Source organism: Heptranchias perlo, chromosome 20 (genome assembly GCF_035084215.1).
Source record: "Heptranchias perlo isolate sHepPer1 chromosome 20, sHepPer1.hap1, whole genome shotgun sequence".
In the NCBI taxonomy this organism is placed as follows: domain Eukaryota; kingdom Metazoa; phylum Chordata; class Chondrichthyes; order Hexanchiformes; family Hexanchidae; genus Heptranchias; species Heptranchias perlo.
Genome location: NC_090344.1, coordinates 15063296 through 15126603, shown reverse-complemented (window position 1 = coordinate 15126603; position 63308 = coordinate 15063296). Strand labels below are relative to the sequence as shown.

The 63308-nt window shown below is 43.2% G+C and overlaps 13 non-coding genes across 13 annotated transcripts; 2 read left to right on the top strand and 11 right to left on the bottom strand.

Annotated features, from left to right (window-relative positions):
* Nucleotides 1-1683: 1683 nt before the first annotated feature.
* On the bottom strand, nucleotides 1684-1756 carry trnaf-gaa (transfer RNA phenylalanine (anticodon GAA)). The gene has a single exon. It is a non-coding gene; the product is annotated as a tRNA-Phe (tRNA).
* A 24372-nt stretch (nucleotides 1757-26128) lies between these two features.
* On the bottom strand, nucleotides 26129-26201 carry trnaf-gaa (transfer RNA phenylalanine (anticodon GAA)). The gene has a single exon. It is a non-coding gene; the product is annotated as a tRNA-Phe (tRNA).
* Nucleotides 26202-27969: 1768 nt separating this feature from the next.
* On the bottom strand, nucleotides 27970-28042 carry trnaf-gaa (transfer RNA phenylalanine (anticodon GAA)). The gene has a single exon. It is a non-coding gene; the product is annotated as a tRNA-Phe (tRNA).
* Nucleotides 28043-29091: 1049 nt separating this feature from the next.
* trnaf-gaa (transfer RNA phenylalanine (anticodon GAA)) lies at nucleotides 29092-29164 on the bottom strand. Its single transcript has one exon. It is a non-coding gene; the product is annotated as a tRNA-Phe (tRNA).
* A 1011-nt stretch (nucleotides 29165-30175) lies between these two features.
* trnaf-gaa (transfer RNA phenylalanine (anticodon GAA)) lies at nucleotides 30176-30248 on the bottom strand. Its single transcript has one exon. It is a non-coding gene; the product is annotated as a tRNA-Phe (tRNA).
* A 1852-nt stretch (nucleotides 30249-32100) lies between these two features.
* On the bottom strand, nucleotides 32101-32173 carry trnaf-gaa (transfer RNA phenylalanine (anticodon GAA)). Its single transcript has one exon. It is a non-coding gene; the product is annotated as a tRNA-Phe (tRNA).
* A 1776-nt stretch (nucleotides 32174-33949) lies between these two features.
* Nucleotides 33950-34022, bottom strand: trnaf-gaa (transfer RNA phenylalanine (anticodon GAA)). The gene has a single exon. It is a non-coding gene; the product is annotated as a tRNA-Phe (tRNA).
* Nucleotides 34023-38318: 4296 nt separating this feature from the next.
* On the bottom strand, nucleotides 38319-38391 carry trnaf-gaa (transfer RNA phenylalanine (anticodon GAA)). The gene has a single exon. It is a non-coding gene; the product is annotated as a tRNA-Phe (tRNA).
* Nucleotides 38392-40318: 1927 nt separating this feature from the next.
* Nucleotides 40319-40391, bottom strand: trnaf-gaa (transfer RNA phenylalanine (anticodon GAA)). Its single transcript has one exon. It is a non-coding gene; the product is annotated as a tRNA-Phe (tRNA).
* Nucleotides 40392-42336: 1945 nt separating this feature from the next.
* On the bottom strand, nucleotides 42337-42409 carry trnaf-gaa (transfer RNA phenylalanine (anticodon GAA)). The gene has a single exon. It is a non-coding gene; the product is annotated as a tRNA-Phe (tRNA).
* A 1847-nt stretch (nucleotides 42410-44256) lies between these two features.
* Nucleotides 44257-44329, bottom strand: trnaf-gaa (transfer RNA phenylalanine (anticodon GAA)). The gene has a single exon. It is a non-coding gene; the product is annotated as a tRNA-Phe (tRNA).
* A 6113-nt stretch (nucleotides 44330-50442) lies between these two features.
* On the top strand, nucleotides 50443-50534 carry trnar-ucu (transfer RNA arginine (anticodon UCU)). The gene is given in 2 exon segments: nucleotides 50443-50479; nucleotides 50499-50534. It is a non-coding gene; the product is annotated as a tRNA-Arg (tRNA).
* A 10081-nt stretch (nucleotides 50535-60615) lies between these two features.
* On the top strand, nucleotides 60616-60700 carry trnak-uuu (transfer RNA lysine (anticodon UUU)). Its single transcript is given in 2 exon segments — nucleotides 60616-60652; nucleotides 60665-60700. It is a non-coding gene; the product is annotated as a tRNA-Lys (tRNA).
* Nucleotides 60701-63308: the final 2608 nt, after the last annotated feature.

Below are 63308 nucleotides of genomic sequence, written 5' to 3'. Positions count from 1 at the left end.
TTTTTGAGCTGTGATTCGCCATTCTCTGTTCCAGTAATATTCAGGTTTGCGGAAAATGAGATGAGATGAAATGAGCAGGACAAACCAGCAGGTCTGTGACACTACACGGTGTCTACAAAGTTGTCTCTTGCACTTACAATGAAGTGGACGACAATTTTCACTCTTAAACCAGTAATTATTATGCTAAGAAAAAATGTGGCCGAGAAAGACTCGATTTCAGCGCGGTGACACGGGCCAGGGTAAAGTTCAGTTAATGCGATTGCCGAGTGGCGAGAGGGTGGATTTGTAACTCCTGTGCGGCTGCGCTGCACATTGTCCAGATCTGTTTGGAGCGATATACCCTTCAATTCATCACTTACAGGGACAGTTTGATTCTAAGTTTCTTTTTCCCGGTGCTTGGTGAGATTTCAGAAATAAACGCGACCCGTGCTTAACCCAAACTCGTCACCAACACGTTGACCGATACAAGGCGGCCACACTCTCCACTTCCGTGAGATGAAAGCCGACAGCGATTTCTCGTCGATTCCAATGGCGAAAAAAAGTCATTCAATGAAAGTGCAGGTCATTGAGGTGCCTTTAAATTCCTGATTGTTTGCACAGAACTTCTTCCCAAAGCGTTTGAGATACACGTGGGGCGATTTGGGGACTTCTTCTCCCTCTTTGCAAAAGTTTCATCCGCAGCACAAGATCAAAAGTCGGGGGAAAATGAAACGATTTGCTGAAATTTGAGAACCAGAGAACCAGAATTTAGAGCAAGGTTCTGTTTATTGAGAAAAAGCAGATGAAACATTCATTTCGGAAGGATACAGAATCCTATCAGCTCTAAGGCAACGGTTACCCCGTGTTTTGAACACGCATCCTTCTGGTGACGCAGGAAGTCACGCAGATGGTAGCAGGAAATTGAAAAGTGGGAATTGATAGATTAAGTGTGTGGACAAAACTGTGGCAAATAGTGTTCAATGTGGGGGAGACCGAGGTCATACACTTTAAATCTAAGAAAGATAAATCAGAGTCTTTTCTAAATGGTGAGAAACTCGGTGCTGTGGAGGAGCAGAGAGATTCAGGGGTCCAAGTGCAGAAATCGCTGCAGGTACAAAAATTAATTAAACAGCCCGAATGTGCCGTTGGTCCGGCCGGTTAACTCGTTTGCAAAGAGTATACTGTAACATAATGATCACGGACTCGATTCTTGTAATTTACTTTATTTATTTTGCCTTTTTGTAACTTTTAAAATCGAAGCATTACGAAGAAAATCCACAGAAAAATTCACGGGGACCGTTTTTTGAATTACATCCGTTGTAACTTTGCCCCTGGGCAGGATAAACATGTCTTTGTTTTTATTTGTCTTTCTCCAATTTGCAGATAAACGTTTAACTCGCGGCCTGTTCCCATGAATGATCATCAGCAGCAACAGACAGACAGAGCGGGTCTGACCGCCCCGAGATGTGGAAAATGGATCAGTTTCGGACAAATCAAATAGTCACCTGGCACCGAGAGAGACAAAACGAAGAGAAAAAGGCAGAAGGTAACAGAGAAATAACAGCCAAATGCAAACGATATAAATATTTCCGATCCTTGATGTCTCTCCATTCAATCCCCAATCCTTCAGTGGCGGGAATTAAATTTCACTGCAAATAAATCCGAGAATCGAAGCAAGGAAGAAGAAAGTAAACAACCAAAAACTGCCAAAACTCGGGATTGAACCAAGGACCTTCAGATCTTCAGTCTAACGCTCTCCCAACTGAGCTATATCGGCTCTACACTCAGTGCTTACTTTGTGTTATTGTCGTGGAAGAAAATATAACCCCAGGAGGAATTGCCCCTCCTGTTTCTTCCACAGTTCAGAGACAAACATCGCACTCAAAGAGATACACCCACAGTTCATATCAAAACATCGTACTCATAGAGATACACCCACAGTTCATATATAAACATCGCTGTCATACGTAAACTACCAAAGTTTATAAATCAACAGCGCACTCATACATCCACACCCAGTTTATAGGAGGAAGATCGTTACCGACCGCCGATAGAGCTCTCAGAGGCGGAAGCAGCAGCGACCGATCAAACTCTGGATCTCATCCTGAACACAGACCGGTAGATTCACCTGTGAAGTTACACCGCACTTTGATAGCAGGGACGGTAATGGGTTCTGAGAAGGCCTCAGGGCGTCTAATCGCTTCTTCGTGGCGATCCATTGTGGCAAGGGCATCTCAGAGAGGGGAAGGTACTATCAGAGGGCATCAGAGAGTGTGACGGGGCTCAAAGAGGGGAGCGGGCTGTCAAAGGGTATCAGAGAGTATATTGAGATCTCACAGAGGGGAAGGACTGCCAGAGGGTATCAGAGAGTGGTAGGACTCTCAGGGCGTATCAGTGTGTGAGGACTGCGGGTATCAGAGAGTGTAAAGGGCGCTGACAAGGTTGAAAGAGGATAATGGACTCTCTGAGGGTATCAGAGAAGATGAGGAGATCAGGGAGAATCAAGGAGGGTAAATGGGTATCAGGAGGTATCAGAGAGGCGAATGGATCCAGAGTTGGCATCTTCTTAATGTTACACATCCTAACTATCAACATTTTTAATAACAGCAAAAATGAAACGATATCTGCCGTGTCCCATGTGGAAGGAATGAGAAGATAGTATCGGGAGGGACTGGATATTTGGCAACGCTCACGGTTTTCTTTCACACAGCTCAGTGTTGTGTCTGTTTATATAACTGGATTTCATGAACTGGAGATAAGAGGTTGCACTTTGAAGCTTTCATCACCCACTGTGAAAAATATAACTCAAAACCCCCAATATTTGCTTTAAACCCAAGACCCCGAGGTTCGGAATTTCGTGCTTTACCGACTGAGCTCGCCGGGCCAGCGGCAGCGCTCCTTCTCATCCTATTATTGCAGAGAGGCAGGTGGTGACGTTGCTGTCGGGGTTCAGTTTGTTCGACAATCCCAAGGTGGCAGAATCTGAACACCCGATTTTCATTCTGGAGTCAAGTCTGATGCCTCTTACCAGTCGTCCAGCCCCGCACTGAGCAGGAGTGTAACATCGGCACAGGAGAAGACCATTCAGCCCCTCGAGCCTGCTGTCCCATTCAAGTATATCATGAGGTGATCAGTAATTCATCTCTCTTTCCCCGCCTTGGACTCGTATCGCTTGGTAACCGAACCAGAAAAAGATCTATCAATATCAGACTTGAAAATTCGAATTGAGCCTCAATCCACATCCTTTGGGATGAGAGAGTTCCAGCTTCCGGCATTATTTTGTTTGTTAAAGTGATTCCTGATTTCTTGCCTGATTAGTCCAGCTCCAATTTCATTTTGTATTCTGCCAACAGAGAGAGAGAGATAAAAAGGCCGCCTTAACCAGAGATTGATCCTTGAAAGATCTCTCACAAATCAACTGAAACCTGTCGGAATGTGAATACCATTTTACTTTTCCAAAATAAAGCGAGTGTCATTCACTGTGGAAACAAGAAATAATCCGAATTCTTTCAAGCCAATCAAGTTTTTTTTGAATATTTTTCAGACAGCAGATTAAATGGTGGAAAATTAGACGCACTCAGCTGGCAATGTTCACGGAATAGAATCATAGAAGTTTACAACATGGAAACAGGCCCTTCGGCCCAACATGTCCATGTCGCCCAGTTTATACCAGGAAGCTCGTCCCAATTGCCTGCACTTGGCCCATATCCCTCTATACCCATGTAACTGTCCAAATGCTTTTTAAAAGACAAAATTGTACCCGCCTCTACTGCTGCCTCTGGCAGCTCGTTCCAGACACTCACCACCCTTTGAGTGAAAATATTGCCCCTCTGGATCCTTTTGTATCTCTCCTCTCTCAACTTAAATCTATGCCCCCTCGTCATAGACTCCCCTACCTTTGGGAAAATATTTTGACTATCTACCTTATCTATGACCCTTATTATTTTATAGACTTCTTTAAGATCACCCCTAAACCTCCTAATCTCCAGGGAAAAAAGTCTCAGTCTATCCAACCTCTCCCTTTCAGTCAAACCATCAAGTCCCGGTAGCATCCTAGTAAATCTTTTCTGCACTCTTTCTAGTTTAATAATATCCTTTTTATAATAGGGTGATCAGAACTGTACACAGTATTCCACGTGTGGCCTTACTAATGTCTTGTACAACTTCAACAAGACATCCCAACTCCTGTATTCAATGTTCTGACCAATGAAACCAAGCATGCTGAATGTCTTCTTCACCACCCTATCCACCTGTGACTCCACTTTCAAGGAGCTATGAACCTGTACTCATAGATCTCTTTGTTCTATAACTCTCCCCAACGCCCTACCATTAACGGAGCAGGTCCTGGCCCGATTCGATCTCCCAAAAATGCATCACCTCACATTTATCTAAATTAAACTCCATCTGCCATTCATCGGCCCACTGGCCCAATTTATCAAGATCCCGTTGCAATCCAGATAACCTTCTTCACTGTCCACAATGCCACCAATCTTGGTGTCATCTGCAAACTTACTAACCATGCCTCCTAAATTCTCATCCAAATCATTAATAGAAATAACAAATAACAGCGGACCCAGCACCGATCCCTGAGGCATACCGCTGGACACAGGCCTCCAGTTTGAAAAACAACCCTCTACAACCACCTGTCGTCAATCCAATTTTGTATCCAATTTGCTACCTCACCTTGGATCCCGTGAGATTTAACCTTATGTAACAACCTACCATGCGTTACCTTGTCAAAGGCTTTGCTAAAGTCCATGTAGACCACGTCTACTGCACAGCCCTCATCTATCTTCTTGGTTACCCCTTAAAAAAACTCAATCAAATTCGTGAGACATGATTTTCCACTCACAAAACCATGCTGACTAATCCCAATCAGTCCCTGCCTCTCCAAATGCCTGCAGATCCTGTCTCTCAGAATACCCTCTAACAACTTACCCACTACAGATGTCAGGCTCACCGGTCTGTAGTTCCCAGGCTTTTCCCTGCCGCCCTTCTTAAACAAAGGCACAACATTTGCTGCCCTCCAATCTTCAGGCACCTCACCTGTATATTTTCGTTCAGACAGGACACACATTCGAATGCTGGAAACGTGAGACATTGAATGTTCAGGTGAAAGTTACGACCCAGCGTCCACCGGGTGGAGCTTGAACCAACAACCTTTCAGTTAACAGCCGAACGCGCTAAACAATTGCGCCACAGAAACACAACTTTGTATTTGCTGAAGGACTAATTCACCGAGCTGAAGCTTCAGCTTGCCGCGATTAATATATCAGCTGTCTGACTATCAGTTTACTTTTCCAAAATAAAGGGTGTGCAGCTTGCATGAGTGAAAATCTGTGTTGTATTATTTCTGAACATGAAGCCAACCTTGCCATTAACCACCGGATGTTGGAAGACTCAGTCCCCTCGTGGTGGAGAGGATTGACCTTTTGAGCTGTGATTCGCCATTCTCTATTCCAGTAATATTCAGGTTTGCTGAAAATGAGATGAGATGAAATGAGCAGGTCCGAGGAGCAGCTCTGTGACACGACACGGTGTCTACAAAGTTGTCGCTTGCACTTTCAGTGAAGCGGACCGTAGTCTTCACTATTAAACCAGTAACTATGATGTTAAAAAAAAATGTTTTCGTGAAATACTTGATTTCAGCGTGGCGACACTGGGACGGAGTAAAGTTGTGATTGCCGAGTGGCGAGAGGGTGGATTTGGGACTCCTGTGCGGCTGCGCTGCTCATTGTCCAGATCTGCTTGGAGCGATATTCACTTCAATTCTTCACTGACAGGGACAGTTTGATTCGAAGTTTCTTTTCCCTGTTGCTTGGTGAGATTTCAAAAATAAACACGACCCGTGCTCACCCCAAACTCGTCACTTACACGCTGACAGATACAAGGCGGTCACACTCTTCACTTCAGTGAGATGAAAGCCGAGAGGCGAACAAAACTCATTCATTGAAAGTGCAGGTCATTGAGGTGCCTTTAAAGTCCTGATTGTTTGCACTGAACTTCTTCCCAAAGCGTTTCAGGTTCACGTGGAGCGATTTGGCGACTTATTTCCCTCTTTGCAAAGGTTGCAACTGCAGGTCAAGATCAAAAGTCAAGGGCAGAATGAGACGTCTTCCTGAAATTTGGGAACCAGGGAAGCAGACTTTAGAGCAAGGTTCTGTTTATTGAGAAAAAGCAGATGAAATATTCAATCTGGAACGATCCAGAATCCGATCAGCTCGAGAAGTAACGGTAACCTCGTGTTTTGAACACGCAGCCTTCTGGTGGCGCAATAATTCATGTCGATCGAAGCAGGACGTTGAAAAGTCGGAATTAATCGATTAAGTGAGAGGACAAAACTGCGGCAAATAGAGTTCAATGTGGGGGAGAGCAAGGTGATCCACTTTAAATCTAATAAAGATAAATCAGGCTATTTTCTAAATGGTGAGAAAAAAGGAACTGTGGAGGAGCAGGGAGATTTCGGGGTCCAATACAGAAATCGCTACCAACCAGCATACAGGTACAACAATTAATTAAACAGCCGTTCGGACCGCCGGTTAGCTCATTTGCAAAGAGTATGCCGTAATGTCATGATCACGGATTCCATTCTTGTAATTTGCTTTATTTATTTCGGGTTTTTGTAACTTTTAAAATGCAAGCTTTACAATCAAGTCCACAGACAAATTCACGGGGACAGTTTTATTGAATAACATCCATTGTAACTTTGCCCCTGGGCCGGAGAAACACGTCTTTCTTTTTATTTGTCTTTCTCCGGTTTGCAGAGAAACGTTTAACTCGCGGCCTGTTCCCATTAATAATCATCAGCAGCAACAGACAGACAGAGCGGGTCTGACCGCCCCGAGATGTGGAAAAGGCATCGGTTTAGGACAAATGCATCAAATGAAATTGTCCCCCGGCACCGAGAGAGAAAGAAACAAGAGAAAAAGGCAGAAGTTAACAGAGAAATAAAAACTAAATCAAGACGAAAAAATATTTCCCATCCTCGATGCCTCTCTATTTCATCCCCAATCCTTCAGAGGCGGGTATCAAATTTCACTGTAATAAAATGCGACAATCGAAGCAAGGAAGAAGAAACTCAACAACCAAAAACTGCCGAAACTCTGGATTGAATCAAGGACCTTTAAATCTTCAGTCCAACGCTCTCCCAACTGAGCTAGTTCGACCGCTTGTCAAAGTATCCCTTTACATCATTGTCTTGGAAGAAAACATAACCCCAGGAGGAATTGCAGCTCCTGTTTATTCCGCAATTCATCGAAAAACACTGCACTCATGTGTGCACACCCCCAGTTCGTATATAAACATCGCACTCATATATGCACACCCGCAATTCAGATATAAACATCACACTCATATAGAAACACCCACAGTTCATATATCAACATCGCACTCATGTTTCCACACCCACAGTTCATATACAAACATCACACTCATAAATACACACCCACAGTTCATATACAAACATCACGCTCATATATACACACCCACAGTTCATATATAAATATCACACTCATGTTTCCACACCCACAGTTCATATATAAACATCACACTAATATATACACACACACACAGTTCATAAACAAACATCACACTCATATATACACACCCACAGTTCATATATAAATATCACACTTATATATACACACCCACAGTTCATATATAAACATCGCACTAATATATACACACACAGTTCATATATAAATATCACACTCATATATATATATACCCACAGTTCATGTATAAATATCACCCTCATATATACACACCCATTGTTCATATTTAAACATCACACTCATACATACACACACAGTTCATATATAAACATCGCACTCATATATAGACTCCCACAGTTCATATATAAATATCACACTCATATATACACACCCACAGTTCATATATAAACATCGCACTAATATATACACACATAGTTCATATATAAATATCACACTCATATATATATATACCCACAGTTCATGTATAAATATCACCCTCATATATACACACCCATTGTTCATATTTAAACATCACACTCATACATACACACACAGTTCATATTTAAACATCGCACTCATATATGGACTCCCACAGTTCATATATAAATATCACAATCATATAGACACACCCACAGTTCATATGTGAACATCACACTCATATATGGACTCCCACACTTTATAAAACAACAGCGCACTCTCACTACACGTCCTGTTTTGTATTTTCAGCGTTAAATTTGCTGAAGTCTGGCAAAGGGGGCGAGATGTCGGTCCTGCCGGTGAATGCTACTTCGACGGATGTGCGGTGTCCAGGGGATTGGAAAGCTCCTGTGCCACACGAAGTGTCTGAAAGGCCCGGATACACATGAAGATCATCAGCGCGGTGTCCACACCTCGTGCTGCAATGTTAGCGAGCCTGACATCAACTTAAAAGGCGGCTTGTTGCAAACACCTTGTGGTCTCAGTTTCTTTTTGCACAGAACTGAACCTCAATCGTTCAAAATGCAATGTTTTCTTTGCTGTTTCACGATAAACAATATCTTATAATGAAGTTTCGCTCATTGGTTCCTCAGTGTCAGAGGGAGAATTGTCCAAAACTCCTCATTTAATTCATTGTTTATTCAGAATCAGCCCACGATTGACACAGAGAGCTAAACACACCGAGAGATACAGAGTATCGGTAAACACAGCGAGAGATACAGAGTATCGGTAAACACAGCGAGAGATACAGAGTATCGGGAAACACAGCGAGATACAGTGCATCGGTAAACACAGCGAGAGATCCAGAATATCGGTAAACACAGCGAGAGATCCAGAGTATCGGTAAACACAGCGAAATGGACAAGAGAAATAGAAAAATACAAACTGCCTCAAACGCTAACAGACAGATATCAGGAAGAGGTGGTGGGGTCGTTGTCGCTTAATTTGTTTCATCAATTTGCAAAAGCTGGGCAAATTGCCTTTTTCGTCACAAGAGGTCCTCGGTTCGATTCCCAGCAGTGCCTTTTTATTCCATTTGATATTTACCCCATTTCTGAATTAAACAACAAAGTGAGGTGAGAGTGACTGCCTTGACATCAAGGCAGCATTTGACCGAGTGTGGCACCAAGGAGCCCCAGTAAAATTGAAGTCAATGGGGATCAGGGGGAAAACTTTCCAGTGGCTGGAGTCACACCGAGCACAAAGGAAAATTATAGTGGTTGTTGGAGGCCAATCGTCTCAGCCCCAGGGCATTGCTGCAGGAGTTCCTCAGGGTAGTGTCCCAGGCCCAACCATCTTCAGCTGCTTCATCAATGACCTTCCCACCACATTAAGGTCAGAAATGGGGATGTTCGCTGATGACTGCACAGTGTTCAGTTCCATTCGCAACCCCTCAAATAATGAAGCAGTCCGAGCCCGCATGCAGCAAGACCTGGACAACATCCAGGCTTGGGCTCATAAGCAGCAAGTAACATTCGCGCCAGATAAATGCCAGGCTATGACCATCTCCAACAAGAGACAGTCTAACCACCTCCCCCTGACATTCAACGGCATTACCATCACCGAATCCCCCACCATCAACATCCTGGGGGTCACCATTTGGACCAGAAACTTAACTGGACCAGCCATATAAATACTGTGGCTACAAGATGGTTTGGTCAGATGGGCGGAACAGTGGCAAATGGAATTTAACCCGGAAAAGTGCGAGGTGATGCACTTTGGAGGGACTAACAAGGCAAGGGAATACACAATGAATGGGAGGACCCTAGGCAAGACAGAGGGTCAGAGGGATCTTGGTGTGCAAGTTCACAGATCCCTGAAGGCGGCGGAACAGGTAGATAAGGTGGTAAAGAAGGCATAAGGGATACTTGCCTTTATTAGCCGAGGCATAGAATATCAGAGCAAGGAGGTTATGATGGAGCTGTATAAAACACTGGTTAGGCCACAGCTGGAGTACTGTGCGCAGTTCTGGTCGCCACACTACAGGAAGGATGTGATCGCTTTGGAGAGGGTGCAGAGGAGATTCACCAGGATGTTACCAGGGCTGGAGCGCTTCAGCTATGAAGAGAGACTGGGAAGATTGGGTTTGTTTTCCTTGGAGCAGAGGAGGTTGAGGGGGGACATGATTGAGGTGTACAAAATTATGAGGGGCACAGATAGGATGGATACTAAGGAGCGTTTTCCCTTCGTTGAGGGTTCTATAACAAGGGGACATAGATTCAAGGTAAAAGGCGGGAGGTTTAGAGGGGATTTGAGAAAGAACTTTTTCACCCAGAGGGTGGTTGGAGTCCGGAACTCACTGTCTGAAAGGGTTGTGGAGGCAGGAACCCTCACAACATTCAAGAAGCATTTGGATGAGCACTTGAAATGCCATAGCATACAAGGCTACGGACCAAATGCTGGAATATGGGATTAGAGTAGACAGGGCTGATGGCCGGTGCGGACACGATGGGCCGAAGGGCCTCTATCCGTGCTGTATAACTCTATGACTCTATGACTCTAAGAGCAGGTCAGAGGCTGGGTATTCGGCGGCGAGTGACTCACCTCCTGACTCCCCAAAGCCTTTCCACCATCTACAAGGCACAAGTCAGGAGTGTGATGGAATACTCTCCACTTGATTGGATGAGTGCAGCTCCAACAACACTCAAGAAGCTCGACACCATCCAAGATAAAGCAGCCCGCTTGATTGGCACCCCATCCACCACACTAAACATTCACTCCCTTCACCACCGGATCACTGTGGCTGCAGTGTGTACCATCCACAGGATGCACTGCAGCAACTCGTCAAGGCTTCTTCGACAGCACCTCCCAAACCCGCGACCTCTATCACCTAGAAGGACAAGAGCAGCAGGCACATGGGAACAACTCCACCTGCTCGTTCCCCTCCAAGTCACACACCATCCCGACTTGGAAATATATCGCCGTTCCTTCATTGTCGCTGGGTCAAAATCCTGGAACTCCCTTCCTAACAGCACTGTGGGAGAACCGTCACCACACGGACTGCAGCGGTTCAAGAAGGCGGCTCACCACCACCTTCTCGAGGGCAATTAGGGATGGGCAATAAATGCTGGCCTCGCCAGCGATGCCCACATCCCGTGAACGAATTTAAAAAAAACACAGGCCGTATTTGTATTAATTCCGGAGCCAACAAGGAAAGGACTGCTGAACTGTAACGCGGAAGTGCTCGTTCTTTGCACAGACGGACCTCTCACTGAAGTAGCAAACACTTTGAGCTTGACAAATCATAGAATCGTTGGAGTTTGGAAGGATGCCATTCGGCCCATCGAGTCAGTGCCGTCTCTTTGTAAGAGCAATCCAGTTAGTCCCATTCCCTCTCTCTTTCCCCGTAGCCCTGCATTTTTTTCCCTTCTACTCTTTATCCAATTCCCTTTTGAAAGCCACGATTGAATCTGTTTCCGCCATCCTTTCGGGCAGTGCATTCCAGATCAGAACTTCTCGCTGCTTTTTTTTTTCCTGATGTCGCCTTTGGTTTTTTGCCAGTCACCTTAAATCTGTGCTCTCTGGTTCCCGATCCTTCCGCCAATGGGAACAGTTTCTCTCTATTTACTTTATCTAAACCCGTCATGATTTTGAACACTTCCATCAAATCTCCTCTCAAACTTTTCTGTTCTCAGGAGAACAACCCGAGCTTCTCCAGTCTATTCGCGGAACTGAAGTCCCTCATCCCTGGATCCATTTCTGCACCTTCTTTTCTGCATCTTTTCTGCACCCTCTCGAAGGCCTTCACATCCTTCCGAAACTGCGGTGCCCCGAATTGGACATAATGCTCAAGTTGTGGCTGAACCAGTGTTTTATAAAGGTTTAACATAACTTCCTTGCTTTGGTGCTCTATGCCTATATCTATAAAGCCCCAGATTCCGTATCCTTTTTAACCGCTTTCTCAATCTCTCCTGCCACCTTCAAAGATTTGTGCAAAGGTACCACCAGGTCGCATTTCCTGCACCCACTTTAGAATTGTACCATTTAGTTTATTTTGCATCTCCTCGTTCTTCCTTCCAAAATGTATCATTTCGCATTTCTTTGCATTAAATGTTATCTGCTATGTGTCCGTCCATTCCACCAGACTGTCTATGTCATCTAGGAGTCTATTACTGTCCTCCTCACTGTTTACTGCGCTTCTCAGTTTTGTGTTATCTGCAATTTGAAATTGTGCCCTGTACACCCAAGTCCAATTCATTAATATATATCAAAAAAAGCAGCCATCCTAGTACCGACCCCTGGGGAACACCACTGTCTACCTTCCTGCAGTCCAAAAAACAACCGTTTACCACTACACTCTGTTTCCCGTCAGTTAGCCAATTCGCATCCATGGTGCCACTGCCCCTGTTTGTTCCGATGGCTTCAATTTTGCTGACAAGCTGATTACTGGACTATCCCAATGGTCTCCTGGCTCATCTCCCATCTTCCACCCTCCATAAAACTGAGCTCATCCAAAACTCTGCTGCCCGTATCCTTACTCTCAACAAGTTCCGTTCTCCCACCTCCCCTGTGATCACTAACCTACATTGGCTCCCAGTCCGGGAAAGCCTCGATTTTAAAATGCTCATCCACGTTTTCAAATCCCTCCATCTCTTCACCTATCCCAATCTCTGCAACCTCCTCCAGCCCTACAATTCTCATCCTTCTTGTCAAATGCCTCTATGGCCTCGCCCCTCCCTGTCTCTGTAAACTCCTCCAGCCCTACAACCCTCCGAGATCTTAGCGCTCCTCCAATTCTTCCTTCTTTTGCATCCCCGATTTTAATTGCTCCACCATTGGCGGCCGTGCCTTCAGCTGCCTCGGCCCTAAGGTCTGGAATTCACTCCCGAAACCTCTTCGCCTCTCTACCTCTCTCTCCTCGTTTAAGACGCTCCTTAAAACCTACCTCTTCAACCAAGCTTTTGTTCATCTGTCCTAATACCGCCTTATGTGGCTCAGTATGAAATTTTGTTTGATAATCTCTCCTGTGAGTTGCCTTGGGTCGTTTCACTACGTTAAAGGACCGAAATAAATGCAAGTTGTTGTACTTGTTGTTGTTCTTGTTGTTGTTGTTTTGTAGCACTTCATCAACCGCATTGCCCTCATCAACTCTCTCTATTACCTCATCAAGAAACTTAATCAAGTTAGTTAAACACGATTGGCCTTTAACAAATCCATGCTGGCTTTCCTTTATTAATCCACACTTGCCCAAGTGACTATTCATTTTGGCCCGGATCATCGTTTATACAAGCTTCCCCACCACCGAGTTTAATGTTACTGGAGTGTAGTTGTTGGGTTTATCCTTACACTCTTTTTTTAACAAGGATCTAACATTTGTAAACATCCAGTCCTCTGGCATCACCCCTGCATCTAAGGCGGATTGGAAGATTATGACCAGGACCTCTGAAATTTCCACCCTTCCACTCCCTCAGCAACTTTGAAAGCATCCCATCCGGACCGGGTGACTTATCAACTTTAAGCATAGCCAGTCTTTCAAGTGTCTCCTCTGTATCAATTTTCACCACATCCAGTGTCTCAACTACCTCCCTTTTTACTGTGACTTTGGCAGCATCTTCTTCCTTGGTAGAGACAGATGCAAAGTACTCTTTCAGTGCCTCAGTCACGCTTTCTGCCTCCATGCGTAGATCTCCTTTTTGGTCCCTAATCGGCCACACCCGTCCTCTTATGAACCTTTCATTATTTAAATGCCTGTGGAAGACTTTTGTATAACCTTTTATGTTAGCCGACAATCTATGTTCATGGTCTCTCTTTGCCCCTCTTATTTACTTTTTCACGGTACTTCCTATATTCAGCCTGGTTCTCACTTGTATTGTCAAACTGATAACTGTCATAAACCCCCTTTATCTGCTTCATTTGACCCCCTATCTCTTTCATCATCGAGGGAGCTCAGGCTTTAGATGCCCTACCTTCCCCCCTATTGGGAATCTACCAAGTCTGTACCCGAAACATCTCCTCCTTAAAGGCCACCCATTGTTCGATTATATTTTAGCCTGCCAATCTTTGATTCCAATTTACACGGGCCAGGTACGTTCTCAACCCATTAAAATTGGCCCTTCTCCTGATAAGTACTTTACTCGAGATAGCTCCTTCTCCTTTTCCATAACTAATCTAAATCTTATGATACTATGATCACCGTTCCCTAAATATGACACTGACACTTGCTCCACTTGACCCACCTCATTCAGCAAAACCAGATCCACCAATGCCTCCTTCCTCGTATCATTCTGTGTTAATATTGACACCTGTGACGTATTTGTATATTCGTCACATTTAATGTAAGATATTTGACCTGCGCATGTGTCCAAAACATGTTTTGAGGATATTGCTCTAGAGGGCTTATTTTACAAACTTCTTTACCGACAACCAGCAACCCATCTCCATTAAAGGTTGCGAAGCGAAGCTGATTTCAGTGCAGTTTTCGGTGTTCAGGATTTGTCCGCAATGTGCAATTCGTAGAAACTCAGTTAAAACACATCAAATATCAATGAGAATGTCAGGCACAGGACAGTTGGGATGGAACCGTCTCTTATAATAATTACAAAGTGTAATAGATTATGAAGTGAAAAAGCCAATCTAATCTCTCAGTCTCTCTCTGTCACTTTCTCGGTGAGTGAACGTAAACCAGCAGAAGAAGCTAAAACAAAGAACTGAGCAGTTTTGTTTGTTTCATTTTCCTTCGAGCGAGTAAAGTTGAAGAGAATGATTTCTGATTTCTGCTGGACAAATAACTGGAATGAGCAGTGTATCTGGTTCCCATTGTACCCAGTGAAACATCCACGTTTATATCTCACATTAACACTGATACCTTCCTTCGTTACGAATTATAGGAAACTTTTGGTAAGGTTCAATCACACTTCAGAAGTCCAGAAGCGCAATGGAAGGTGGACACCTCATGGTGACGTCACCGACAGGCGAGTGATGTTTGCAGGTTTACCTGGAGCTGTAAATGTATAAACTCCTTCCAATGTACAAATTCCCCTCACCAACAGAAATTCAATTCTTACTGATCTGAGACTTTGGTCATTTATGGTGATTATTCTTTGTGGAGTTAAAGCAGCAGTAAAATCCGTTTTGTGTTCTGTACATAGCCGTTCATTCAATGTAAAACATTGTCATCCGACCTACCATGAGCAATGCCACAGGGGGTATGTTAGGTTACGGACAGTTCTGCCTCCAGCAGTTGTTCTCTCGGTCACACATCCGGCATCACCTCTCGGCCCCACACTTCAGAGTCAAGCCTGAATATAAACACATTTCTGCTTCAGACTTTTACCTGAAGGTCAACAAATCACAAGTCAAGAGGAAAGGAACAAACAAATCAAATATTTAAGAATGTTAACGGATAGAAAATTCACCATAAATGACTGAGGAAAAAAGGAAGCAAACGGATCAAGATGAACAATTAGCAAAATGTAACAAATAAAGAAAGGAGAAGCGGAACCGATCAAATCGCTCTAAATCGGTATTGACAAATCTTTTTGGTTTTCATCTTAGTTTCTCCGTTAAGTTGGGGACGTGCATCTCGAAATATTTTTCGTACCATCATAAAGACAATTAGAATACAAATTTCACAAAGTAGGCCATAAACTTACTTATACGATCGCGTGTCATGTGTTTGTAAAATCTGCAATTGTTTTACCATTCTTTAAGTTTAGAGAGATGCTCTGAATATATGTTCTACATTGAAACGTAATTGGATTAATACAATAAAATGTGATAGTTTTTTTATGACTATGAAGAGCTGCTTTTCCATGTTGGATATCGCGATATATTTATTTGCGCAACTGTCATTTGTGAAATGATGGAATGTATTTATTTATATATCTGTACGGGTCAGGAAATCTCCACCGGATCATTTCCAGGAACCAGTCAAGTACTTAAATTAGTTTGTCAAACCCAAAACACCCGTTGGGAATTGCTGATTGAAAATTTGAATGGAAATCGAGACCATCACAAAGCATTGGAACAAACATACCCGCTGAGGTTTCGGGGTTACGACTGATTTATTTCTATCACTGAGTAACCGATTTTGAACAGGGTGAAGCTGCAAATCGAATGATTAGGGTCTGGGTTGGAGAAGGAACAGATGAAAGTATCAAATTTAATCACACTGATTCCACAAACACTGCACACCACATCCTTTAAACATTGTTAACTGTTTCTACATAAAACTGGAGAGGGTGTAAATAGAAAGTAACAGAAAAAAAGCTCATTAATGCATCAAATTTAATTTTGATATTGTTGCACAAACACTGAACATCTCATCCATAAAACACTGAACCGATCTAAAATCAGTCGGCAGGACCCTGAGCCACAATGAAAATGCTGTGATTTCCACCTGGTTCAGAACACGCAACTTTCTGATTTGGAGTCAGACGCGACTGTTCTTGCACCAGGCCCACAACAAGCGGCTGGAGCAGGATCCATTGGAGGGCGATCGGTGCAGACTGCCGCCGCGGCTCTCGGAATGTGAGAAACAGAAGCAGGAGCAGCCTGACCGTCTCAACCACAGCACAAGATCCCCGCTCTCCCTTTTATTTCTGAATTGATAGTGTGGCGCAATGGACAGCGTGTTGGACTTCTACTTAATGGTTGAGAGGAGACGTTCAAGGTTTGTGAGTTCGAGTCCCATCAGAGTTCGATTTCATTTCAGGGAGCTGGGTAGTGAAATTTTGCAGCAAATCCGCAACAGGATCATTAATGTCCGTCAAGGACGGGAAACTGCCCCCGACACTTCATCTCACATAAGTGGCTCCAGTCACACCCGAATTTCTGATTCTGAATCCACTCTGAGCTGGATTGGCGACACACTCTCAAGGAGGAGACTCCTCATCTGCTCAGACCGAAAGTCAATCTGCTGGACTTCCGGCTTTGTTGGACTGAATGTTCCTTCAGACAGGTTTCTAACTGGACACATGCATCCTGCTGCCGTGCGAGCATTGGTGCTTGAGGGGTCGAATTCTTGTTTGCAGTAATTCTATTCCTGTAAAACTAGCTTCTGAAGTGTAGGATGGAAAGTATCCTGGCTGAGCGGCCTCTGGCGCTGGTTTAAAGCTCCAGTTAAATCCCACAATTTGGAGATGGATCAAAATCATAGTTTGCGTCTCCAAACCGCAGCCTCCCTCCTGTAAACAAGTAATACCAAACATCTCACCTGCGATTGCAACAGCGTAGACCGGAGGAACCACATGGCAATACAAATAAGTGGATGCATTTTGGAACACGCCAATTGTACCTTCAACTCCGGTCGAAATGTTCACAAGCAAAAGGATTGTTTGATCTCGGTGAGACTCGAATTAACAACCTCGTCATTTACTGATCCTGTACTGTTATATAAGGACCGCGCACTAATCGATTGCGCCGCTGGAGCCCGGTCACTCTGATCACCTGTCCCACTCTGCTGGAAAGAATATTAAGGTCAGAGGCCCTTCCCTGTGGAAACGTGTCCAGTCACTGTGATGAAACTAATATGTGCACTTTCACTTTTAGCTTCTTTCACATCCTCTGCTCGATCGCACTGCAATCGTGCTTTCTGCGAACAGGTCAAAATGCACATTGCCAGAAATTCTATCAGTGGTAGGATTTGACCCCAGCGATTGGATTTATTGTCTTAAAGCAGTGAATTCCGTTCGCACAACGCCTCACCTGTCTTTCACGTTTTGTTTAATGCCCAAATAAATAAATTGGAGCTAATTTACGCCGTGCTGGAGTTGAGAATGCCTACGTAGTGCCCCTTTAATGAAAATGCCGATATAGTCAGTTTTCAGTGGATAGTAAAATGCCTAAGTGGCAAAGTAGAAGACGTAGTAATATGATTAAGCAAGGGTTAATTATAATCCTGCCTGCTAAGGGTTGGAACAATGGGCCCCTTCAAGGCTAATAGTGGTGTGAGTAGCTTGTCTGATGTAGAGGTCTGCTTATGCTCATCGGTTAGGGAGTCTGGTGTAGGGGTCTCTGTACAGCTCGGTGATCAATAGAAATAATGAGCTGAGCGAAGCCCTAAACATCCCAAGTTAGTAGATAAGGATGTGGGATGAACAGGTGAAGCATTCCAAGCTTGGAGATGAGGAGACATCCATCTATATCTGTCTCTGTGGTGTGATCAGCCAAGTTTAATATCTGTGATTGGCCTGCAATCATGTAACCCAGCATGGCCAACCTATGCCCGGCTTATGATTGGTGTTGACCCTTGTGTTAACAATGTTCCAACCCCTATTGATCTGTATAAACGTGTGAATTTCTGTATGTGTTTTTGTCTTGCTCTGTCAGAATCGACAAGGCTCTATCAGGAGTCAAAATCGAAGCTGCCGACCAAGTCCTGCTAATAATGTTGTGTTGAACTTTAAAGGTGTATTCGACTCAGTGTTTGCTGAACCAGACTGAGGGGTAAAGAATCCAGTTCATCAGGGTTGTTCTCCTTAGAGCAGAGAAGGTTCAGAGGAGATTTGATTGAAGTGTTCAAAGTCATGAAGGGTTCAGATAAAGTTAATAAAGAAAAGCTGTTCCCATTGGCGGAAGTGTCGACATGGACCCGATGGGCCGAATGCCCTCCTTCCGTACTGTAACCATTCTAGGATTCAAAGAAACAGAAATTAAATATCTCAAACTGCCGAAACCCGAGATCTTTAGACCTTTAGTCAAACGCCCTCCCAACTGAGCTATTTCCACCCCACTGTTAATTGATCTTTGTGTCCTTATGTTGGAACAACATAAAACCCCAGGGGGAATTGCCCCTCCCGGTCATTCTGCACTTCATATATAAACATCGCACTCATACATACTCACGCACAGTTCATATATGAACATCGCACTCATATATAAACACCCATCTTTCATATATAAACATCGCACTCATATATACTCATGCACAGTTCATATATATATGATGTGGAGATGCCGGTGATGGACTGGGGTTGACAAATGTAAAGAATCTTACAACACCAGGTTATAGTCCAACAATTTTGGACTATAGCCTGGTGTTGTAAGATACTTTACAGTTCATATGTAAACATCACACTCATATATACTCACCCACCGTTCATATATAAACATTGCACTCATATATACACACATAGTTCAGTGGTCGAATTCTCCCCTCCCACACGGGCGGCCTGGCTTCAATTACCGGCCAATGGAGAAATATTTTCATATTGCACCCATGAAATCGCCAGAATTGGGTTCAAGTTATATTGAGTTTCATTCTTCACACCATATTAAAAAAATATATTTTCTTCACATGTCGACAAACCCTCTGCATTCTGTCCTCTGGACCTCAAACATGCTTTGGAATTAAGTCAATCCTGCCTTCTGCAGCGCTGAAAAGATGTGTGAAGCAAATTAGTGAAGTTTCACTAAAAATGGTGATACAGCAGGGGTCGTCCAGGACTTCAACACGGGACCTCTCGCATGTTAATCAGTGAAACCCCTAAAGCGAGAAACATACCCATTGACCAACGAGCCTCTGGCAACAGTGAAGCCAACGTAAAATTTCACTGCCACCCACAGCCGACAAGCCATCCTTTCAAACCGCTCCTGTCAGTCCAATCGCGCTTTCTATTCCGATGTACAGCAATGTCAGGTTCTGCACTAACAATTTCAAGTCGAAAATATTAGCCTCTCTTTACCACATTCGTTTTGAATGTGCAACTTGTATAACCAAGTATGACTTTGGAGAATTAATTGCTCTAAAGCTACATCGTTGTCTCCCTCGGCATCTGCAGATTATCCACTCTACCATAAGTATATTGTACTCAAATTGTAATGTTTTCACCGTGATGGCGAAGATTCATAAAAGTGTAGACATTAGCTACGGATTAATCAGCTGGGTTGGATCTTTACTTTTCCTACCGTCTCAGTCTTTCTTTCTTTACCCTTCTCTGCTGGTGTCGCAGGTTCGATCAGCCTTAACCGTTCAAGGAAGCCTGAGAAGTTCCTCAGGGGAAAATACAGAGAGACAAGAGACAGAGACAGGGAGAGATAAAAGTACAGAAACAAATAGTATAAATGTCAAGTTCTGCGAACGAACAAAAGTTAAGATGGAGATTGGGAGAGATTCCATCACGTGTTTTGAAATTTTGCAAGAGACCATTGGGCTCCCAATTAAAAACGTCGTGATGTGAACGCAGGGCCTTAGACTGCTTGTCCACCCCGATAACGAGAAACAGCCTTCCTGAGCCAATAGTGAGTGTGTGAGTTGGTCCTGAATCGGTCCCCTTCAGTGCAGAGAGGGCCGGCAAGCGGCTGGAAGACACCGCTCGGAATGGGAATTACTTCTCTCCGGCGTCAGACGCTGGTTTCTGGAGATCACTCTGTCTGCTGCTGTTAATTCTCCTTCCGCACTCTGGGTGCTCCGTGGAGGTCGGTCCTGATTTTTTTCTTAAGGATCTGGCTCCAACTGTTTACTGTTGACGGAGCACATCTGATACCAAGTCAGTCAGACGGTGTGCAAATCACGACGCGGGTCCGTCGGCTCAGGGACTGGCGAACGGTTTTATATTGGGTCATTGTTTTAGGTATGGGCTGTTCAAAGTTTGTTATAGTAGTTATCATAATTAAGTTTGATACCATAAAAGGATTTTCCTGTTATTTTCCAGTTACACCCTCGCTAGTTTTATGTAGAATCAAGTAATTACGTTTAAGGGATGTGTGTAATCAGTGTAATTTAACTTAATACATTTAGGAATCCCCTGCCTATCCAGACTCTTACGTTAGATTTAGACCCACGCCTAGTTTGAAATGGGTTACTAACTGATATAAATAAACTAATAACTACCCGAAACCTCGACGGGGATATTTGTTCCGATACTTAGTGACGGTCCTAATTTCCATTGCAGTTCTGAATCAGCAAATCCCAGAGGCTGATGCGGGTTTGACAAACTGTTAAACAGATTGTTTTCAAAAGGAGAAAAAATCTGTGGGATGATATAAATGATGTATATTATCTTTTCCTGTTACAGATTTACAATTTATCTTTGTGTATTACTGACAGGAACGGCGATAACGGAGTCCAGTGATTGGATAACAAGCTGCACCGAGTCATTGGTCTGTGTTGCAGACCGGCTCATTGAACCTGCTCATTTCAGCTCATCAAATTTTATGCTAATGAGAAATTACTGAAATGGAGGATGGTGAATAACAGCTCGAAGAATCAACCCTCTCTACAACTGGGGACTGAGGCTTCCAGCATCCAAGGGTAACATTCTGGGCCAATATGATTCTCTGTTGCGCAAATGATTAGGGCGTTCGGCTGTTAACATTTCCATGTAACCATCGAAACCAGGACTTACCTGAGAAAGCAGGGAAGGGGAAAGAAAGATGCTGAGCATTGACAGATGTTGAATTTTGTGAATACCAGGAATGATCTGATCACCGTGCTCCTTTCAGATACTGAACATCTTGATTCCCAAGAGCTGTTCTCACTGCTCCAAACCCATTATCTCCAATCGCTCTCTCCTTCCAATCGTTGCACACGTTGCTTAGCTTTCAAATGGTGTATGTTTTCACACTGGGATTTGATGTGAAGAAAGCCGTGCTGTGATAACCTGGGGCTATTGACGAGATGCAATGGAACAAGATACAGGAAAGGTTAATAATAACACTTCTTGTTCTGCCATCGTGAGCCCCATTTAAAGACTGACAATATTTGAAGTGTCATGTAGCAGGATTGGTTCCAAATCTTGCAAGTCTTGAGAGAAATGACAATATAACGTCTCGCTGAATTTGCGCATCGTCATGACTTTAGAAAAGTTGGCAAATTACGCAAGTGCGTTATGTATCGGTACAAGACTAAAGAACTAAGTGTTTCTGAGTGTTAAAGCACCAGTGTGTTGAGAAGGCTGTGATTAATCAAGATCGAGCTTTCCACTCAGTGGAAGGACTTTGGTTGGTACCAGCAGCGACAAATTCATAGTCTTTGATCTGGGAATCAAATCCGGACATCCGCATTGATACCGAATCCTAACCATTAGATGAACAGGAAACGCTGCTACACCATCCTGCAAGCAGAGCAACACGGGGGCAAAGGACCAGGAGTAGGCCATTCAGCCCTTCGAGCTTATTCCGCCATTCAATCAGATGATGGTTGATCTGCATCTTAACTCCAGCTACCCGCCTTGGCGACATAACCCTTAATACATTTGCCGAACAAAAATAGATCAATCTCAGTTTTGAAATTTTCAATTGATCCCCAGCCTCAACAGCTTTTTGGTGGGAGAGTTCCAGATTTCCACTGCCCTTTCTGTGAAGAAGTAGTTTCTGGCATCACCCCTGATCTGCCTGGCTCGAATTCTACAGCTATGCCCCCTTGTTCTTGACTCCGCCAGAAGAGAAAAAATGTTTCTCTCTGTCCATACTATGAACTCCTGTGATCATCTTGACTGCCTCAATTGGACAACCCGTTAATACTCGATGTCTAATGGAATGCAAGTCTGTGTAATCTGTCCTCAAAATTAAATTATTTTAGCCTGGTATCATTCTGGTGAATCTGCGTTGCACCCATTTTAAGGCCAATATATCCTTCGTGAGGTGCAGTGCCCAGAACGGAGCAGAGTACACTAAATGGGTTCTATTCAGAACTCTGTGCAGCTGCATCATAACTGTCACCCCTTTGCGTTCCATTATCTTTTCAAGTTTTTTGTATCTGTGAACTAGATTTTCGTGATTTGGGCCCCCAAATATTTCTGCTCATTTACAGTTCCCAGCTTCTCACCATTTATTAAAAAAACTCTGATCGACCTTTTTTATGTCCAAAGTGGCTGGCCTCACACTTTCCGACATTGAATTGCATTGGCCACAGTTTTGAAAGGTAATGAACTGAAACCCTTCGGAATGTGAATACAATGTTATGTTTCCAAAATAAAAGGAGTGACATTCATTGTAGAAACAGTCTGGTGTCGCTCACTGCAGAAATATCCATGTCCTGTGAAGACAAGCGGCTCTCCTGCAACCTTCGGACCTTGTCTGTCAAGAAGAATTCTGATTTCCGTGCAGCCAATCACAGGTTAAATGTTGGAAGATCGGCCGTGCTCAGCTGGCCATCTGAACCGAGCATTTCTTTTGCAATCAAAATACACATCAGAAACCAGAAAAAGCAAGACAATGTATCTTGAAGTAAAAGCTCCCTTACCGTTACTTTGTGGGCTCGAACCACCACCCCTTTTGTTAATAGTCAAACGCGCAAACCGATTGCGCCAAAGAGACTGGCCACATTTCTATTTGAACCATTAATTCAACCAGCTACAAATTCAGGTTGTAGCGATCAATACAACATCTCTGCACTATCAGTTTAATTTTCCAAAATAAACGGCGTGAAGTTTGCACGAGTGAAAATTTTTGCCGTATTATTTCTGAACAAAAAACTCATCTTGCCATTAAACTCCTGCATGTTGGAAGACTCAGTCCCTTCGTGGGAGAAAGGATTGTTTTATCGAGCTGTGATTCGCCATTCTCTATTCCATTAATATTCAGGTTTGCTGAAAATGAGATGAGATGAAATGAGCAGGTCCGACGATCAGGTCTGTGACACTACACGATATCGACAAAGTTGTCTCTTGCACTTACGGTGATGCGGACGGCAGTTCTCACACTTAAACCAGTAACTATGATGTTAAGAAAAAATGCGGCCGAGAAATACTCGATTTCTGCGCGGCGACACTGGGCCAGAGTAAAGTTCAGTTAATGTGATTGCCGACTGGATAGAGGGTGGATTTGGAACTCCTGTGCGGCTGCGCTGCGCATTGTCCAGATCTGCTTGGAGCGATATTCACTTCAATTCTTCACTTACGGGACAGTTTGATTCTCAGTTTCTTTTTCGCTGGTGCTTGGTGAGATTTCAAAAGTTGAAAGCGACCCGTACCGACCCCAAACTCATCATTTACACGCTGATAGATACAAGGAGGTCACACTCTTCACTTCAGTGAGATGAAAACCGAGAGCGATTTCACGGTCGAATGCAAAGGCGAACAAATCTCACGAAAAGAAAGTGCAGGTCATTGAGGTGACTTCAAAGTCCTGATTGTTCACACAGAACTTCTTACCAAAGCGTTTGAGATTCTGGTGGAGCGATTTGGGGACTTCGTTTCCCTCTTCGCAAAAGTTTGATCCGCAGGTCAAGATCAAAAGTCAAGAGCAGAATGAGACGCCTTCCTGAAATTTGAGAACTCGGGAAGCAGACTTTACAGCAAGGTCCTGTTATTTGTGAAAAAGCAGATAAAACATTCATTCCCGAACGATCCAGAATCCTATCAGCTCTAAATCAACGGTGACCCCGGGGTTTGAACACGCAGCCTTCTTCTGGCGCAATATGGACAGAAGCAGGAAGGTGAAAAGTGGGAATTGATAGATTAAGTGAGTGGGCAAAACTGTGGCAAACAGAGTTCAATGTAGGAGCGAGCGAGGTCATCCACTTCAAATCTAAGAAAGATATATCAGAGTATTTTCTAAATGGTGAGAAACTAGGAACAGTGGAGAGTCAGAGAGATTTAAGGGTCCAAGTACAGAAACCGCGACCAACCAACAGACAGATACAAAAATTAATTAAACAGCCGAATGTGCCCTTAGTACGGCCGGTTAACTCATTCGCTTAAAATGTACCGTAATGTCATGATCACGGATTCAATTCTTGTAATTTACTTTATTTATTTCGGGTTTTTGTAACTTTTAAAATCGAAGTTTTACGAAAAAAAACACAGACAAATTCACGGGGACAGTCCTTTAAATTACATCCATTGTAACTTTACCCCTCGGCCGGAGAAACACGTCTTTCTTTTTATTTATCTTTGTCCTGTTTGCAGAAAACGCTTAACTCGCGGCCAGTTCACAAATGATCATCAGCAGCAACAGACAGACAGAGCGGGTCTGACCGCCCCGAGATGTGGAAAAAGGATCAGTTCAGGACAAATGCATCAAATCAAATAGTCACCCGGCACCGAGAGTGAGAAAACCAAAAGAAAAAGGCAGAAGGCAACAGAGAAATAAAAGCCAAATACAGACGATAGAAATATTTCTATTCCTTGATGCCTCTGTATTCCATCGCCCTCCTGTTCATTCCGAAATTCATATAAAAACATCGCACCCAGAGATACAAAGCTACAGTTCATATACAAACATAACTCTCATATATACACACCCACAGTTCATATATAAACAACGCACTCATGTATGCACTCCCGCAGATCATATGTAAATATTGCACTCATATATACACAACCATTGTTCATATATAAACATCGCACTCATATATACACACTCACAGTTCATATATAAACATCGCACTCATATATACACACCCACAGTTCATATATAAACATCGCACTCATATATAGACACCAAGAGTTCATATATAAACATCGCACTCATATATACACACCCACAGTTCATATATAAACATCGCACTCATATATACACACCCACAGTTCAGATATAAACATCGCACTCATATGAACACACTCACAGTTCATATATAAACATCACACTCATATATACACACCCACAGTTCATATGTGAACATCGCACTCATATATACACACCCACAGTTCATATGTGAACATCGCACTCAAACATAAACACCCACAGTTCATATATAAACATCACACTCAAATATACACCCCCACAGTTCATGTGTGAACAGCGAATTCATATATAGACTCCCACACTTTATAAAACAACAGCGCACTCTTACTACACACGCACTTAATATCTACCCAAAGCCCTGTTTATAGTTCTCATTAAAATCTGAACACTGAAAGTTTAACTGTTTTCCAGATACTGTCCGTCCTGTTCTGTATTTTCAGCTTTAAATTTGCTGACGTACGGCAAAGGGAGCGCGATATCGGTCCTGGTGGTGAAAGCTGCTTCGACGGAGGAGTCAGTGCCTTGGAACTGGCCGGGAGTTTAACGTTCTTGTGTCACACGAACTGTCTGAAAGGCGCGGATTCACATGAAGATCATCAGCGCGGTGCCGACACCTGGTGCTGCAATGTTAGCGGCACTGAGAGTGACAAAACCAAGAGAAAAAAGCAGAAGGTATGAGAGAAATCAAAGCCAAATATAGACACCATAAATATTTCCCATCCTTGATGCCTCTCGATTCCATCACCAATTCTTCAGTGGCGGGTATCAAATTTTACTGTAAATAAATGCGAGAATCGAAGCAAGGAAGAAGAAACGAAATAACCAAAAACTGCCGAAACTCGGAATTGAACCAAAGACCTTTAGATCTTCAGTTCAACGCTCACCCAACTGAGCTATTTCGGCCCCTTGTCAAAAATTTACTTTATGTCATTGTCTTGGAAGAAAATATAAAACCAGGAGGCATTTCCCGTCCTGTTCATTCCGCAATTCGTTTAAAAAATCGCACTCATAGATACACACCCACAGCACATATATAAACATCACACTCATATACACAAACCCAGAGTTCATATATAAACATCGCACTCATATATACACACCCACGGTTCAGATATAAAGAGCGCACTCACATATACACACCCACAGCTCATATATAATGATCGCACTCATATATACACACCCACAGTTCATATAAATATCACACTCATCGATACACACCCACAGCTTATAAAACGACAATGCATTCATACATCCACATCCAGTTCATTGAAGGGAGATCGGCACCGACTGCCGATTGAGCTCTCGGATGGGACAGGCGGAAGCAACAGAAACCGAACAAACTCTGGATCTCATCCTCAACACAGACCGGTGGATCCACCTGTGAAGTTACACCGTACTTTGATAGCATGGACGGTAACGGGTTCTGAGAAGGCATCAGGACGTCTAATGGCTTCTGAGTGGCGATCCATTTGGGCAAGGGGATCTCAGAGAGGGGAAGGGATAGTCAGAGGGCATCAGAGAGTGCAATGGGGCTCAGAGCGGCGTAGGGACAGTCAAAGGGTATCAGAGAGTGTAATGGGGCTCAGAGAGGGTAAGAGACAGTCAGAGGGTATCAGAGAGTATATTGAGATCTCACAGAGGGGAAGGACTGCCAGAGGGTATCAGAGAGTGTAAGGACGCTCAGGGCGTATCAGTGGGTGAGGGGCACTCAGCGGGTATCAGAGAGTGTAAAGGGCGCTGACAAGGTTCAAAGAGGATAATGGACTCTCTGAGAGAAGATGAGGAGCTCAGGGAGAATCAAAGAGGGTAAGTTGGGCTCAAGAGATATCAGATAGGCGAATGGATCCAGAGTTGGCATCCGCTTAATATTATAAACATCGCACTCATGTATACACTCCCATTGTTCATATATAAACATCGCACTCAGATATACATACCCACAGTTCATATATAAACATCGCACTCATATATACACACCCACCGTTGATATGTGAACATCGCACTCATATAGACACACCCACAGTTCATATATAAACATCACACTCATATATACACTCCCATAGTTCATACATAAACATCACACTCATTTTTACACCCCCACAGTTCATGTGTGAACATCGAATTCATATATAGACTCCCACACTTTATAAAACAACAGCGCACTCTTACTACACACGCACTTAATATCTACCCAGAGCCCTGTTTATAGTTCTCATTAAAATCTGAACACTGAAAGCTTAACTGCTTTCCAGATACTGTCCGTCCTGCTTTGTATTTTCAGCGTTAAATTTGCTGACGTACGGCAAAGGGAGCGCGATATCGGTCCTGGCGGTGAAAGCTGCTTCGACGGAGGAGTCGGTGTCCTGGAACTGGCCGGGATTGGAACGTTCTTGTGTCACACGAAGTGTCTGAAAGGCGCGAATACACTTGAAGATCATCAGCGCGGTGCCGACACCTGGTGCTGCAATGTCAGCGGCACTGAGAGTGAAAAAACCAAGAGAAAAAAGCAGAGGGTATGAGAGAAATCAAAGCCAAATAAAGACGCCATTAATATTTCCCATCCTTGATGCCTCTCGATTCCATACCGAATCCTTCAGTGGCTGGTCTCAAATGTTATGATGAAGAAATGCGAGAATCGAAGCAAGGAAGAAGAAACTAAATAACCAGGAACTGCCGAAACTCGGGATTGAACCAAGAACTTTTAGATCTTCAGTCTAACGCTCTCCCAACTGAGCTATTTCGGCCCCTTGTCAAAAGTTTACTTTATGTCATTGTCGTGGAAGAAAATATAACCCCAGGGGGCATTTCCCCTCCTGTTCATTCCGCAATTCATTAAAAAAATCGCACTCATACACACACGCACAGTTCATATATAATCATCGCACTCATAGATACACACTCACAGCTCATACATAAAGATCACACTCATATATAAACACCCACAGTTCATATATGAACATTGCACTCATATATACACACCCACAGTTCATATATAAACATCACACTCATATATACACACCCACAGTTCATATGTGAACATCGCACTCATACATACACACCCACAGTTCATATATCAATATCACACTCATATATACACACCCACAGTTCATATGTGAACATCGCACTCAAATATACACACCCACAGTTCATATCTTAACATCACACTCAAATATGCACCCCCACAGTTCATATATAAACATCACACTCAAATATACACACCCACAGTTCATGTGTGAACAGCGAATTCATATTTTGACTCCCACACTTTATAAAACAACAGCGCACTCTTACGACACACGCACCTAATATCAACCAAAAGCCCTCTTCATAGTTCTCATTAAAATCTGAACACTGAAATTTTAACTGTTTTCCAGATATTGTCCGTCCTGTTCTGGATTTTCAGCGATACATTTGCAGAATTACGGCAAAGGGAGCGCGATATCGGTCCTGGTGGTGAAAGCTGCTTCGACGGAGGAGTCAGTGCCTTGGAACTGGCCGGGAGTTTAACGTTCTTGTGTCACACGAACTGTCTGAAAGGCGCGCATTCACATGAAGATCATCAGCGCGGAGCCGACACCTGGTGCTGCAATGTTCGCGGCAAAGAGAGTGACAAAACCAAGAGAAAAAGGCAGAAGGTATGAGAGAAATCAAAGCCAAATATAGACACCATTAATATTTCCCATCCTTGATGCCACTCGATTCCATCACCAATTCTTCAGTTGCGGGTATCAAATGTTACTGTAAATAAATGCGAGAATCGAAGCAAGGAAGAAGAAACTAAATAACTAAAAACTGCCGAAACTCGAAATTGAACCAAGGACCTTGAGATTTTCAGTCCAACGCTCTCCCAACTGAGCTATTTCGGCCCTTTGTCAAACATTTACTTTATGTCATTGTCTTGGAAGAAAATATAAATCCAGGAGGCATTTCCCCTCCTGTTCATTCCGCAATTCGTATAAAAAATCGCACTCATAGATACACACCCACAGCACATATATAAACATCACACTCATATACACAAACCCACATTTCATATATAAACATCGCACTCATATATACACACCCACAACTCATATATAAAGAGCGCACTCATATATAGACACCCACAGTTCATATATAAATATCACACTCATATATACACACCCACAGTTCATATATAAACATCACACTCATATATACACACCCACAGTTCATATATAAATATCACACTCATATATAAACACCCATCGTTCATACATAAACATCAAACTCATATATACACACCCACAGTTCATATATAAACATCAAACTCATATTTCCACACCCACAGTTCATGTGTGAACATCGAATTCATATATAGACTCCCACACTTTATAAAACAACAGCGCACTCTTACTGCACACGCCCTTAATATCTACCCAAAGCCCTGTTTATAGTTCTTATTAAAATCTGAACACTGAAAGCTTAACTGTTTTCCAGATACTGTCAGTCCTGTTTTGTATTTTCAGCTTTAAATTTGCTGAAGTCCGGCAAAGGGAGCGCGATATCGGTCCTGGTGGTGAAAGCTGCTTCGACGGAGGAGTCGGTGTCCAGAAACTGGCCGGGATTGGAACGTTCTTGCGTCACACGAAGTGTCTGAAAGGCGCGGATTCACATGGAGATCATCAGCGCGGTGCCGACACCTGGTGCCGCAATGTTAGCGGCACTGAGAGTGACAAAAACAAGAGAAAAAGGCAGAAGGTATGAGAGAAATCAAAGCCAAATGTAGACACCATAAATATTTCCCATCCTTGATGCCTCTCGATTCCACCCCCAATCCTTCAGTGGCCGTTATCAAATTTTACTGCAAATAAATGCGAGAATCGAAGCAAGGAAGAAGAAACTAAATAAGCAGGAAATGCCGAAACTCGGGATTGAACCAAGGGCCTTTAGATCTTCAGTCTAACGCTCTCCCAACTGAGCTGTTTCGGCCCCTTGTCAAAAGTTTACTTTATGTCATTGTCGTGGAAGAAAATATAACCCCAGGGGACATTTCCCCTCCTGTTCATTCCGCAATTCATAAAAAAAAATCGCACTCATATATACACACCCACAGCTCATATATAAAGATCGCACTCATATATACACACCCACAGTTCATATATAAACATCGCACTCATCGATACACTCCCACAGTTTATAAAACCACAACGCATTCATCCATCCACATCCAGTTCATTGAAGGGAGATCGGTACCGACTGCCCATCGAGCTCTCGGATGGGACAGTCGGAAGCAACAGCAACCGAAAAAACTCTGCATCTCATCCTTAACACAGACCGGTAGATCCACCTGTGAAGTTACACCGTACTTTGATAGCAAGGACGGTAACGGGTTCTGAGAAGGCATCAGGATGTCCAATGGCTTCTGAGTGGCGATCCATTTGGGCAAGGGGATCTCAGAGAGGGGAAGGGAGAGTCAGATGGCATCAGAGAGTGTCATGGGGCTCGGAGAGGGTGAGGGACAGTCAGAGGGTATCAGAGAGTATATTGAGATCCCACAGAGGGGAAGGAGTGCCAGAGGGTATCAGAGAGTGTAAGGACGCTCAGGGCGTATCAGTGGGTGAGGGGCACTCAGCGGGTATCAGAGAGTGTAAAGGGCACTGACAAGGTTCAAAGAGGATAATGGACTCTCTGAGAATATCAGAGAAGATGAAGAGCTCAGGGAGAATCAAAGAGGGTAAGGTGGGCTCAGGAGGTGTCAGATAGGCGAATGGATCCAGAGTTGGCATCCTCTTAATATTACAAACATCGCACTAATGTATACACTCCCATTCTTCATATATAAACATCGCACTCATGTATGCACTCCCGCAGATCATATATAAACATCGCACTCATATATACACACCCACAGTTCATATATAAACATCGCACTCATATATACACACCCACAGTTCATATGTGAACATCGCACTCATATATACACACCCATAGTTCATATATAAACATCACACTCATATATACACACCCACAGTTCATATATAAACATCACACTCATATATACACACCTACAGTTCATATATAAAAACATCAAACTCATACATACACATCCACAGTTCATATATAAACATCAGACTCATATATACGGACCACCAGTTCATATATAAATATCGCACTCATATATAAACACCCATCGTTCATATATAAACATCAAACTCATATAGACACACCCACAGTTCATATGTGAACATCGCACTCATATATACACACCCACAGTTCATGTGTGAACATCGAATTCATTTATAGACTCCCACACTTTATAAAACAACAGCGCACTCTTACTACACACGCACTTAATATCTCCCCAAAGCCCTGTTTATAGTTCTTATTAAAATCTGAACACTGAAAGCTTAACTGCTTTCCAGATACTGTCCGTCCTGTTTTTTATTTTCAGCGTTAAATTTGCTGACGTACGGCAAAGGGAGCGCGATATCGGTCCTGGTGGTGAAAGCTGCTTCGACGGAGGAGTCGGTGTCTCGGAACTGGCCGGGATTGGAACGTTCTTGTGTCACACGAAGTGTCTGAAAGGCGCGAATACACTTGAAGATCATCAGCGCGCTGCCGACACCTCCTGCTCCAATGTCAGCGGCACTGAGAGTGAAAAAACCAAGAGAAAAAAGCAGAAGGTATATGAGAAATCAAAGCCAAATAAAGCCGCCATTAATATTTCCCATCCTTGATGCCTCTCGATTCCATCCCCAATCCTTCAGTGGCTGGTGTCAAATGTTAGTGTGAAGAAATGCGAGAATCGAAGCAAGGAAGAAGAAACTGAATCACCAGGAACGACCGAAACTCGGGATTGAACCAAGAACCTTTAGATTTTCAGTCTAACGCTCGCCCAACTGAGCGATTTCAGCCCCTTGTCAAAAGTTTACTTTATGTCATTGTCGTGGAAGAAAATATAACCCCAGGGGGCATTTCCCCTCCTGTTCATTCCGCAATTCATTAAAAAAAATCGCACTCATACACACACCCACAGTTCATATATAAAGATCGCACTCATATATACACACCCACAGCTCATATATAAAGATCACACTCATATATAAACACACACAGTTCATATAAGTATCACACTCATCAATGCACTCACACAGTTTATAAAACCACAACGCATTCAGACATCCACACCCAGTTTATTGGAGGGAGATCGGTTCCGACTGCCGATCGAGCTCTCGGATGGGACAGGCGGAAGCAACAGCAACCGAACAAACTCTGGATCTCATTCTTAACACAGACCGGTAGATTCACCTGTGAAGTTACACCGTACTTTGATAGCAAGGACGGTAACCGGTTCTGAGAAGGCACCAGGACGTCCAATGGCTTCTGAGTGGCGATCCATTTGGGCAAGGTGATCTCAGAGAGGGGAAGGGACCGTCAGAGGGCATCAGAGAGTGTAATGGGGCTCAGAGAGGGGAAGGGACAGACAGAGGGCATCAGAGAGTGCAATGGGGCTCAGAGAGGGTAAGGGACAGTCAGAGGGTATCAGAGAGTATATTGAGATCTCACAGAGGGGAAGGACTGCCAGAGGGATTCAGAGAGTGCAAGGACGCTCAGGGCGTATCAGTGGGTGAGGGGCACTCAGCGGGTATCAGAGAGTGTAAAGGGCGCTGACAAATTTCAAAGAAGATAATGGACTCACTGAGCGTATCAGAGAAGATGAGAAGCTCAGGGAGAATCAAAGAGGGTCAGGTGGGCTCAGGAGGTATCAGATAGGCGAATGGATCCAGAGATGTCATCCTCTTAATATTATAAACATCGCACTCACGTATACACTCCCATTGTTCATATATAAACATCGCACCTACGTATGCACTCCCGCAGATCATATATAAATATTGCACTCATATACGAACTCCAATTGTTCATATGTAAACATCGCACTCATATATACACACCCACAGTTCATATATAAACATCGCACTCATATATACACACTCACAGTTCATATGTGAACATCGAACTCATATATACACACCCACAGTTCACATATAAACATCACATTCATATATACACACCCACAGTTCATATATAAACATCGCACTCATATACACACACCCACAGTTCATGTGTGAACATCGAATTCATATATAGACTCCCACACTTTATAAAACAACAGCGCACTCTTACTACACACGCCCTTAATATCGACCCAATGCCCTGTTTATAGTTCTCATTAAAATCTGAACACTGAAAGTTTAACAGCTTTCCAGATACTGTCCGTCCTGTTTTGTATTTTCAGCGTTAAATTTGCTGAAGTACGGCAAAGGGAGCGCGATATCGGTCCTGGCGGTGAAAGCTGCTTCGACGGAGGAGTCGGTGTCCAGAAACTGGCCGGGATTGGAACGTTCTTGTGTCACACGAAGTGTCTGAAAGGCGCGGATTCACATGAAGATCATCAGCGCGGTGCCGACACCTCGTGCTGCAATGTTAGCGGCACCGAGAGTGAAAAATCCATGAGAAAAAAGCAGAAGGTATGAGAGAAATCAAAGCCAAATATGGACGGCATAAATATTTCCCATTCTTGATGCCTCTCGATTCCATCCCCAATTCTTCAGTGGCGGGTATCAAATGTTCCTGCAAATAAACGCGAGAATCGAAGCAAGGAAGAAGAAACTAAATAATCAGGAACCTGCCGAAACTCGGGATTGAACCAAGGACCTTTCGATCTTCAGTCTAACGCTCTCCCAACTGAACTATTTCGGCCCCTTTTCAACAATTAACTTTATGTCATTGTCTTGGAAGAAAATATAACTCCAGGAGGCATTTCCCCTCCGGTTCATTCCGCAATTCATAGAAAAAATCTCATTCATATATACACACCCACAGCTCATATAAAAAGATCGCACTCATAAATACACACCCACAGCTCATATAAATATCACACTCATCGATACACTCTCACAATTTATAAAACCACAACGCATTCATACATCCACATCCAGTTCATTGGAGGGAGATCGGTACCGACTGCCCATCGAGCTCTCGGATGGGACAGGCGGAAGCAACAGCAACCGAACAAACTCTGCATCTCATCCTTAACACAGACCGGTAGATCCACCTGTGAAGTTACACCGTACTTTGATGGCAAGGACGGAAACGGGTTCTGAGAAGGCATCAGGACGTCTAATGGCTTCTGAGTGGCGATCCATTTGGGCAAGGGGATCTCAGAGAGGGGAAGGGAGAGTCAGATGGCATCAGAGAGTGTAATGGGGCTCGGAGAGGGTGAGGGACAGTCAGAGGGTATCAGAGAGTATATTGAGATCTCACAGAGGGGAAGGAGTGCCAGAGGGTATCAGAGAGTGTAAGGACGCTCAGGGCGTATCAGTGGGTGAGGGGCACTCAGCGGGTATCAGAGAGTGTAAAGGGCGCTGGCAAGGTTCAAAGAGGATAATGGACTCTCTGAGAATATCAGAGAAGATGAAGAGCTCAGGGAGAATCAAAGAGGGTAAGGTGGGCTCAGGAGGTGTCAGATAGGCGAAAGGTCCAGAGTTGGCATCCTCTTAATATTATAAACATCGCACTAATGTATACACTCCCATTCTTCATATATAAACATCGCACTCATGTATGCACTCCCGCAGATCATATATAAATATCGCACTAATATATACACACCCACAGTTCATATGTGAACATCGCACTCATATATACACACCCACAGTTCATATATAAACATCACACTCATATATACACACCCACAGTTCATATATAAACATCACACTCATATATACACACCCACAGTTCATATATAAACATCACACTCATATATACACACCCACAGTTCATATATAAACATCGCACTCATATATACACATCCACAGTTCATAGATAAATATCACACTCATATATACACACCCACAGTTCATATGTGAACATCGCACTCAGAAATACACACCCACAGTTCATATGTGAACATCGCACTCATATATATACACACCCATAGTTCATATATAAACATCACACTCATATATAAATACCCACAGTTCATATATAAATATCACACTCATATATACACACCCACAGATCATGTGTGAACATCGCACTCATATATACACATCCACAGTTCATTTATAAACATCAGACTCATATATACGGACCCACACTTCATATATAAATATCACACTCATAAAAACACACCCACAGTTCATATATAAACATCGCACTCATATATGCACACCCACAGTTCATATGTGAACATCGAACTCATATATACACACCCACAGTTCACATATAAACATCACATTCATATATACACACCCATAGTTCATATCTTAACATCGCACTCATATATACACACCCACAGCTCATATATAAAGATCACACTCATATAAAAAAACCCACAGTTCATATATAAACATCGCACTCATATGTACACACTCACAGTTCATATATAAACATCGCACTCATATATACACACCCACAGTTCATATATAAACATCGCACTCATATATACACACCCACAGTTCATATATAAACAGCACACTCATATATACACACTCACAGTTCATATATAAACATCACACTCATATGTACACACCCACAGTTCATATATAAATATCACACTCATATGCACCCCCACAGTTCATGTGTGAACAGCGAATTCATTTATAGACTCCCACACTTTATCAAACAACAGGGCACTCTTACTACACACGCACTTAATATCTCCCCAAAGCCCTGTTTATAGATTTCATTAAAATCTGAACACTGAAAGCTTAACTGCTTTCCAGATACTGTCCGTCCTGTTTTGTATTTTCAGCGTTAAATTTGCTGACGTACGGCAAAGGGAACGCGATATCGGTCCTGGCGGTGAAAGCTGCTTCGACGGAGGAGTCGGTGTCCAGGAACAGGCCGGGATTGGAACGATCTTGTGTCACACGAAGTGTCTGAAAGGCGCGAATACACTTGAAGATCATCAGCGCGCTGCCGACACCTCCTGCTCCAATGTCAGTGGCACTGAGAGTGAAAAAACCAAGAGAAAAAAGCAGAAGGTATGAGAGAAATCAAAGCTAAATAAAGACGCCATTAATATTTCCCATCCTTGATGCCTCTCGATTCCATCCCCAATCCTTCAGTGGCTGGTGTCAAATGTTACTGTGAAGAAATGCGTGAATCGAAGCAAGGAAGAAGAAACTAAATAACCAGGAACGACCGAAACTCGGGATTGAACCAAGGATCTTTAAATTTTCAGTCTCACGCTCGCCCAACTGAGCTATTTCAGCCCCTTATCAAAAGTTTACTTTATGTCATTGTCGTGGAAGAAAATATAACCCCAGGGGGCATTTCCCCTCCTTTTCATTCCGCAATTCATTAAAAAAAATCGCACTCGTACACACACGCACAGTTCATATATAAACATCGCACTCATATATACACACCCACAGCTCATATATAAAGATCACACTCATATATAAACACCCAAAGTTCATATAAGTATCACACTCATCGATGCACTCACACAGTTTATAAAACCACAACGCATTCATACATCCACACCCAGTTTATTGGAGGGAGATCGGTTCCGACTGCCGATCGAGCTCTCGGATGGGACAGGCGGAAGCAACAGCAACCGAACAAACTCTGGATCTCATTCTTAACACAGACCGGTAGATTCACCTGTGAAGTTACACCGTACTTTGATAGCAAGGACGGTAACGGGTTCTGAGAAGGCACCAGGACGTCCAATGGCATCTGAGTGGCGATCCATTTTGGCAAGGTGATCTCAGAGAGGGGAAGGGACCGTCAGAGGGCATCAGAGAGTGTGATGGGGCTCAGAGAAGGGAAGGGACAGTCAGGGGGCATCAGAGAGTGTAATGGGGCTCAGAGAGGGTAAGGGACAGTCAGAGGGTATCAGAGAGTATATTGAGATCTCACAGAGGGGAAGGACTGCCAGAGGGATTCAGAGAGTGCAAGGACGCTCAGAGCGTATCAGTGGGTGCGGGGCACTCAGCGGGTATCAGAGATTGTGAAGGGCGCTGACAAATTTCAAAGAAGATAATGGACTCACTGAGCGTATCAGAGAATATGAGAAGCTCAGGGAGAATCAAAGAGGGTCAGGTGGGCTCAGGAGGTATCAGATAGGCGAATGGATCCAGAGATGGCATCCTCTTAATATTATAAACATCGCACTCATGTATACACTCCCATTGTTCATATATAAACATCGCACCTACGTATGCACTCCCGCAGATCATATATAAATATTGCACTCAGATATGAACTCCAATTGTTCATATATAAACATCGCACTCATATATACACACCCACAGTTCATATATAAACATCGCACTCATATATACACACCCACAGTTCATATGTGAACATCGAACTCATATATACACACCCACAGTTCACACATTAACATCACATTCATATATACACACCCCACAGTTCATAGATACACATCGCACTCATTTACACACACCCACAGTTCATGTGTGAACATCGAATTCATATATAGACTCCCACACTTTATAAAACAACAGCGCACTCTTACTACACACGCACCTAATATCTGCCCAAAGCCCTGTTTATAGTTCTCATTAAAATCTGAACACTGAAAGTTTAACAGCTTTCCAGATACTGTCCGTCCTGTTTTGTATTTTCAGCGTTAAATTTGCTGAAGTACGGCAAAGGGAGCGCGATATCGGTCCTGGCGGTGAAAGCGGCTTCGACGGAGGAGTCGGTGTCCAGAAACTGGCCGGGATTGGAACGTTCTTGTGTCACACGAAGTGTCTGAAAGGCGCGGATTCACATGGAGATCATCAGCGCGGTGCCGACGCCTGGTGATGCAATGTTAGCGGCACCGAGAGTGAAAAATCGATGAGAAAAAAGCAGAAGGTATGAGAGAAATCAAAGCCAAATATAGACGGCATAAATATTTCCCATTCTTGATGCCTCTCGATTCCATCCCCAATTCTTCAGTGGCGGGTATCAAATGTTCCTGCAAATAAACGCGAGAATCGAAGCAAGGAAGATGAAACTAAATAATCAGGAACCTGCCGAAACTCGGGATTGAACCAAGGACCTTTAGATCTTCAGTCTAACGCTCTCCCAACTGAGCTATTTCGGCCCCTTTTCAACAATTAACTTTATGTCATTGTCTTGGAAGAAAATATAACTCCATGAGGCATTTCCCCTCCGGTTCATTCCGCAATTCATAGAAAAAATCTCATTCATATATACACACCCACAGCTCATATATAAAGATCGCACTCATAAATACACACCCACAGCTCATATATAAAGATCGCACTCATATATACACACCCACAGTTCATATAAATATCACACTCATCGATACACTCCCACAGTTTATAAAACCACAACGCATTCATACATCCACATCCAGTTCATTGGAGGGAGATCGGTACCGACTGCCGATAGAGCTCTCGGATGGGACAGGCGGAAGCAACAGCAACCGAACAAACTCTGCATCTCATCCTTAACACAGACCGGTAGATCCACCTGTGAAGTTACACCGTACTTTGATAGCAAGGACGGTAACGGGTTCTGAGAAGGCATCAGGACGTCTAATGGCTTCTGAGTGGCGATCCATTTGGGCAAGGGGATCTCAGAGAGGGGAAGGGAGAGTCAGATGGCATCAGAGAGTGTAATGGGGCTCGGAGAGGGTGAGGGACAGTCAGAGGGTATCAGAGAGTATATTGAGATCTCACAGAGGGGAAGGAGTGCCAGAGGGTATCAGAGAGTGTAAGGACGCTCAGGGCGTATCAGTGGGTGAGGGGCACTCAGCGAGTATCAGAGAGTGTAAAGGGCGCTGGCAAGGTTCAATGAGGATAATGGACTCTCTGAGAATATCAGCGAAGATGAAGAGCTCAGGGAGAATCAAAGAGGGTAAGGTGGGCTCAGGAGGTGTCAGATAGGCGAATGGATCCAGAGTTGGCATCCTCTTAATATTATAAACATCGCACTAATGTATACACTCCCATTCTTCATATATAAACATCGCACTCATGTATGCACTCCCGCAGATCATATATAAATATCGCACTCATATATACACACCCACAGTTCATATGTGAACATCACACTCATATATACACACCCACAGTTCATATATAAACATCACACTCATATATACACACCCACAGTTCATATATGAACATCACACTCATATATACACACCCACAGTTCATATATAAATATCACACTCATATATACACACCCACAGTTCATATATAAACATCGCACTCATATATACACACCCACAGTTCATATATAAATATCACACTCATATATACACACCCACAGTTCATATATAGACATCGCACTCATATATACGCACCCACAGTTCATATATAAATATCACACTCATATATGCACACCCACAGTTCATACATAAACATCAATCTCATATATACACACCCACAGTTCATGTTTGAACATCGCACTCATATATACACACCCACAGTTCATGTGTGAACATCGAATTCATATATAGACTCCCACACTTTATAAAACAACAGCGCACTCTTACTACACACGCACTTAATATCTCCCCAAAGCCCTGTTTATAGTTCTTATTAAAATCTGAACACTGAAAGTTTAACTGCTTTCCAGATACTGTCCGTCCTGTTTTGTATTTTCAGCTTTAAATTTGCTGACGTACGGCAAAGGGAGCGCGATATCGGTCCTGGTGGTGAAAGCTGCTTCGACGGAGGAGTCGGTGTCCTGGAACTGGCCGGGATTGGAACGTTCTTGTGTCACACGAACTGTCTGAAAGGCGCGAATACACTTGAAGATCATCAGCGCGCTGCCGACACCTCCTGCTCCAATGTCAGCGGCACTGAGAGTGAAAAAACCAAGAGAAAAAAGCAGAAGGTATGAGAGAAATTAAAGCCAAATAAAGACGCCATTAATATTTCCCATCCTTGATGCCTCTCGATTCCATCCCCAATCCTTCAGTGGCTTGTCTCAAATGTTACTGCAAAGAAATGCGAGAATCGAAGCAAGGAAGAAGAAACGAAATAACCAGGAACTGCCGAAACTCGGAATTGAACCAAGGACTTTTAAATCTTCAGTCTAACGCTCTCCCAACTGAGCTATTTCAGCCCCTTGTCAAAAGTTTACTTTATGTCATTGTCGTGGAAGAAAATATAACCCCAGGGGCATTTCCCCTCCTGTTCATTCCGCAATTCATTAAAAAAAATCGCACTCATACACACACGCACAGTTCATATATAATCATCGCACTCATATATACACACCCACAGCTCATATATAAAGATCACACTCATATATAAACACCCACAGTTCATATAAGTATCACACTCATCGTTGCACTCACACAGTTTATAAAAACACAACGCATTTATACATCCACACCCAGTTTATTGGAGGGAGATCGGTTCCGACTGCCGATCGAGCTCTCGGATGGGACAGGCGGAAGCAACAGCAACCGAACGAACTCTGGATCTCATTCTTAACACAGACCGGTAGATTCACCTGTGAAGTTACACCGTACTTTGATAGCAAGGACGGTAACGGGTTCTGAGAAGGCACCAGGACGTCCAATGGCTTCTGAGTGGCGATCCATTTGGGCAAGGTGATCTCAGAGAGGGGAAGGGACCGTCAGAGGGCATCAGAGAGTGTGATGGGGCTCAGGGAGGGGAAGGGACAGTCAGAGGGCATCAGAGAGTGTAATGGGGCTCAGAGAGGGGAAGGGACAGTCAGAGGGCATCAGAGAGTGTAATGGGGCTCAGAGAGGGTAAGGGACAGTCAGAGGGTATCAGAGAGTATATTGAGATCTCACAGAGGGGAAGGCCTGCCAGAGGGAATCAGAGAGTGCAAGGACGCTCAGGGCGTATCAGTGGGTGCGGGGCACTCAGCGGGTATCAGAGAGTGTAAAGGGCGCTGACAAATTTCAAAGAAGATAATGGACTCTCTGAGCGTATCAGAGAAGATGAGAAGCTGAGGGAGAATCAAAGAGGTTCAGGTGGGCTCAGGAGGTATCAGATAGGCGAATGGATCCAGAGATGGCATCCTCTTAATATTATAAACATCGCACTCATGTATACACTCCCATTGTTCATATATAAACATCGCACCTACGTATGCACTCCCGCAGATCATATATAAATATTGCACTCATATATGAACTCCGATTGTTCATATATAAACATCGCACTCACATATACACATCCACAGTTCATATATAAACATCGCACTCATATATACACACCCACAGTTCATATATAAACATCACACTCATATATACACACCCACAGTTCATATATAAACATCGCACTCATATATACACACCCACAGTTCATATATAAACATCGCACTCATATATACACACCCCACAGTTCATATGTGAACATCAAACTCATATATACACACGCACAGTTCACATATAAACATCACATTCATATATACACACCCACATTTCATAGATACACATCGCACTCATATAAACACACCCACAGTTCATGTGTGAACATCGAATTCATATATAGACTCCCACACTTTTTAAAACAACAGCGCACTCTTACTACACACGCACCTAATATCTGCCCAAAGCCCTGTTTATAGTTCTCATTAAAATCTGAACACTGAAAGTTTAACAGCTTTCCAGATACTGTCCGTCCTGTTTTGTATTTTCAGCGTTAAATTTGCTGAAGTACGGCAAAGGGAGCGCGATATCGGTCCTGGCGGTGAAAGCTGCTTCGACGGAGGAGTCGGTGTCTCGGAACTGGCCGGGATTGGAACGTTCTTGTGTCACACGAAGTGTCTGAAAGGCGCGGATTCACATGAAGATCATCAGCGCGGTGCCGACACCTCGTGCTGCAATGTTAGCGGCACCGAGAGTGAAAAATCCATGAGAAAAAAGCAGAAGGTATGAGAGAAATCAAAGCCAAATATAGACGCCATAAATATTTCCCATTCTTGATGCCTCTCGATTCCATCCCCAATTCTTCAGTGGTGGGTATCAAATGTTCCTGCAAATAAACGCGAGAATCGAAGCAAGGAAGAAGAAACTAAATAATCAGGAACCTACCGAAACACGGGATTGAACCAAGGACCTTTAGATCTTCAGTCTAACGCTCTCCCAACTGAGCTATTTCGGCCCCTTTTCAACCATTAACTTTATGTCATTGTCTTGGAAGAAAATATAACTCCAGGAGGCATTTCCCCTCCGGTTCATTCCGCAATTCATCGAAAAAATCTCATTTATATATACACACCCACAGCTCATATATAAAGATCGCACTCATATATACACACCCACAGTTCATTTCAATATCACACTCATCGATACACTCCCACAGTTTATAAAACCACAACGCATTCAAACATCCACATCCAGTTCATTGGAGGGAGATCGGTACCGACTGCCGATCGAGCTCTCGGATGGGACAGGCGGAAGCAACAGCAACCGAACAAACTCTGGATCTCATCGTTATCACAGACCGGGAGATCCACCTGTGAAGTTGCACCGTACTTTAACAGCAAGGACGGTAACGGGTTCTGAGAAGGCATCAGGACGTCTAATGGCTTCTGTGTGGCGATCCATTTGGGCAAGGGGATCTCAGAGAGGGGAAGGGAGAGTCAGATGGCATCAGAGAGTGTCATGGGGCTCGGAGAGGGTGAGGGACAGTCAGACGGTATCAGAGAGTATATTGAGATCTCACAGAGGGGAAGGAGTGCCAGAGGGTATCAGAGTGTGTAAGGACGCTCAGGGCGTATCAGTGGGCGAGGGGCACTCAGCGGGTATCAGATAGTGTAAAGGGCGCTAGCAAGGTTCAAAGAGGATAATGGACTCTCTGAGCGTATCAGAGAAGATGAAGAGCTCAGGGAGAATCAAAGAGGGTAAGGTGGGCTCAGGAGGTGTCAGATAGGCGAATGGATCCAGAGTTGGCATCCTCTTAATATTATAAACATCGCACTCATGTATGCACTCCCGCAGATCATATATAAACATCGCACTCATATATACACACCCACAGTTCATATGTGAACATCGCACTCATATATACACACCCACAGTTCATATATAAATATCACACTCATATATACACACCCACAGTTCATATATAAACATCACACCCATATATACGCACCTGTAGTTCATATATAAATATCACACTCATATATAAACACCCATCGTTCACATATAAACATCGAACTCATATATACACACCCACAGATCATGTGTGAACATCGCACTCATATATACACACCCACAGTTCATATATAAACATCACACTCATATCTACACACTCACAGTTCATATATAAATATCACACTCATATATAAACACCCATCGTTCATACATAAACATCAAACTCATATATACACACCCACAGTTCATATATAAACATCAAACTCATATTTCCACACCCACAGTTCATGTGTGAACATCGCACTCATATATAGACTCCCACACTTTATAAACCAACAGCGCACTCTTACTGCACACGCACTTAATATCTACCCAAAGCCCTGTTTATAGTTCTTATTAAAATCTGAACACTGAAAGTTTAACTGCTTTCCAGATACTGTCCGTCCTGTTTTGTATTTTCAGCTTTAAATTTGCTGACGTACGGCAAAGGGAGCGCGATATCGGTCCTGGTGGTGAAAGCTGCTTCGACGGAGGAGTCGGTGTCTCGGAACTGGCCGGGATTGGAACGTTCTTGTGTCACACGAAGTGTCTGAAAGGCGCGGATTCACATGAAGATCATCAGCGCGGTGCCGACACCTCGTGCTGCAATGTTAGCGGCACTGAGAGTGAAAAAAACAAGAGAAAAAGTCAGAAGGTATGAGAGAAATCAAAGCCAAATGTAGACACCAGAAATATTTCCCATCCTTGATGCCTCTCGATTCCACCCCCAATCCTTCAGTGGCCGGTATCAAATGTTACTGTAAATAAATGCGAGAATCGAAGCAAGGAAGAAGAAACTAAATAACCAGGAAATGCCGAAACTCGGGAGTGAACCAAGGACCTTTAGATCTTCAGTCTAACGCTCTCCCAACTGAGCTATTTCGGCCCTTTGTCAAAAGTTTACTTTATGTCATTGTCGTGGAAGAAAATATAACCCCAGGGGGCATTTCCCCTCCTGTTCATTCCGCAATTCATAAAAAAAAATCGCACTCATATATACACACAAACAGTTCATATCTTAACATCGCACTCATATATACACACCCACAGCTCATATATAAAGATCGCACTCATATATAAACACCCACAGTTCATATATAAACATCACACTCATATGTACACACTCACAGTTCATAAAAAACATCGCACTCATTTATCCACCCCCACAGTTCATATATAAACATCACACTCATATATGCACACCCACAGTTCATATATAAACATCACACTCATATATACACACCGACAGTTCATATATAAACATCACACTCATATATACACACCCACAGTTCATATATAAACATCACACTCATATATACACACCCACAGATCATATATAAATATCGCACTCATACATACACACCCACAGATCATATATAAATATCACACTCATATATACACACCCACAGTTCATATATAAACATCGCACTCATATATACACACCCACAGATCATATATAAATATCGCACTCATACATACACACCCACAGATCATATATAAATATCACGCTCATACATACACACCCACAGTTCATATGTGTTCATCGTATTCATATATGGACTCCCACACTTTATAAAACAACAGCGCACTCTTATTGACATCCACTTAATATCTACTCAAAGTTATGTTTCTCGTCCTTACCAAAGACTGAACACTGAAAGTTTAACTGTTTTCCAGATACTGTCCATCCTGTTTTGTATTTTCAGCATTAAATTTTCTGAAGTCTGGCAAAGGGGGCACGATATTTGTCCTGGCGGTGAATGCTGCTTCTGACGGATGTCTCGGTGCCCAGGAGCTGGAGGGGATTGGAAAGATCTTGTGTCACACGAAGTGTCTGATCTGCCCGTATACACATGGAGGTTATCAGTGCGGTGCCTGCACCTCGTGCTGCAATGTTAGTGTGTCTGACATCAGCTTAAAAGGCGGCTTGTTGCAAACACGTTGTGGTCACAGTTTCTGTTTGCGCATAACTGAACTTCAGTCGTTCAAAATGAAATTTTTTCTTTGCTGCTTCACAATAAACAGTATCTTATTGTAAAATTTCGCTCATTGGTTCCTCAGTGTCAGAGGGAGAATTGTCTAAAACTCCTCATTTATTTCATTGTTCATTCAGAATTAGCCCACGGATTGACACAGAGAGATGAACACAGCGAGAGATACAGAGTATCGGTAAACACAGCGAGAGATACAGGGTATCGGTAAACACAGCGAGAGATACAGAGTATCGGTAAACACAGCGAGAGATACAGAGTATCGGTAAACACAGCGAGAGATACAGAGTATCGGTAAACACAGCGAGAGATACAGGGTATCGGTAAACACAGCGAGAGATACAGAGTATCGGTAAACACAGCGAGAGATACAGAGTATCGGTAAACACAGCGAGAGATACAGAGTATCGGTAAACACAGCGAGAGATACAGAGTATCGGTAAACACAGCGAGAGATACAGAGTATCGGTAAACACAGCGAGAGATACAGAGTATCGGTAAACACAGCGAGAGATACAGAGTATCGGTAAACACAGCGAGAGATACAGAGTATCGGTAAACACAGCGAGAGATACAGAGTATCGGTAAACAGAGCGAAATGGAGAAGAGAAATAGAAAAATATAAACTGCCTCAAACGCTAACAGACAGTGATAGGTCGATATCAGGAAGAGGAGGTGGAGTCGTTGCAACTTAATTTGTCTCCTTAATTTGCAAAAGCTGGGCAAATTGCCTTTTTTGTCACAAGAGATCCAAGGTTCGATTGCCAGCGGCGCCTTTTTGTTCCATCTGATATTTACCTCATTTGTGAATTAAACAACAGAGTAAGGCAGGGCCGTATTTGTATTAATTCCGGAGCCAACAAGGAAAGGAATGCTGAAATGCTCGTTCTTTGCACAGACGGAACTCTTACTGAAGTAGCAAGCATTTGAGCTTGACAAATCATAGAATCGTTCGAGGAGGGAAGGAGGCCAAAACTCTGCTGCCCGTATCCTAACGCTCAACAAGTCCCGTTCTCCCACCTCCCCTGTGATCACTGACCGACATTGGCTCCCAGTCCGGGAAAGCATCGATTTTAAAATGCTCATCCATGTTTTCAAATCCCTCCATCTCTTCGCCTATCCCTATCTCTGCAACCTCCTCCAGCCCTACAATTCTCATCCTTTTTTCAAATGCCTCTATGGCTTCGCACCTCCCTGTCTCTGTAACCTCCTCCAGCCCTACAACCCTCCGAGATTTTCGCGCTCCTCCAATTCTTCCTTCTTTTGCATCCCCGATTTTAATTGCTCCACGATTGGCGGCCGTGCCTTCAGCTGCCTCGGCCCTAAGCTCTGGAATTCCCTCCCTAAATCTCACCGCCTCTCTACCTCTCTCTCCTCGTTTAAGATGCTCCTTAAAACCTACCTCTTCAACCAAGCTTTTGTTCATCTGTCCGAATACCTCCTTATGTGGCTCAGTGTGAAATTTTGTTTGATAATCTCTCCTGTGAGTCGCCTTGGGTCGTTTCATTACGTTAAAGGACCGAAATAAATGCAAGTCGTCGTCGTTGTTGATGTTTTTGTTGTTGTGGCACTTTATCAACCGCATTGCCCTCATCAACCCTCTCTGTTACCACATCAAAAAACTTAATCAAGTTAAACACGATTTGCCTTTAACAAACCCATGCTGGCTTTCGTTTATTAATCCACACTTGCCCAAGTGACTATTCATTTTGGCCCGGATCATCGTTTATAAAAGCTTTCCCACCACCGAGTTTAATGTTACTGGCCTGTTGTTGTTGAGTTTATCCTTACACTCTTTTTGAACAAGGATCTAACATTTGTAATCATCCAGTCCTCTGGCATCACCCCCGCATCTAAGGAGGATTGGAAGATTATGACCAGGACCTCTGAAATTTCCACCCTTCCACTCCCTCAGCAACCTTGAAAGCATCCCATCCGGTCCGGGTGAATTATCAACTTTAAGCATAGCCAGCCTTTCAAGTGCCTCCTCTGTATCAATTTTCACCACATCCAGTGTCTCAACTACCTCCCTTTTTACTGTGACTTTGGCAGCATCTTCTTCCTTGGTAGAGACAGATGCAAAGTACTCTCCTCCATGCGTTGATCTCCTTTTTGGTCCCGAATCGGCCACACCCCTCCTATTATGAACCTTTCATTATTTAAATGCCTGTCGAAGACTTTTGGATTAACTTTTATGTTAGCCGGCAAACTATGTTCATATTCTCTCTTTGCCCCTCTTATTTACTTTTTCACGGTACTTCCTATATTCAGCCTGGTTCTCACTTGTATTGTCAAACTGATATCTATCATAAACCCCCTTTATCTGCTTCATTTTACCCACTATCTCTTTCGTCATCCAGCGATCTCAGGCCCTACCTTCGCCCCTCTTGGGAATCTACCTAGTCTGTACCCGAAACATCTCCTCCAACCATTGTTCAATTATATTTTAGCCTGCCAATCTTTGATTCCAATTTACACGGGCCAGGTACGTTCTCAACCCATTAAAATTGGCCCTTCTCCTGTTAAGTACTTTACTCGAGATTGCTCCTTCTCCTTCACCATAACTCATCTAAATCTTATGATACTATGATCACCGTTCAATAAATCTGACACTGACACTTGCTCCAATTGACCCACCTCATTCTCCAGAACCAGATCCACCAATGCCTCCTTCCTCGTATCATTATGTGTTAATCTTAACACATGTGACGTATTTGTATATTTGTTGTATTTAATGCAATATATTTGAGCTGCGAATGTGTCCAAAACACGTTTTCAGGATAATGCACTCGTGGGCTTATTTTACAAACTCCTTTAACTGCAACCAGCAACCAATCTCCATGAAAGGTTGCGAAGCAAAGCTGGTTTCAGAGCAGTTTTCGGCGTTCAGCTTTTATCCGCAATGTGTAATTAGTAGAAACTCATTTAAAGCACATCTTAGTATCAATGAGAATGTCAGGCACAGGACAGTTGGGTGGAACCGTCTCTTATAATAATGACAAAGTGTAATAGATTATAAAGTGAAAAAGCCAATCCAATCTCTTAGTCTCTCTCTGTCGCTTTCTCGGTGAGTGAACGTAAACCAGCAGAAGAAGCTAAAACAAAGAACTGAGCAGTTTTGTTTGTTTCCTTTTCCTTCGGGCGAGTACAGTTGAAGAGAAGGATTTCTGTTTCCTGCTGGACAAATAACTGGAATGAGCAGTGTATCTCGTTCCTATGGTACCCAGTGAAACATCCACGTTTGGATCTCACATTTACACTGATACCTTCCTTCCTCACTAATTATAGGAAACTTTTGGTCAGGTTCAATCACACTTCAGAAGTCCAGAAGCGCAAAGGAAGGTGGACACCTCGTGGTGACGTAACCTGCAGGCGAGGGAGGTTTCCAGTTTTACCTGGAGCTGTAAATGTATAAACTCCTTCCAATGTACAAACTCCCCTCACCAACAGTAATTCAATTCTAACTGATCTGAGACTTTGGTCATTTATGGTGATTATACTTTGTCCAGTTAAAGCAGCAGTAAAATCCGTTGTGTGTTATATACATAGCCGTTCAGTCAATATGAAACATTGTCATCCGACCTACCATGAGCAATGCCACACGTGGTATGTTAGATTACGGACAATTCTGCCTCCAGCAGTTGTTCTCTCGGTCACACATCCGGCATCACCTCTCGGTCTCATACTGCAGAGTCACGCCTGAATATAAACACATTTCCGTTTCAGACTTTGACCTGAAGGTCAACAAATCACAAGTCAAGAGGAAGGGAACAAACAAATCAAATATTTAAGAACGTTAACGGATAGAAAATTCACAATAAATGACTGAGGAAAAAATGAAGCAAACGGATCAAGATGAACAATTAGCAAAAGTTAACAATTAAAGAAAGGAGAAGGGGAACCGATCAAATCGCTCCAAATAGTTTTTGAAAAATCCTTTTGTTTTTCATCTTAGTTTCTCTGTTAAGTTGGGGACGAACATCGAGAAATACTTTTCGTAACATCATAAAGACAATTAGAATAAACATTTCACAAAGTAGGCCTTAATCTTACTTACACGATAGCATGTTATGGGTTTGTAAAATCTGCAATTGTTTTACCATTCTTTAAGTTTAGAGGGATGCTCTGAATATATGTTCTACATTGAAACGGAAGTGGATTAATCAAATAAAATGAGGAAATTTGTTTATGAATTTGAAGAGCTGATTTTCCATGTTGGATATGGCGATATATTTATTTACGCAACTGTAATTTGTGAAATGATGGAATGTATTTATTTCTATATCTGTACAGGTAAGGAAATCCCCATTGGATCATTTCCAGGAACCAGTCAAGTACTTAAATTAGTTTGTCAAACCCAAAACACCCTTTGGGATTTGCTGATTGAAAATTTGCATGGAAATCGCGACCATCACAAAGCATTTGAACAAATATACCCGCTGAGGTTTCGGGATTGTTACTGACTTCTTTATATCACTGAGTAACCTATTTGAAACTGGGTGAAGCTACAAATCTGATGATAAGAGTTTGGGTTAGAGAAGGAATAGATGAAAGTATCAAATTTAATAACACTGATTCCACAAACACTGTACACCACATCCTTTAAACATTGTTAACTGTTTCTACATAAAACTGGTGAGGGTGTAAATCGAAAGTAACAGAAAAAAATCTCATTAATGTCTCAAATTTCATTTTGATATTGTTGCACAAACACTGAACATCCCATCCCTAAAACACTGTCCCGATCTAAAATCTATCGGCAGGACCCTGAGCCACAGTGAAAATGCTGCGATATCAACCTGTTTCAAAACACACAGCCTTCTGATTTGGAGTCAGACGCGACTGTTCTTGCACCAGGCCCACAACAAGCGGCTGGAGCCGGATCCATTGGAGGGCGATCGGTGCAGACTGCCGCCGCGGCTCTCGGAATGTGAGAGGCGGAAACTGGAGCAGCCTGACCGCCTCAACCACAGCACAGGATCCCCGCTCTGCCTCACATTGCATAACTGACTCTGTGGCGCAATGGATAGCGTGTTGGACTTCTACTTAAGGGTTTGAGGAGACATCCAAAGGTTGTGGGTTCGAGTCCCACCAGAGTTGGATTTTAGTTCAGGGATCGGGAACTGGGAAGTTAAATTTTGCAGCAAAACCGCAACAGGATCATTGATGTCCGTGAAGGACGGGAGGATTGGCGAAACATTCTCAAGGAGGAGACTCAACATCTGCTCAGACCGAATGTCAATCCGCTGGACTTCCGGCTCTGTCATACTGCATGTTCCTTCAGACAGGTTTCCAACTGGACACATGCATCAGGCTGCCGTGACAGCATTGGTGCTTCAGGGGTAGAATTCTTGCTTGCAGTAATTCTATTCCTGTAAAAGTGGCTCCTAAAAATCGCAAGATGGAAAGTGTCCTGCCTGAGCGGTCTAACCCGCTGGTTTAAAGCTCCAGTTAAATCCCTGAAATTTAGATGGATCAAAATCATAGTTTGTGGTTCCAATTCCGCAGCCTCCCTCCGGAAAACAAGTAATGCTAAACATCTCATCTGCTATTGCAACAGCGCAGACTGGAGGACCCACATGGCAATTCAAATAAGTAGATGCATTTTGGAACACACCAATTGTACCTTCAACTCCGGTTGAAATGTTCACGAGCAAAAGGATTGTTTGACCTTGCTGAGACTCGAATTAACAACCACGGCATTTCCCGATCCTGCACTGTCATGGAAGGAACGCTCACTGACCGATTGCGCCGCTGGAGTCCGGTCACTCTGATCACCTGTCCCACTCTGCTGGAAAGAATCTTAAGGTAAGAGGCCCTTACCTGTGGAAACTTGTCCTGTCCCCGTGATGAAACTAATATCTGCACTTCCACTTCCAGCTTCTTGCACATCCTCTGCTCCATCGCACGACAATCGGGTTTTCTGCGAACAGGTCAAAATGAACATTGCCAGAAATTCTATCAGTAGTAAGATTTGAACCCAGCGCCCACGCAGCGATTGGATTTATTATCTTAAAGCAGTGATTTCCGTTCGGACAACGCCTTGTCAGTCTTTCACTTTTTGTTTAATGCCCAAATAAATAAATTGGAGCTAATTGACCACATTTACGCCGTGCTGGGGTTGTTCTCCTGAGAGCAGAGAAGGTTCAGAGGAGATTTGCTAGAAGTGTTCAAAGTCATGGAGGGTTTAGATAAAGTTAATAAAGAGACGCTGTTCCCATTGGCGGAAGTGTCGAGAACCAGAGGACCCAGATTTGAGGTGATTGGCAAAAGAAGCAAAGGCGACATGAGGAAAATCCTTTTTTTACGCAGTGAATGGTTATGATCTGGAATGCGCTGCCTGGTGGAAGCAGATTCAATCGTGGCTTTCAAAAAGGAATTTGATAAATACTTGAAGGGGAAAATACAGGGTCACGGGGAAAGGGCCGGGGAATGGGACCAATTAGATTGTTCTTACAAAACGCAGGTAAGGAATTGATCGGTCGAATGATCTCCTTCTCCGGTGTGTTCATTCTATGATAAATATTATTTTACATACAGTGAACAGACCATCCCTAAAAGACTGCCCCGCGTCAAAACAGAGTAATACTGAAACGTGATTTGAGCACGCATCTATTCTAATCTGGAGTCAGATGCGCTACCGTTGCGCTACGTGGTCATCAGCAAGTAGATGGAGCCGTATCCATTGGAGGGAGATCGGTACCGACCGCCACAGGGACTCGAAGAAACGGAAGCAGCAGCAGCAACAGCGCAGGAGCCCCGCTCTCTCATCCAGCCGTTACCAGCAGAGAGCTGCCAGTCCCGGCCTGAGCCCTGTCTGGGAGCCGCCTGCCATTCTTTCTTTACAGAACGGGACCGATCCAGTTTCAGCTCACACACAAGCTCAGGAATCCCACTCCTGTCAGATTCACTTATTTAAACCTTGTTTAGCTTCAGTGAATTGGGATTTAATTCAATCCTCATCTGCCCGCCGCTCTGTCAGTTCAGGACTTTATTTAAACCGACACTTGGAGCTCTGTTTTAGAGGGTGCCGACTGATTAAGCATTTCGCAGTCCCACCTCAAACACTTTTTGCTGCTAACTTCTGCTTAATACAAAGTTCCCAGGAACGAGGGAATTTCTCCTGGTTACTGAGTTCGAGTTAAGGAACAATAGGGGTGCGATTACACTACTTGGTGTATTCTATGGGCCACCAGCTGGTGGGACGGATATAGAGGAGCAAATTTACAGGGAAGATACAGAGAGGTGCAAAAGCCATAGAGTAGTGATAACAGGGGATTTCAGCTATCCTAATATAAACTGGGATAACAATAATATGAGGCGCAAAGAAGGGGAAGAATTTGTGAAATGTGTTCAGGATAACTTTCTCGACCAGTACTTTTCTGGCCCACTGAGGAAGGAGGCATTGCTGGACTGAGTTGAAAGGAATGAGGCGGGCCAAGTGGAGCAAGTGTCAGTGGGGGAGCATTTCGGGAGCAGCGATCAGTTTCATAAGGATTAGAATAGCTATGGAAATGGACTCTGTCCACTCTAAAGTAAAAATACTCAATTGGAGCAGGGTCAATTTCAGTGGGATGAGAACAGATCTGGCCCCGGTAAATTGGAATTAAAGGTTGTCAGGCAAAAGTATAATTGGACAGTGGGCGGCTTTTAAAAAGATGATTCGGATAGAGAGAAGGTACATTCCAACGAGGTAGAAAGGTAGGGCAACTAAAGCCAGAGCTCCCCGAATAATAAGAGAGAAAGAGAGTAAGATGAAGCGGGAAAAAGTGGCGTATGACAGGTGTCAGGTTGATAACACAAGTGCCAACCAGAGAGAATAGAGAAAGTTCAGTGGGGAACTGAAAAAGGAAATAAGAGGGGCAAAGAGAGAGCATAAGAATAGCGAAAAACATAAAATGGAATCAAAAAGTATTCTACAGACATGTTAACAGTAAACGGGTAGTAAGAGGAGGGGCGGGGACGATTAGGGACCATAAAGGAGATCTACTCATGGAGGCAGTGGGCATGGCAGAGGTATTAACTGAGTACTTCGCATTTTTCTTTACCAAGGAAGAAGATGCTGCTAGATTCTCGATCAAGGAAGATATAGTTAAGAAACTGGATGGGCTAAAAAATGAGAAAGAAGAGGTACTAGAAAGGCTTGCTGTGCTTAAAATAGACAAGTCACCTAGTCTGGATAGGATGCACAACGAGGATGCTGAGGGAAGAAAAGGGGGAAATTGCAGAGGTACTGGCAATAATCTTCCAGACATCCTTAGATATGGGGATGGTGCCAGAGGACTGGAGAGTTGCAAAGGTTACAACCTTGTTCAAAAAAACGGTGTAAAGATAAACCCAGCAATTATAGGCCAGTCAGTTTAACCTCGGTGATGGGGAAAGTTTTGGAAATGATAATCCGAGACAGAATTAACAGTCACTTGGACGAGTGTGGATTGATTAGGGAATGCCAGCACGGATTTGTTAAAGGCAAATCGTGTTTAACCAACTTGATAGAGTTGTTTGATGAGGTAACAGAGAGGGTAGATGAGGTCAATGCAGTTGACGTGTTGTAGATGTACTTTCAAAAAGCGTTTGATAAAGTGACACGTGGTAAGCTTGCTATCAAGATTGCAGCCCATGGAATAAAGGGGGCAATAGCAACATGGATGCAGCACTGGCTAAATGACAGGAAACAGAGAGTTGTGGTGAATGGTTGTTTTTCGGACTAGAGGGAGGTGCGCAATGGTGTTCCATAGGGGTCGGTGCTGGGACCACTGCTTTTCTTGATCGATATTAATGACTTGGACTTGGGAGTAAAGGGTACAATATCAAAATTTGCAGATGACATAAATCTTGGAAGGGTAAAGAACAGTGAGGTGGATCGACTTGAAGAGGATATGGACACGCTGTTGGCATGAACGGACACGTGGCAGATGAAGTTTGACACTGAACAATGCGAGGTGATGCATTTCGGTGGGAAAAACGAGGAGAGGCAATATAAACTAGAGGGCACAATTCTGAAAGGGTTAGAGGAACAGAGCGATCTGGGGGTATATGTGCACAAATCGTTGAAAGTGGCAGGGCAGGTTGAGAAAGTGGTTTAAAAAGCAGACGGGGTCCTGGGCTTTATAAAGAGGGGCATAGAGTACAAAAACAAGGAAGTCATGATGAACCTTTATAAAACACTATTTCGGCCACAAATGGAATATTGGGTCCAGTTCTGGGCAGTGCACTTTTGGAAGGATGTGAAGGCCTTGAGAGGGTGCAGAGGAGATTTACTACAATGATTCCAGGGATGAGGGACTTAAATTACATGGATAGACTGAAGAAATTGGGATTGTTCTCCTTGGAACTGAGAAGGCTGAGAGGAGATTTGATAGAGATATTCAAAATCATGAAGGGCCGAGACAGGGTAGATAGAGTGAAACTGTCCCCATTGTCGGAAGGGACATGAACCAAAAGGCATAGATTTAAGGCGATTGGCAAAAGAACCAAAGGTGACATGAGTAAAAACTTCTTTACACAGCGAGTGGTTGAAATCTTTGCTTTTTGTGCTTTGCATGTGATGAAATGTCATCATTTTACAGACTGTATCTTAAGAGTGGGATTCAAAGTTCAGTGCTTCTGACACCAGGAATCGGGTGCAGCCGTTGTTAAATTTATCAAAGCAAGCAATTGTCGCCGTTTATCACAAGAACGCCCGAACCGGATATGCGGTCAAGATGAAAGTAACGCAACGAGAAGCATCTGATACAACACGAAAGGCATCGGACTATGACAACAATCCCCACCGTTTTGCTTTTCCAACATGAAGGGTGTGACATTTATTCTCTGAACATAGAAACAGTCTGGTATCGCTCGCTACAGAAATCTCCACGTCACAGCGAATTCACCTTTCGGGACCTTGTCTGTCAAGATGAATTGTGATTTACGTGAAGCCAATGTTCCATTCCTTTATATGTTTCATATGCCTGCTCTCCGATCACAAGGTTTTTTTTAGTCCACAGGGTAAATGTTGGACTAACAGCCATGCTCAGCCGGCAATGATCACGGTACATTTTCTTGCAGACAAAACACACATTGAAACCCTGGAACTTTGAGGCGATGAATCCTCAGGAAAAATAAAATAAGGGCTCGAATCAATCTAACCAATAGCACCAACGAGAAAGGTGAAGAGGTCACCTGCTAAACCAGTAATTCACTGAGCTAAACCTTGAGGTTGCAGTGACCAATATAACAGCTGTCTCCTGTCAGGTTACTTTTCCGAAATGAATGGTTGAAACTTGCAGGAGTGAAAATCCAATTAGCCGGTCTTCACTCTTAAACCAGCAACTGTGAATTTAAGAGAAACGTGCCGGAGAAATACTCGATTTCAGCGCGGTGACACTGGGCTAGAGTAAAGCTCAGTTAATATGATCGCCGAATGGCGAGAGGGTGGATTTGGAATTCCTGATCGACCGCACTGCGCATTTTCCAGATCTGCTTCGAGCACCAATCCCTTCAATTCATCACTTACAGGGACAATTCGATTCTCGGTTTCTTTTCCCTGAGTTTGGCGAGATCTTCAAAATTGAAAGCGATCCATATCAGAGCGAACCTCGTCACCGACATGCTCACAGATACAAAGCGGCCGCACTCTGCTTCAGTGAGATGAAAGACCAGAGCGATTTCAAGTTGGAAGGCAATTGCAAAGAAAGCTCGTTCAATGAAAGTGCAGGTCATTGAGGTGCTTTTAAAGTCCTGATTGTTTGAAGTGAACTTCTTCCGAAAGCGCTTGAGATTCAGGTGGAGTGATTTGGGGTCTTCCTTTCCCTCTTTGCAAATGTTTGAACGGCACGTCAAGATCAAAAGTCTCGGGCCAAATTTGTGTTTCTCCGGGTTATGAAACTCGAATCAAAAATTATACCCCGCCCTCAACGAGCCCAGAAACAAGAACGTTTCTTCACATTAATGTGTTCGCGACACATTCTATGAGAGGTCTGTCTGTATCATGAAAGAGGATTTTTGAAGAGAGATTCTGATCAACTCCGTGTTGCTCCTGAACAAAATACAAACACCAAACTGTGCGTTTTTGCTACTCAAATTCAATAAATATCACGAATTACACATAAGTACCGTTGGAAGTTGAACGCAGGAACTTCCTGTTTAACGAGACAGGCACGTTAACCAACTTAGCCACTTCTGAGCCCATTCACGGCCGCGTGTCTAACCTCCTCTCATTAATATCTACCTCACATTCTTTTGCGGGCTCAGACTGTTTTATCTTTGTCCATTTCGCTTGCCCGTTTCCCTGTGAATCCCGATACTGACTGCGTTTCAGACTGTGTTTATCTTTGTGTGTCCATCAGTGTGCTGATACACGGATGAATATTTGTGCTTGTATTTGTTTGTTACATTAAATAAATTAGGGGATCAGACAATTCTCGCTCTGACACTGAAGAACTAATTGAGCAAATTTCACGGCGAAGTATTGTTTATTGTGGAGCTGAAACTAAAAAAATCGTAAGAGGTGCAAAAAGGGAAAACGAGAAAAACTTGTGAGGGAAATTAAGACAACAATCAAGGTTTTTACACGTACATTAAGAGAAAGAAGGGTGACTAAGAGTAATGTGGTCCCCTTAAAGACAGATGGAGGTGATATTTTAATTGAAAATCAGGAAATGGCAGACCAGCTGATACTCACAGAAAAGCATGAGGATAATCGACCAGAAACACGAGGAAAACTAAAAATAAATCAAGGGGATTCAGTGTAAGTAAAATAATGGTAATGAAGAAAATAATGAGACTAAAGATGGAAAAATCTCCAGGATCTGATGGTTACCACCCCAGGGGATTAAAAGGAGTAAGTGAGGAGATTGTACAAGCTTTGGTCATAATCTTTCATACTCTCATGATTCAGGATTTGTTCCATGGATTGAAAAATTGCCAATGTCATTCCATTATTTAGGAATGGGAGCAGAGATAAAATAGGACATTATAGACTTTTAGTCTGATGTATGTTGTGGGGAAGTTCCCCGTATCTGTTATTCAGGAAAGAATGACTGAGCACTTGGATAAATATGAATTGATCAGAGTGAGCCAGCATGGATTTGTAAAGGGTAAGTCAAGTCTAACGAAACAAGCTGAACTTCTTGAAGATGTAACTAACGTAGTAGATAATGCAGTGTCTATGGATGTTATATCGACTTCCAGAGGCATTCGATAAGGTACCACGTAAGAGACTGTCAACAAAAATGAGAACACATGGAAATTAAAGCAACCTATTGACATGGGTAGAGAGTTGGTTGGGAGGTAGGAGACAGAGAGTAGGGATAATGAATCTGTGCTCAAATTGACAGGCTGTGATTAGTTGTGTCCCCCAGGGATCTGTACCGGGGCATCAGCTTTTTACTATATGTATAAATGAGGCAAATGAAGAAATAGAGAGCCATATATCCAAGTTTGACGACGACACCAAGTTAGGTGGCACAGTGAGTAATGTAGATGGGAGCATAAAGTTACAAAGCGAAATTGATAGATTAAGTGAGTTCGTAAAACTGTGGCAGATGGAGCTTACATAGAATTACATAGAATGTACATCACAGAAACAGACAATTGTGCCCAACTAGACTATGCCGGTGTTTATGCTGCAGACGAGCCTCCTCCAACCCCTCTTCATCTAACCCTATGAGCAAACCCTAATATTCCTTTCTCCTCCATGTGTTTATCTCGCTTCCCCGTAAATGCATCCATGCTTTTCGCCTTAACTACTCCTTGTGGGAGCGAGTTGCACATTCTGGAGAGCATCTTTGTAAATATGGTTCTCTTGAATGTCATATTGGATTAATTTGTGACTATCTTATACTTATGGCCCCAATTTTGGACTCCTCCCCACAAAATTGCAAACACCTTATCTGCATAATCTTAACGTCCTATTTCAGGTCACCCTCAGCGTTCTATTTTCCATGGAAAAGAGCCGAAGACTGTTCAATCTTTCAATACGGGGAAGTGTGACGTCATCCACTTTGGACCTAAGCAAGATAGATGAGAATATTTTCTAACTGGTGAGAAACTCGGAATTGTGAAGGAGGAAAGATGTTTACGGGTCCAAGTGCAGAAATCATGAAAAATCAGTGGACAGTGACAAAAAATAATTCAAAAGGCTCATGGAACTTTGGCCTTTATCTAAAAGGAGCTGGAATTCAAAGGGGTGGAAGTTATGTTACAGTTATATAAGCTCTGCTGAGACCACATTTAAAGTACTGCATTCAGTTCTAGGCACCACACCTCAGGGAGGATATATTGGCCTTGGAGGGGGTGCAGCGCGGATTCACCAGAATTATACCGGAGCTAAAATGTTTAAATTATGCGGACAAGTTGCAAAGAAAAGTTTTGTATTTCCTTGTGTGTAGAAGATTAAGTGATGATGTATTCGAGTTGTTGAAGGTGATTAAATGAACCAATGGTGTGTGTGGGAGCTGTGAGACAGCTTGAAATACCAATCCTCTCCACCACTGGGGACTGAGACTTTCAAAAAACAGGGATTTTCATTCGTGCAAGTTTCGTCCACATTTTCTGCTCTTCATTTCTCCGACCTGCTTGTTGCGCATTTCCCTTCAATTCAGGACTTACAGGAAAAACTCGATTCTGCGGTCAATCTTCGGGTCACATGGTGAGATTTCAAATAATTGAAATCGACCCTTATCAAACCCCAATATCGTCACCCACACGTTTGACGAATTCAAAGCTGTTTCTATCACGGTTTTGCTGCACAACTCGTTCAAAGATACTGTCGGTAATTGGAGGGTCTTTCAAGTCATGACACGAACATCACAGTTCGCACTGCCGTTTTCCGGAAGACGCTTCAGATTCATGGGGAATGATTACGGTCTGGCGGTTAAATCTGTTCCCTCTTTACTAAAAATACTAAAATTCCCCCCTTTGAACCCGGGACTTTTAGCATTTTTATAACCTATACCAAACTTGTTTATCCTGTACTGTACATTACTTATTAAATATTACAGGTAAGCAGAGTACTTGAGCTGTCATAGCTGTGACTTTGATTTTTCTCCCTCTCCTCTGGATCTCCCCGGCAACTGCCACTAACCACAATCTTCTGTCACTCTTCTCCATCAGGAAGTTCCGAGCCTCGGTTTTGAAATGAAATAACGCCCATCTCTTCAGTCACCGACAGCCCAGAGAGAGTTTCTTAGTTTCAGCTCCCACTTTCCCCAAATCCTCAAAGTAGCATGAAAATAATTGTCCTTAAGTAAATAATAATAATATAATTAAAAGTTCTTATCGTCTGGGGTTTTGTTTCAGATTCCACGGCTTTGAAATGTCACTGCGGATGTTAAACGAATCGCCTCTTGGTTGGAGGCTTCTGTGTGGGAAAGATCTCGAAGCGATAATTGAGAGACCGAGGATGAAGCTGTTTGATGGGAGCACTGGTGACACAGACCGTGCGCGGCTCCAGTGGTGCAATCGCCCAGCGCGCGTTATTTCTACAATAATTATACCCTCGAGAAATGTTGGGGTTGTGAGCTCCAGCGCCATCTAAAGTTGTTGAACCTTCTAAACATTCTTGATTGGAGTTCAAGGTACAACCGGTTCCATAACGCATCGACTTCTTCATGTCCCCATGTGGGCACTGAGGCTCCTCTGGCCGACCGTCTTACAACAGCAGGTGAGAGTTTATTTGTTCATAAGAGGAGAGGGGGCGATTGGCGACAGCTGAAATGGTAAAGCGGCCGGCACAAGATGTTTAAATCTGAAGAACCAAAACACAATTCTTCTTTCCGTGAAGCAGGTATTCATCGGTTTGAAGTGTCGTGTCGGGAAAATTCGGGAGGCAAATCTGTTGCCTGGTGTCACGGTGTAACGGGTGAAATTATTCAGCTTTCAATTGTTGATCGGCTGAAATGTCGAGAGGCATTTTCCAGCTCCCGTGTGGAACAAGTTTAGCTTTTGAGCCATTGGGTAAAGTGTTTTATTTTTATTGCTGCTGAGGAATGACAAGACATTTTGTACAAACAAGAAGAATTGCAAAATCACGAGTTCACTGTCCATGTTTCTTACATCATGTTCAACAGAAACAAGGATTCTCCTCAACACGTTGCTGAAAATTGGATAAAAGGGATACTCCCCCAAATTCGACAGCGACAAGGAGAATTCTGAGTCCTACCATGAATCTGTATGATGGAAACCAATTTGACAGCGAGCCTGAATAGCTCAGTCGGTAGAGCATCAGACTTTTAAAACAGGTAGTGATCTGAGGGTCCAGGGTTCAAGTCCCTGTTCAGGCTAAAAGTTTTAAAACAGCTGGCAAGTTCTGCTTTTCCAGCGGACCAATATCAGCGAAAGGAGCAAGAGTTGGCCATGCAGTCCCTGGAGCCTGCTTCGCCATTTGATAAGGTCATCGCTGATCTTCGACCTCAACTCCACTTTCCCGACCTATCCCCATATCCCTTGAGTTCTTTTGTGTCCAAAAATCTATCTACCTCAGTTTTGAATCTATTCAATGGCTCAGCATCCACAGCCCTCTGGGGTAGAGAATTCCAATAGTTCACAACCTTCTCAGTGAAGAAATTATTCCTCATCTCTGTACCGAATGGCCGGCCCCTTTTCTTGAGATTATCACCATTAGCTCTCGACTCTCCAGCAAGGGGAAACAGCATCCCAGCATCTACCCTGTCAAGCCCTCTAAGAATTTTATATGTTTCAATGAGATCACCTGATTATTGAAAACTGCAGAGAATATAGGCCCATTCTACTCAATCTCTCCTCACAAGACAACCCTCTCATCCCAGGAATCAATCGAGTGAACCTTTGTTGCATCCACTCTTAGGCAAGTGTATCGTTCCGCAGGTAAGGAGATCAAAACTGTACACAGTACTCCAGATGTGGTCTTACCAAACCCGATATAATTACAGCAAGCCTTCCTTATCTTTGTACTCCAACCACCTCGCAATAAAGGGCAACATACCATTTGCTTTTCTAATTGCTTGCTGCATCTGCATGTTAACTTTCTGTGATCCGTGTGCAAGGACACACAAATCCCTCTGAATACCAACATTTCGCAGTCTCTCACCTTTGAAAAGATATTCTGCTTTTCAATTCTTCCTACCAAAGTGAATAACCTCACATTTCCCCACGTTATAATTCATCTGCCAACTTCTCGCCCACTCACTTAACCTGTCTGTATCACTTTGCATCCTCTTTGCGTCCTCCTCACAGCTTACTTTCCCACCTAGTTTTGTATCGTCAGCAAACTTGGATACATTACACTCGGTCCCCTCATCTCAGTCATTAATATCGATTGTAAATATCTGAGGCCCAAGCACTGATATTCACGGCACCCCACTAGTTACAACCTGCCAACCCGAAAATGACCTGTTTATTCCGACTTTCTATTTTATGTACATCAACAAATCCTCAATCCATGTTAATATATTACCCACGATCCCATGAGCCCTAATCTTGTCTAACAAACTTTTGTGTGGCACCTTATCGATTGCCTTTTGAAAATCCAAATATTCTATATCCACTGGTTCTCCCTTATCTACCCTGCTATCTACACCCTCATAACCTCTAACAGAGTTGTCAAACACGATTTCCCTTTCACAAAACCGTGTTGCATGTGCCTAATCATGTTATCATTATCGAAGTGTCCTGTTATCAAGTCCCCAGTAATAGATTCTAACATTTTCCCTCCTACTATTGTCAGGCTAAATGGCTTGTCGTGCCCTGTTTCCTCTCTCCCTCCTTTCTTGAATAGCGGGGTTACTTTTGGTACCTTCCAATCCATGGGGACCTTTCTAGAATCATGGGAACTCTGGAAGATAAAACCAATGCATCCACTATCTCTGCAGCCACCTCTTTTAAAACCCTGGATGTAGGCCACCAGGGCCAATGAATTTGTCAGCTTTTAGTCCCATTAATTCCTCCAGTACTTTTTCATTACTAATCTTCATTGCTTTAGGTTCCTCACTCTCATTAGAACCTTGGTTCCCCAATAGTTCTGGTATGATTTTTGTGTCTTCTACTATGACGACAGATACAAAATACTTGTTTAACGTCTCTGCCATTTCCTTATTCTCCAATATAAATTCTCCTGTCTCTGTCTCCAAGGACCCATGTTTACATACGCTAATCTCTTCCTTTAAACATTCTTAAGAACATAATAACATAAGAAATAGGAGCAGGAGTAGGCCAATCGGCCCCTCGAGCCTGCTCCGCCATTCAATAAGATCATGGCGTATCTGATCCTAAGCTCAAATCTAAATTCATGTCCAATTTCCTGCCCGCTCCCCGAAACCCCTAATTCCCTTGTAGAAGCTCTTACAATTCATGTTCACATTTCCTGCTGGTTTATCCTCTTTCTATATTCTCCCATTTTAGCAATTTCTTGGTCATCCTTTGCTGATTTCCAAAACCCTCCTAATCCTCAGGCTTACTACTCTTTTTGGGAAAAATATAAGCCTCTTTTACCCGAATTCTATCATTAATTTCTCCACTTTTCCGGTGGTGTTTTTAATCCTCAAGCGAATGTAATTTTGTTGAGAAATTATGAATTATTTCTTTAAATGTTCGCCATTGATTATCTACCATCGTATTTTTAATCTAATTTCACAAACCGTCTCAGCCAACTCACCCCTCATAACTCCGTTATTGGTTTTGTTTAAATTTAAGACCCTAGTTTCGGACTTAACGACATCATTCTCAAACTCAATCTGAAATTCTATCATATTATGATCATTCTTACCCAGAGGATCATTTACTTTCAGATTACTAATTAATCCAGTCTCATTACACAATATTAGATCTAAAATAGTCTGTTCCCTTGTTGGTTCCTCGATATATTGATCTAGAAAACTGTCTCGAATGCATTCCATGAACATAAGACAGCTTATC